The sequence below is a fragment of the Rattus norvegicus genome, chromosome 4 (assembly GCF_036323735.1).
Source record: "Rattus norvegicus strain BN/NHsdMcwi chromosome 4, GRCr8, whole genome shotgun sequence".
Lineage (NCBI taxonomy): Eukaryota > Metazoa > Chordata > Mammalia > Rodentia > Muridae > Rattus > Rattus norvegicus.
The window spans coordinates 11,440,937-11,508,674 of NC_086022.1; the positions used below are offsets into that span (position 1 = coordinate 11,440,937).

Below are 67,738 nucleotides of genomic sequence, written 5' to 3' on the forward strand. Positions count from 1 at the left end.
GATGGGGGCGCAGGTGCATTTTCAAAGATACCTGTGCATAGGCTTGAGGTTCATCACGGGTGGGTCTGGGTCTGGCAAGGGCTCAGAGCTGAAGAGCTCACCCACTGATGGATAGGGCAATGCTTCTTGCTCCGATCCCTAAGTCGTTATTAAGTGCCTAGCTCTTTGCAGACGCTCCCTGCGCCTCCCCCCCCCCCCCCCCCCCGCTCCAGGCTGCAGCGGCGCAGGCGCCAAGCCTAGCCGAGCTCGGAGCGGAGGGCGGGCAGCCGCTCTCCGGGGCCGGGGTCCCAAGGGAGCAGGTGAGCGACCCGCACTGCGTGGCCCCCACGGCCCTAGGCGAACACGCCGCCCAGCCGCGCTGCGCCAGCGCCCCCGCCTTCCCTACTGGCAGTGCTGCCTCGCCTCTGCTGGCTACCCCTACTCCCTCTGCCTGGCATCCCTTCTCTTCCCTGCCTGGCATCCCTCCTTCTGCTCCCTGGCATCCCTCCTCCCCTTGCCTGGCATCCCTCCTCCTCCTGCTGGCATTCCTTTTCCTCTTTCTGCCTGGCATTCCTCTTCCTGCTGCCTGGCATCCTTCCTCCTCTACCTGGCATCCCTCCTCCCTCTACCTGGCATCCCTCCTCCCTCTGCCTGGCATCCTTGATCATCCCTCTGCCTGGCATCCTTGATCCTTCCTCTGCCTGGCACCCTTCCCTTTACCTGACATCCCTCCTCCCTTCACCTGTCCTCCCTCCTCCCCTTGACTGGCATCTTTCCTCTACCTGGCATTTCCCTGCTTTCCCTTGCTTGGCATCTTCTCTTTACCTGGTCTGTCCCCTCCTCCCTGTCCTTCCTCTTTCTTGCTGACATCTTTCCTCTCTCTCCGTGCTCCCCACCCTCCTGATTCTCTCCATTCCCTCTGCCTGGCATCCTCCCTGACCTGGTACCTCTTTCTCCAGCCCTGATACCTCATCCCTACCTAGAACCCTCTCTTCCCACCCCTACTTGGAACCATCCTGCACTTCCCTCCACCTGTACCCCCTCCCCCTCCTTGTCTGGCACCCTGCTGCCTGGCACCTTCCCTTCCCTGTCTGGCACCACCCTCCTCCCCACTGCCTGGCACCTCCCTCTCGCCTAGCACTTTGCCCACCTGCTCCTCCTGGCAGCCTTCTCCCACTTGCCCTATCTGGCAGCCTCTCACTCCTCCCCTACCTGGCACCTTCCTGCCTGCCCATTGCCTGGCTCCTTCCCAGACTCCACTTGCTACCTTCCTTCCTCGACAGCCCTCTCCCATTCAAGTCATCCCTCTGTTCTCCCTGACTGCACACCCCACAACCCAACCTCGGATTGAGGTCTTCTCCCTACTCATCCCCCTTGGCTCTCTTCTCACAATGCCCCACATCCCACCCTGGCATCCTCAGCTGGGTCCCACTCCATCTTCCCCTGGGATGCTCTGCGTGTTCCTGGACTGCTCTCAAACCTGCCCTGCCCCACCTGTGGTCCTATATCCCCTGGCCCCGAGTCTGAGGCTTCTCTACTCTTCCCAGGAGGGAATGGCCGCTGGATGGGGAGGAGAAGGGGAGGGGTGAACCCAGATGGCAGTAAATACAGAAGAGCCTGGAGCCATTGTTGACTGGGGCTGCCTTACTTCTAGGTATAGTCCTGGCCAGAAGGTCTCTCCTAACTTCAAAGTCTGTTCACACCCCTATGACCTGCCTTCCTCTGTTCTCTGTGCCGGCCATGTCCATGTGCACCAGGCACATGCTGTGCACACCTGAGTTTCACTGGCTTCAGGTGCATTGCTCTGGCCCAAGGGCCTGCCCGCTTCCGCACAATCTCCCATATTCTTCCTCAGACCTCCTGTGGGCTGTCAAAGGAAGCCTGGAACACAGCCTCCCCACAGGCCCTTGAGGGCCTACCCTGGGGCTTGGGATCCAGGCCACTCCTCCCACAGCCCTCTCCTTTCAGATCCTCCTCAGCATGGCCCTTGGTGCTACAGGAGTGGCAGGCTCTGGGCCCCGGCACCAAGTGGGCACTGGATGACTCCTCACTTGCAGGACCCCACCATCTATGAGTCCAGGTGTTCAGCACCCACCCACCGTGGTACAGGTAGGTGCTTTCTTCCCCACCAGCCCTGGAGCAGGAGCTTTGACCGAAGCCTGCCAGCTCTAGGCCCTGACCATGCATTGCGCCCCACCCCCAACTAACTGCCCACTGGTCCCCGAGTGTCCACAGTGTCTCTCCGCATCCTTTCCAACATGGGGCACTCTCTGGAGCCGGATGACATCTGCCACTTAGCACCTCTTCTAAGTGTCTCCACATCTCCCTAGGAGTCCCTAGGTCCCGCTTCTCAAAGCCACTTCAGTCTAGGAGCAAGTTAATCTGAAACCAAGTTCATAGGAAAAGGGTCCATGGATTTGACTTCTTCTGAACCCCCACTACCCACAGACCCTTGGATGCGTGTCATCTCGCCACTCACAGGGTCACTTCCCGGGGACCCCAGTGCTTCCCCTCACCCAGTGATCCCCATCACCTGGAAGGAATCTGCTGCTCCTTGACATCTTTGTTCAGCCACATGTAGACAGGCTGAGCAAACATCTCAACATCTCAAAGCCCCTCAGAGGCCTCAGACAAGGGATTGTTCACGACAGAGAGGGTGGTGGCAGCCATCCTCTGCCGCAGTGAAGGCTTCAAGTTTGGATGTACTCTCCAGGAAACGAGGAGGGTGGATTTGGGGAGTCTCACACCAGTTTCCTCATCCAGAAGGACAAACCTGGGCTGAGGAAAGGAAGGTCATTTTTCACCAACCTTGCTGGATATGGGAAAGGGCTGAAAGAGGTTCCACAGGCTGTGTGACCTCTAAGGAGGGGGCATCAGGAAACCCTGAGTGGATGCAGCCTGAAAGTGGGCTTCCAAGCCAGGGCTTCAGAAGTCCTGATGCTGTGGGCTATGTGTAGGCAGCGAGGCCTCTTTCAGCCTCTACTTCCTCAGCGTGGGACGAGAAGCCGCCCCAGTCCAGTCCCATATACTCTTCCCCACCCCACCCCCACCCCCAACACACACACAACTAGGCCCAGCTCAGGACAAAATGGTGTAGGGTTTAGCCAGCTGAGTAAGCCCAGCTTGGCTCGGCGTGTTTACAGCCACGTGGTGACTGTGAGCAAGTCACCTGGTACCCATAACCTTGAAACAAGCCTGGGTGCTGGCATGCTCACACCCACACTGGGAGTCTTGGTAAGTCAGGACTCCCACTTCCTTTCCTCACAGCAGCACCTAAGGTGACAAGGGGACCTTGTCCTGAGTCTGTGGGGTCTGTCGTAGTGAAGATTCCCAAAGCAAACGGGCGAGCAGGTGGATCCAGCAGGCTTGTCCTGGAGGGGACTCGTCATAAGGTTCTAGTTAGAGGAGGCGGCACTGAAGGTGAGGGATGGTGTGGTCTTTAGCAGGTGCACAGAAGCTGCCCATCCCGTGATAAGTTTCATTAAACACAGCTCATTTAGGGGGTGTACTGGGTTAAGCCCCTGGGGCTCTCAGTAGCCACAGGTGGGTACCCGAAGAACATTATCTCACTGTAAGGCTGGGTGGCGGGGGCAAGGGGGAGAAAACCTGAGAGGGCTGGGGTTTAGGGCACTGATAACTGGTCCCAGTGTGGCCCTGGGTCACTAGATGGCTCCTGGGAGCCATCAGGACACTTGCCGGTATCTGCCAGAGATGGGGTGGCAAACTATGGGGCACGTTTAGTATTTGGTTTGAGAATCACATGAACATGAAGTGAACCCTCAGGCTTTTGCTGGCCGGGCACACGTTCAGGCATTTGGGTGCTCACAGGCCCCTCTGTGGTTTGATGGTAGGCTGTTCAGTGTGGCTGGGTGTGCAGGCACTGCAGGCTGCTGGCCCCAAGGACTCAGTGTGCCCTTGGGAGCGTTAGTGAGCTTCAAGCGGCAAAAGCAATGAGTCGCAGGTGTCACTGGGAGGTGTCTTTGCTTCTGGGAGGAAACCCTGAACAGATACAGCTTGAAGGCAGTCTTCAAAGACAGGGCTTTGAAGTGAAGGACCCTGGGTTTGGTAAGATTCTAAGCCTCTGGAATAGACACGGACCAACCTGAGGCCCCTGTGTGCCTGCTGCTGGTGGACGCTTAGCCAAGAGACCATCTTCTAAGACCGTGGCTCTTGTCCCCAGTCCTTTGATGGTGAGGGGTGTGAGAAACTCACAAGAGACTTGGTGGGAGCGCTGCTGTTTCCTTAAGCCATGCAACCATTTGGGTATAACACACTCCGCTCCTTTCTCTCCCAGCTGTGAAACCAGTTTCCTTGTGACCTGAGCTTACTTCTAGGCAATTGGAGAATTTGCCTCCTAAGCATGGCTCCACACATGCCTTTACTGGAATTTACAAACTTGGATGGTCTCCCATTTGAACCGTTTCTCCAGACTAAAGAACATTCTGGGGCCTGGAGGGAGGAACAGTGTGCTCCCAGGGAGAGTAAAGGAGTAGGGAGAAGGTGCCGCAGGCAGGCGGGCGGGCGGGCGGGCGGGCGGGCGGACTTTCATTCTACCATGTTCCAGAAAGGGCTTGGCGGCCTTGCAAAGTCAATGATGCAGGGAAAACTGGGACTGAGGGTAGATGGGGAAGGGAAATGTGTTGTAGCCCAGGGTGAGGCTAGTACGAGCATAAACCTTGTGGTTCTGTGACTCCTGCGTCCGGACTCCCCCTTCCTTAAGCTAAAACCCAACAGGAGTTTAAGATCAAACTCCAGGTATTCTAGCCTGCCTCTCGTGGGTTATATAAAGAATATAGTGTGATATATAGCTCTGTAAGCAGCGTACTTAGCCTAAGATAAAATTTAGAGTCCCTCAGAGCTGGAGAAATGGCTCAGAGGTTCTGAAGGGCACTTGTTGATCTTTTTCTGAAGACTCCATGTGGGGTTGTGACTCCAGCTCCAAGAGACTTACTGCCTTCTTCTGACCTCCACCGCACCAGGCATACGTGTTGTACATGTACATATACACAGGCAGGCAAAACAAACAAACAAACAAAAAACCAACCCCCCTTAAAAAAAACCTTGTACACATCAAAATCAAATCTATTTTTTGAAAAATTTCTTTATTTGTTTTTTATGAATACACTGTAGCTGTCTCCAGACATACCAGAAGAGGGCATCGGATCCCATTACAAATGGTTGTGAGCGGGGTTGGGGATTTAGCTCAGTGGTAGAGTGCTTGCCTAGGAAGCGCAAGGCCCTGGGTTCGGTTCCCAGCTCCGAAAAAAAGAACAAAAAACAAAAAAAAAACAAAAAAACAAAAAAACAAATGGTTGTGAGCCACCATGTGGTTGCTGGGATTTGAACTCAGGAGAGCAGTCAGTGCTCTTAACCACTGAGCCATACCTCCAGCCCCCAAATCGATTATTATTAAAATTTAGAGAAACTAGTAGAAGGGATTGCTTTTTTCAAGAAATAATCGTAATGTTGATATTTGTGACTGTGTGTCTGACACACACAGAAGTCGGCCTCCTGCAGCTCCCTGGTCAGGATGGCTCTCCACAGTCAGACTCATCCTTGTTCAAGTATTGCTACAGAGAGTTTCCTGGCCACTGACTTTGGCCTGGACCTCAGGGAGCAGAAAACCTCAGGTCACAGAGCATAGACCTTTTCTGCTCCCAACCTTCCCACACAGCTCTCCTATACATCTGGTCTTCTTTGAGGAGACCAGCTCTGCCTTTCTGCAGAGGCTCCCCTGGGGGCTGGACGGACTTGTAGAAGATGGTGAGTGCTCCCTCCTGAGCTGGGCATGGTGATATACACCTTGACCCCATACTGAGGCAGAGGATTGTCTTAAGTTCAAGGCTAGCATGGACTACTTAGTCAGTTAAAGTTCTCCAAATGCAAGTGTCTTGTTTGCAAAATTGGACACAAAGCCTTTCTTTCGCAAGGATTCGGTGCATGTGAATGCAGAAGACGCTACACAAAGCTAAGCTGGGAACAATGCTGTAACCGAGTGGGTTAGAATAACTATTCAGCCCTGTCCTCTGCAGGTGTCATCTGTAAGCCCTGGAGGACCAGCTCCCTTGGTTCCAGGTCACAGCCCCTGTTCAAAGTGTCCACATTGCATCACTGGTCAGCTTGGCGTCTACCCTTTCCTGTACCCTGAACTCCTGCAAGGCTTGATTCTTAGTTTAGTCCATCTTTATAGCCAACACATCCCAGTCTATTGGATCTGCATATCGGAGGGGACGTCTTTCTTGCTTTCATAAAGCTTTACTATGTCTTGTTTGTGGTCTTATGACTCTTAAGCATACTACAGACGAGCACTCTGGCTCTCAGTCCCATCCCAGCTTCCACATAGTTTTCCTTCTAACCTGTCCCAGAACATCACTGTGGTTTTTTGGTCCTCTCTTGCTTCAGTTTCCTCTCTTTACAACTGCCCTATTAGGCTTCTTAATTCAGAGGAAAATACTTAGACACCTTTTTTGAGCAAGGGTTTCTCGTAGCCTAGGCTGGTCTCGACTTGATGTGCATCTGAGGATAGCCTTGAACTTATGCCAGCGTCCACCTCCCAAATGCTGGCATCACAGTTGTGTTTTATGTAGTTCTGGGGTTTGAACCCAAAACCTTGGGCTTGTTTAAAAGTGGCCCCTTTGGTGGCCAGTGGCCCAGCTTTTGTGATACCCCAGCACCTGCCTGCTTCTGAGGCAGCACTCAGGCCTGGGAGCAATGCACCCAAGTACCACAGGAAACAGAGCTCAGCAGGTGGGTGGACAACAGCAGCCAATGTTGCTGGACTTTCTTGATTGTTTTAAAAAATGTTTCTGGTTCACTGAGCCTCAGAACACCATGGTGTCAATGTGGCTAGAATTGCCAGCACTTTTAAGACATCACACCAAGACTGAGAAAGCTAAGTAATTTTCCCAGTGGCCAGGGCAAGAGTCCCAACTGGGGTGTCTCTGAAACATCCGGCCTTCAGAGCCATGCTGTGCCCGGGTCCTCAAGAAGAAAAATAGCCACCCTTTGTATAGCCCCTCTCCACCCCAGTCTTTCCTCGTTTACACCCAGAATTGAGCTCACGGTCAAAAGTCATTAGCCATCTCACTCAAAGCCCTCACCACTGTCTTACAGCCATGGCTGGGCCCTAGGGGCATGTTGGCGGCAACCTCTAAAATAAGGAATGGGAGGGGAGAAGGAGCCTTGAGAGTGTGCCCCTTGAGAGGAAGTAGTCTCTCTGAAAGGGACAGCCTTTCCTCAGCTCCCTCTGGTTACTTTCATATGGACTCCTTGACTTTAGTCACCAGGTCTCTACATTTCTAAGAGATTCTAGAAATCCAACCTTCCCTATGAAATCACCCAAATTTTAGAGGTGGCAACAAATTAAAGTTTTTCTTACATGGAGTGGGGGCTGAAGAGATGGCTCAGCAGGTAAGAGGTATTGCTGCCCCGTCATGATGACTGTAGTCCAGACCCCGGTCCTCATATAACAAGTCAGGCATCCCTTGAATGCTTGCCTGCAACCCGAGCTCGGAGGGTGGGTCACCGGGACTTGCTAGCTTCCAGCCTCCCCCCAAAAAATGGAGTTCCAGGTTCAGAGCCAGAAAGGAGTAGTAGAAGAGGGTGCTGGCTGCCCTCTCTGATCCCTGTGCGACCTGCACAATATGCCCATACAATCACACAGGCACGCACATGTGTGTATACATACACACACATATACGAAAGATATAAAAAAAAAAAAAAGACATGGCTTGGCCAGAGGAACACTGAACCCTGGTTTGCCCCGCTACCTGTCTTCTCTTCTCCTCCTCAGCACAGACCCTGATCAGCGGTTAAACTTCATCCAGTAGTGTGCTTTTACGTGGAGATAGTTGAAGGAAGCATGTCTCAATGTAGTTAAGATGTGGTACATAGGGGGGCTGGGTGAAGGTGGTGCTGTGCTGGTGGCTATGTGACCTCTGTCCCTAGGCAGGGAAGTGGGGCAGTGAGCCCACTCTCTGCCCTTTGCTGGTTACACTGGTATAAGTCCCACTAGAGCTGAGACAGGACTCTAGCATATACTGGCTGGATGTTACCATTATCAAATATGTTTGCTAAGGATTAAGATGGGCTGGGCATGGTGGCACAAACCTGTAATTCTGTGGTGGCATGTAGAGCTCTGTTAGTGCAAGGCTAACTCGTCTTTATAGTATAGGGCTAGTGTAGTACAGCTAGGACTGTACAGGGAAACCCTGTCAATAAGGAAAAAAGAAAGAGGAAGAGTTCAAGGTTAGCCTGGACTACAAAAGAAGAGAGAGAATACTGGGAGAATCCCGTGTATATATTTAAAAAGTATATGTGTGAGAACACATTCTGTTGGGCATAGAGACATCTGTAGAGAGATTTTCTTCGACTTCTATCTCTTCTCAACATTGAGTGTAAAGACTTAGATGAGCAACAGTTTGAATGAGGACTGATGGCCACATTCCCCAGCCGTCTGAATGCCACACAGCTGGAGATGGTAGCTGTGTTTGGTACTGGAATCCAGAGGCTCCCAGCCAGTCGAGTAATCAGCTAATTCTCCTAAGACACATGTTGGCAGGGATTACCAAAGTACCCATTTCCGAGTCCGAGCGACTGCTTTGCAGCATGCGGTGTGTTTAAGCACAGTACGAGGAGAAAGGGTGAGGTTTCAAGGCTTTCGAGGATAGTGGCTGTGTGAGTACCACTCGTGTGTGAAAAGCTCCTGTGTGTGTGGGAGGGGGCGGGGGCTGTGGCCCGAAGGCCATGTCCCCACACCATCTCATTGCTCCTGCGTTGTCCATGCTGACCCAGGCAAGGAGGCCGCACATCTGTTTTCAAGAGGAAGCAGCTGAGCCCTGTGACCTGGCACTTTTGTGGAATACTCAGATTCAGCCTGTGTGCTGAGGTGTCTCCACGGGATGCGTTACTGGAACACACATGTCTGAGGGGTCACATCCAAAGCTTTCCAGAGAGCAGACACCATGCTCACAAACAGACTGGCAGTGGATCTCAGGAGCCCGCCCGCCCACCACAAGACACTATGAGGGAACCCCAGCTGCTGGGCCCGCACCAGCTTGAGTGGAAGACACAGGGCCAGGCTGAGTCTCCCTGTGTCTCCTCAACCCCTGTGCACGTTGCTGTGAATGGTTTCCCCTTCCTGTAGCACTCTAGTCATAGTGGACCACAGCCTCCCCCGTGACCCCACGGTTACTCCACAGAGTCTTTCTAAGTTCACACTCTGCTGTACTGGAGATGTCCAGAATTAGGGGTTCACCATTCAAGCCACACAAGAGAGGGGACTTAGATAGCTGCCTTCAATGATAGGATGTGCCTTTGGTCAGAAAGAAGATCTTGAAGTGGCCAGTACCTCGGGTGACTGGGGTTCAGACCTTTGGGAACCAAGGCCTTGAGGGACAAGTGGACACGCTGCTATTACGGAGATGCTGGGGGATGAGATCCTGGCTGTCTGCCCGGCTCCAGGCCTCCTCATGTGGGAACGCAGAACCTTGTGTAGTCACTGGCATTCAGTGCTGTTCCCTCCAATGAGGCTCTAACTCAGCTGCTGCAGCCAGCCATACCGCCACCTCCAGCTCCGTTCTCGTCAGCACTCGCTCACAGCATCTCTTTGTCGTGTGTGTGCGTGTGTGTGTGGTGTGTGGTGTGTGTAGTGTGTGGTGTGTGTGTGTGGTGTGCGTGTGTGTGTGGTGTGTGGTGTGTGTGTGTGTGTGTGTGGTGTGTGTGTGTGTGTGCGTGTGTGTGTGGTGTGTGTGGGGTGTGTGTGTGTGTGTGTGTGTGTGTGTGTGGGGTGTGTGTGTGTGTGTGGTGTGTGTGTGTGTGTGTGGTGTGTGTGGGGGGTGTGTGTGTGTGTGGTGTGTGTGTGGGGGGGGGGTGTGTGTGTGTGTGTGGTGTGTGTGTGTGTGTGTGGTGTGTATGTGTGTGGTGTGTGTGTGTGGTGTGTGTGTGTGTGTGTGTGTGTGTGTGTGTGTGTGTGTGTGTGTATGTTGAGGGGGTTGGCTCATTGAGGGCCCCTTAGGGGATGACTGCTTCTTTGTGTCCTAGGAACCCGCATTATTTCCAGCCCAGGCTGGAGGCTTCCTGGAGACTCTATTGCAGACCGCTCACCCTCACATGCCTTGGGCTACTACACTCTACTTTGTGGCCAGAACCATTCTGGGGACACTGCTGCAAGCAGGAGCTGATAGCAGCTCCTCTCCGTGCCTGTCTTTGGGAGCTTGACTTGCAGCCCACAGAGCTGATCACGCATGCGCAAAGGCCCCGCGGCGACAGGAACTCAAAGAGTTTGTGAGCTGGTCAAGGGATTTGGATTCTGTTAGTATGATGGAAGCCACCGTCAGTTCTTAAAAAGGATACACTGTGTCCCTAGTCACATCATTTAAAGTACTGACCTGGCCACGGCGCAAGGAACAAGTTGGAGAGAGATGGGGGTGAGGAGCTGGTCCAGGGGAGAGATAGTCATGCCACAACCAAGGGGGTTAGAGGGCAATGATACAGATGGGCTTGGAAGATCAGGAAGAGACAGAACCAGCCTTATCTTGTAGTGGGTGTGAGGGTGTGAGGATCGGGGAGAAGAGGACATTAGTAACAGCAGGAAAACACGGATAATGCTGGACCCCAGCGCTCAGCTGAGGTAACCGGCCAGCTTGCAGCCCGGTAATTGACTGGACCTTCCTGCAGGCAGAACTCTAGAAGCAGATACAAGGCTTCATGACTGTGTGGGACGTTAGTGAGCTGCTGCAGTGGGGCCTGTGCAAACGAGGGGTACAGGTCTGTGCAGATGCAGGGTATAGGTGTGTGAAGGGGTACACAGCCTCCTGCCCCTACCTCTTACTCAGGTTAGGAATTGCAGGTTCAACCTCGGCCTTGATTTGAATCATCAGATCCTTCCCCCGGCTATTTTATTTTATGAAACAGGGTCTCGTGTACCCTATGCATAGAGTTTGCTGTGTAGCTGAGGTTAGCTTTGTACACTGGATTCTCTTGCCTCTACCCACTGAGTTCGTTTGCTTGTTAACTGAATATTTGGGGACAATTTCACTCCCTTCTCCCACTCCTGTTTGCCTGTAGCCTAAGGCTGTAATGCAGACTGGAGAGGAGGTCAATAACTCAGTCACTTGCAGGAACGAAGCCCCAGATTCATCTGCCACACTGCTCAGAACAGGCTTGACGGCCCACACCTGTAGTCCCAGCACTGGAGGTGGATAAGGAAAATCTGAAGTTCAGATTATTTGCAGCTAAAGGGAGGTTTCTCCGCCTGCCTGGGTTCCCTGAAACAAAGGAAAACAAACTAAAGGCAGGCTCCATCCTGACTCAGCAGAAGCCTTCCTTACCACAGCTACAATCCTTACGAGTTTAGTCCTGACCAGACTCTAGACACTGCCCTCAGGTTCCATCTACCATTAGGATAAGACCCTCAGCAAGATAAAGCCTGAGCCCCAGGGTGCCTCTCCCAAAAGAAGGGTACCAGTGTCTGTGACCCAGAACTCTATTGCCACGCTCACTTCGTTCACTTCGCCCAAATGGGACTTTTCCCACCTCTAGCTCATGGCTCTGTACAGATGACAATGGCTTCTGTACCTCACCTGTCTGGGTATGGCATCCCTGTACCTCTGCAGAGCTGCCCAGGCTCCTGGCACTAAGCCCCCCACCCGTCTTATCCACTCAAGGTCATGGGGGTGCTCTTCTCACAGTGTGGACACTTGCTCACAGTGTACAGAACAGGGGAGCACTGGATCAACAGGTCCAGCTTTCTTCTAGATGCCTCTGCTGTCAGCCCCAACTCAGGTCTTGAACAGTGGGTCTCACGGCTTTGTCTGAGGGTCATGCCCGCCCACGACATACACTTCTGTGTGGCTCCTGAGTGTGCCTCTCCTTCCTGCAGCCCCTAGGCATGGCTCCTTCTCAAGTTACAGGCCACTGGCTTCCCCCGCTGTGAACTATCTGCACACCATAGCGCTGTAGCACTAGCTGTTCTCCGCTGGAATGTGTCCAACAATTTGGGAAGAGTCCAAACTCCCCAGGGATCCCACAGCCTAGCGTAATTAGTCATTCTGAGTAATTGCCTGGCTATTTTCTAGGAGCCCTAGCCAGTCTCTCACATGCTCCCTCCAGGGCATTGGTGAGCCTTCCCACCCTCCTCACCTCCCCAACAACTGAAGGGCCCTGAGAGCCCTGTCACTGTGCCCTAGCAGAGGCCAGCCAGCAGCCAGGATCAGCTGGGCCTGCACTATGAGGTGGATGGAGGCAGCCCAGGTGGGCAGTGGTGCTGGGGAACTAAAAAGGCAGCCATGCATCAGGTATAGCCTTGGCCCACACTATAACCTCATAGCCACTGTGAGCCAAGGCGTGGCTTCCTGGACTGCAGACAAGGAAGGTGTCAGAGTTCAGTGCTGAGCAGATGTGACCCTGGGACATGACTGCCGAGCTCAGGTTCTCACCAGAGGCAGCCCCTCCTTCCAGAAGCAGGGAACAGTGCCTGGCTAGGATTTTTCTCCAGTATCACACCAGAGCAAGAGTCGAGTAGAAGATACTAGAAGCCAGAGATGCTTCAAATGTCCATCAGCATACAGGGTAGCCACCACAATCAGTCACTCTGGAGCGAGAAGTATAGCTCAGTGCTAAAGAGGCTGTGCTTGGCATCCTGCCCCAAGTGCCCATGGTGCCAAAACTGAGAAAACATGTTCTTCAGCCTCAGTTTATAAGATCACACCGTGGTGTCTGCAGAGACTCACTCAGGACAGTGAGTTAGGGACATAGAGAAGGACAGGACAGGACAGGACAGGACAGGACAGGACAGGACAGGACAGGAAAGTGAAGCCAGCTTGTTAAAGCCCTGACCCAAGACAGTTAACAGGCCAGGACAGCCAAGGCAAAGACCAGTCTAGGAGCAAGGCCTACCTGTTGCTTGCTGCCCGCTACCAGTGGCCACTCGTAGTCTAGAGAAGGGTATTCAAGGAGAGCAGTTGGCAACCTTAGTTACAAAGGTTTGCAAAACTCAGGGGTGGGATACCAAGCAGGTCTAGGCCCTGAAGACAGGCCTAACCTGTTTCCTCCTTCTGTCTGCCCACGAGGAGGCAGGGAGGATTCCTAGCTGCCTGCTACCAAAGCCTTTGACCCCCATGCCCGCCCAGGTACTCATTTCTGCTAGTTTACAAGCTGAAGATTCAAGGAGATGTTGGCCGTGAGGTCCTTAGCCATGGCCACACCACACAGTCCCTATTGCTTTCAACCCCACATGCTTGCACCAAGCTGCACAAGAAATTCAGGAAACCATGAAAGATAGCTTATCTGATAAAGCGCTTATCTTGCACATATAAGGACCTAACTCAGGTGAAGAGCCTCCCTGGGCGGGGAGGCAGAGGTATAGAGCATGCCAGTCAGCCAGCTTAGGCTAAGCAGCAAGCTCCAGGTGGTTAATAAAATGAAGATTCAAGATACACAGCTCCCGAGGAGCGACGCCTGAGGTTGACATCTGACCCCCCACATGCATGCACCCCCGCACATACATGTGAATATGGACACTTGCATATACATATATACCCGTGCACATAAACATGCGGTATGCACTGCACACACATGGGGAGAGGGGAAGAGAGAGATCCATAGTGTGTTTGCTATAACCGGCATCTTGCCGTGCGTGTCACTTCTTGAGGGCCAGGGTAGGGCCTCTGATTTGCCCAAGCCTATGATCACCAAGTAGTGCTGGTGAGGCAGGATGAGGTGGTGTGTCCTTCTGATGCACAGCAGCCTGAGGTGAGGGACGGGGACGTCTGTGAGCGAGACCACTCATGTACATGCTTCCTTGCACTATACAGATGCACACGCGTGTCTAGCTGTAATCCAGGAAGAGCCATATAACAAGGGGCTTGTTCCAAATTTAACCCAGATGTTTTTACACAAGAGCTAAGGAGACCACCATAAGTGCATTGATACTTCCTTATTTTAGCTAACGTAGTGGTAAGCAAGATGTTTAAGAGATAATCAGAGATAAATCAGCTTAAATGCACAGGCTGATTTCGTGTGTGTGTGTGTGTGTGTGTGTGTGTGTGCGTACATGCATGTATGCATGTGTGTGTGTGCACGCGCTCACTCAGTGTTTACATGTCTATGTGTTTGGTGTGCATGTATGTTGGTGGGTGTGCATTGGGTATGTGCACTGAATGCACTGTTTATGCGTGTTTGGAGGCAGAGGTCAGCATTGGGTGTCTTCTGCTGGGCTCCACTTTATTTTTGAGACAGAGTCTGTCATGAACCTGGCGCTCACTGATTACCTGGACTAGCTGGCCAGCTAACTTGAGGGACCTGTCCATTTCTACTTCCCACATGCTGCAGTTACAGAGGACCTTCACAGGGCCATGTATGCATGTTCTGAGGATCTAACCTCAGGTCTTTATACTTGCCTGGGAAGTTCTTTACTCCTGAAGCAAGTCTCCCTGGCTGTACGATGTCCCCCATTAACAAAGCAGGTGTGTGCCCCTTTCTCTGCAACTTCGGACAGGTGTGCCTTCCATAGGAGATTCTGGGGAGGCAGCTTGGGGTGAAGGGGAGACCCAAGGACCTCCACTCCAGGAGATCTGGTGTGCAGCCCGGGACAGCACGGTGACTTTGGCAAGTCACATGGCTCCTGAGAACACCAATCTCTTTATCTTTAGATTAGAAATCCCCTCCCCCAGGCGCCTGAGGTATCTGTGAGGAGTAGGCAGGTCCGTGTGTGAAAGTGTTTGGTCACCAGTAAAGAAGTCCTGTGCAAATGAAGCTGTTATCACTGAGATAACGCTGGTTCCCATAGCAGCCTCACCTAGCAAGGAAGCATACGAACTGTCTGGCCTGGGTATCCTCATCTACACCTTTGATTGATTGCAGCCTCTGCTACAGCCAAGATGCTTGAAAGTTCTCAGCAAAAAAGACTGATAAAAAAGGGAGCCTGGGGGTTGGGGATTTAGCTCAGTGGTAGAGCGCTTGCCTAGGAAGCGCAAGGCCCTGGGTTCGGTCCCCAGCTCCAAAAAAAAAAAAAAAAAAAGAACCAAAAAAAAAAAAAAGGGAGCCTGTACCCTAAATAGGTGGGGGTGGGGGTGGGGTGGGGAGAAAAGCGTTGATGCAGTCAGGAGGGAGGTTATATAGACTAGGGAAGGTCTAAAGTACTGTTGGGGAAGCTGAGTAGAGTAAGAAGGAAATGGAGGGAATAGAGAGGATGCAGGTTTCTTTTAATCAATTAGTTAGTTAATGTATATCTATAGTGGGCAGAAGTGAACATGGGCCACAGTGTACAAGTCAGAAGACAGCTCACCCCAGACTGTGTTTTTCCTCCACCATGTGCACTCTGAGGATTGAATTTACAGCTTGGAGGCCTGCAGTCAGACCCCTTGAATTATCTCTCTATGGAGGTCCTTCAGGTTGGTTTTATTTTATATGAGACAGGGTCTTCCTCCCAGATACGGCTGGCCTGGAACTGGCTTTGTGGACCAGGCTGGTCAGAGACTTGTGTAAGTCAGCCTGCCTCTGCCTCTGCCTCCCCAGTTTGGAGGTCCAAGCCTTGCTCCTTCCTGCTCAGCCTACAGTTTTCAATCGGGAGACAGACTGGGTCTGGGTGGGAACAGATCTAAAGGAGGTGAAGGCCCAGCAGGTGGTGTCTCCCCAAGTAGAATAAGGAGCAAGCTAAAGTGAGGTTGGAAGTACCTGACTTCCAAAGAGCCACAAAAGGCTAAGAGCAGCCCAAGGAAAGAGTCAGGAGGCCAGAATAGAGCCTGGGGCATGGCTCAAGCATCCACAAAATGTCCCTGCCCCACTCTACCCTTTTTGTTTATTTGTTTTGTGGTTTGTTTGTTTGTTTTTTGAGACAGGATTTTATAGCCCTGTCTGTTCCAGAACTCACTCTGTAGACCAGGCTGGACTCAAACTCACAGAGATCCGCCTGCTTCTGCCTCCACAGTGCTGGGATTATGGGTATTTTGTTTAGTGGAGTTTCTAAATCAACAGTGGTTTTTACTGATGGGTGACGGCCTCTTTCTCCATAATTTCATAAAACTGAACAAGTAGAGAAGCTGCAGCTGCAGGAAGGCCGGAGCCTCCCTAGTTTGCATCCTTCCCCTGTGTACACGGAAGCACAAAAGCAGCTTGCAATGTTGAGCGCCTGCCTAGGGGATCCTTCTGATCACAGTGTTCCAAGCAGGCTGGGAAGCTGACCACTCATTGCTGGTGGTTCTGATCCAGGGGATAGAAGCAGAAAGAGAAAATGGTTGGATTCTGGATCCAGAGCCAGGGGAATGTTTCTTCAAGTTTGATGTGGGTATGAGAGAAATGTAAGTACTTAGGATGGTCCTGAAAGTGGGGACCTGGGCCATTGGAAGATGGACAGAGCAGAGAATGAGGTAGAACCATGGGGTTGGAGTCATCTGTTAAAGATCTAATGGAAATGCTGAGCCAACAATTAGAGAGACGTCTGAAGCCTGGGAGAAAGGCCTGAGGTAAGGGAAATCCTCAGAGGCCAACAATACATGGTACCAGTGAGAAGAGACCTTCAGGAGGCTGTGGCACCTTAGGGGAGACCTGATGGAGAAGCACAGGGCCTGCCTTTCCAGGTGCTCCTTGGAGAGGGAACATGAGGAGCAGGACAGATGAGGAGGCTGAGGAGGGGCATCCAGGAGGCAGGAGGACAACAGAGAAGGAAGCAGTTTCCTCAGTCAAACATAGTAGCCTGTTAAGCAGTATGAGGCCTGGGGAATCAATGGTGATAGTGAACAGTGTGCAGGCCAGCAGTGTTCCTGATGACAAGGAAGGTTCAGTAGAGATGGATTATTGGTGGGAGACGGAGGAGGGAAGAGAGTTGAGGGGTAGATGAAGAAAGGTCAAAGGTCAACAAATATGGAATAAAGTTGTCCTGGGTATGGCCTGGTGGTAGAGAATTGGTGGAACATACATGAAGCCCTGTTCAGTTCTCATCAGTCTGTACCTTTCCTGCATTCCCAGAGTTCACTGGGGGAGAGTGAGACACCAGACAGCATTCTGTCCAAAGACAAGCACAACTGTTTCTCCCAGGGCGGACGGGGACACTCCTAGGGACGTGGTGTTAGATGCAGGGATGTGAACGACCCTCCAGGAAACTTTAGGGCTTCCTAGCACCAAACACAGAGGACTCCACCAACGTCTGCAGACACAGCAAACAGTCAGGAAGTCTGGGGCACGGTGTGGCATAGACTCCCTTAGCATCAGGAGTATGAGGCTGGCAGAGAGAGAGGCCTCACAGGCTACCGTGAGGGTGATGGGCTGCCCCACTGAAGGGGCCCAGAAAGCCTCTGTTGGCTCCAAGCTCTAGAAGAGAAGGGAAGTGTGCAGCTGTTGCATCCAGGCCCAGGCATATGCCCTCAATTTGGTCCTGAGTCTTCTTGTATCTAAGCCCGAGACACTAGCCAAACTGTAGCTGATCAGGGAAGAGGTGGTGTGACTGTGGTGGCACAGCCTTTCCTCCCAGGGGACTGCCTAATTTCAACCATTAATACAGTCCTGCCTACAGGCAGAGCCACACTGAGCTGCAGCAGGCTACCACCCTTAAAGACCCCACAGAAACATGGTCCCACACACCTGCATTTCCTCAGAGAAATGCACATCTAGCCTTAGTGGTTCCTATTTATTAATTAATTAATTTATTTATTTTTCACATCGCCTTAAGCTATTTGGAGTGACCCCCTCCAAGAGACTTAATTAATGGAGGCCTTGAGGGGGATGAAAGAAAAAATGGCTGTGAATCCAAAACCTGCCTCCCCTCTAGGCCAGCAGGATGCTCAGAGCCCCAGAGGCTGGCTCTGCGCTCCTCCTGCGACCAGCAGCCTCAGCTCCCCGATGTTTGCTGTTCATTGTGTGTGCGGTGTGTGTGGGGGTGGGAGGGGTGTCAAGGAGCATCCCATTAGACTGAACAAACCCACGCAGGCAGAGAGGAAGGAGGACTGTGCATTCGGCCAACCTTTATCATGTACCTGCCCACGGCGCAGGACCCTGGGGACCCCACGGTAAGGTCTTCCCCTTACAGCAGGGGGCCGTGGCATGGTGTGTGGTGTTGAGGGTACAAATGAGGTGTGGCAGGGGGTAGAGAGTGACTCTAAGGAAAGGAAAGGGGGGGCTGATGCAGACTTCACAGAGGAGTGAGTGGCTGACAAGCGGTTCAGGCCTCTCTGGGAACAGTACCCACTGGCTGGGAAATCTGTCTCCATGGCCCCCTCCCTCCCAGCTTCTCCCTTGTCTGCCTCAGTTCTTTTCTGTCTGTGGACTCCTTGGATCTCTGAGCAGGAAGGCCCTGGAGTCCCTGGGCCAAGACGCTCCTTTTCTCCTTTCACTCCTGAGGAAGCAGGAGCAGGCAGATAACACCAACTCTTCCAAGGTCACACAACTATTTTGGTGTCCTGTTTTGTTCTTTGTTTTTTGTTTGCTCATACTTGCCATTTGCCGTGTGTGTGTGTGTGTGTGTGTGTGTGTGTGTGTGTGTGTGTGTTGTACATGCATGCAAACTAATACAGAAAGGCAAAGTCACGGAGAGAGAGACAGCCCCTTTTACAGGATCAGGCTGTGTGCTAGGCACAGATGCAGTCTGGCACTAATAGGATGGTGCAGAGGCAGGGGAACCACTGTGAGGGATCCCCCAGGACTGTATTTGAGTCTCTCAGGTGATAGGAGTGAGAGTCTGTTGGGGTCTCAGAGGCCTCTCCTCCCACTTCTAGGAACTGGGCCTGGTCCTAAGTTCTAGTCAGAGTTCCCAAGGGACTTGGAGCTTGGTCATCAGACTCTGGGTCCCCTGACATGTCCTAGGATTTAATGACCAAAGGAGAAAGGTGTGGGCTTAGATTAGGGACAGGCAGGACACAAAAATCAGAAGACCTGGCAGTTAGAGTTCCAAAGCATCTCTTCACACTTCCACCCCCCCCCCATAAAATTAGGGTAATCACGTTTATCTGAGGGAAGTTTGACTGCTGGGGTGAGGGAAAGCTGACTAGAGAAAGGGGTCTCCCTGGCAAGATGTCTTTTCTCCCTCTTCTCTCCTTTGTTCCTCTCCCACTCCCTCCCTTCCTCTCCCCAGCTTGCTTCCCTTCTCTCCTTCCAGCCCTCTATTCTCCCTTCCCCACCCCCCTCCTCAACTCCCCCACTGCCTTGTCCCCAATCGGGACCTCCACAGAGGGCGGGAGCACAAGACTCTGGGCTCCGGCTGGGTCTGGGTGGCCATCTTCCCGCAGAGAAGGAGTTAAGTCTCTTCCCTGCATCCCTCCTCCCTTCTCCGCCTTCCCTGGCCGCCGTGGAGTCCTGCAGCTGGGCCCTGGGCTGACCTTCACCGGGAGGGAGGCCGCAGCGCGCATGCTCGGCCTGGGGAGCTGTGCGGGCGGAGGGAGGGCGGTGCGGGCCGGCGGCCGGAGCCCCCAGTGCACCGGCTGCGGCCGCTCGCTCCGCACGGTGGGGGTCGAGGCGGCCGGTCCGTCCCGCAGGCCGCGGCGCAGCGCTCCCTGCGCGGGGAGCGGCGCTTTGCCATTTGGTGCTGGTCGTGCTTCTGCGAGGGAAGGAGAGATGGGGGGACGACAGGGGGGACTCCAGCTCCGGGACGCAGCGCGGCCGCCCTCCCCCTTGCCCCAGACACGCTCTCGGCCTGCCGGGGTGTGGCCTGCGCCCTGTCGGTTGGGAAGAAGTACGGGCTCTTCGCGGGCACTGTGGGCGACGTGTTACTGCCCAGCGCCCCGGTGGCGCTGAGGTGGTGGGCTTCCTGTCCTTTGTGAGAAGGGCTCCCTGGCCACGAGTCTCCCACCAGACCTGCTAGAAGAGCATGTTAATGTGTTTGCTCACTTGTGAACCGGCATCTCATTGTATAGGATGTGGGGGACGCCAGGGTGTGCCTGTATGTGCAAATCCATGTGGCTCCTTGTCCCTGTGGCAGTTGTCATGTGTGTGTTCCAAGGTGTGTGTTTTGTGCAACATAATGATACCCCTAGAGGGGGCAGCTCAAAAAGGGCCTATCTATGGATCTGACGGATGCTCCCTATTCCCCTGTACTAGTATTTGCTTAAGCCCTGGGTGAAACCACCTCCCACAACTTCACCACCAAGACCTCACAGATCTGGTACCCCTCCTTCAGACTTTCCACACCCCAAAGCCGAGGTGACAGCCGCCTCCTGTCTTCTCCCCAGAAGTAGCTCTAAAAGTTGAGGACACCTAGCTTTTCCTAAAGCCTAGAGGTATCCACCCCACTCCCAGAACCTCCAAGGTCCCGCTAGTAGCAGAGGTAGGGGTAGCTGCTGGGGTGACTCATCTTCAGGTAAATGGCAGAGCACCGCCTGAGTTCATTGGCCTGGTGAGGTTTACAGGCATCCTTAGTTTCAACTTTGTAGATAGAGTCCCTGTACCCAGTCAGGCTGGGGGCAACATGGGCCCAATGCCATTTCTGCCTTCCGGAGTCACCACCTCCTTGGGATACCAAACACAAAACGCCTGAAGCAAAGAGCATGAAGCGTTCTGTCCAGCCCAGCTTATGGACAAGATGGATGATATCGGACATTTGGATAAGACCAAGATATATCTGTACTCATAAGTGAAGCCAGGGAAGACTCCCTTCCTGAAGGAACCAGGAACCAGTCTCTGACCTGGGCCTTAAAGGATGGTACAGGCAGAGGGCAAGTGGAGGCATTACAAAATGGCTGAAGAGCCTTAGACTGGGGAATGAGTGGGGGAGGGGGCGTTGGAGGTGAGTTGCTGGAACCCAAGCAGGTCATCATTCCAGCCACCAGCCACCAGCCACCACCCTTATAGCCTGTTGCTGCTGGAGTCAGACCACCCTGGACTGCTGTCTCCCATAGTGTCTTTATGAGATGTTCTCTCTAGTCTTTTCACGGTGACAGTAGCCACCTGAAAGGACAATGACAGCTAGGCATACTAACAGGGCCTGCAGGAAACTAAGATACAGGCCAAATAGATTGGGTGACCATGCCCTCTGCTCCTTATCCTGACCCATGAAGACATTCTGAAGGGCCCAAGGTTAGGACCCCTCGGTGCAGTGGGTCTTGAGGGCGCAAATTGTAATCTGTTCCCACAAGTTCCCTCAGGCATTGCCCCTCCCTCAGTCCCACCCCCAGCTAGCCCATTAACGTGACCCTTGGTTGTCTCAAAGCTCGGGGACTCCTCCTCCTGAAGGTGTGGACAGGCGTGGCTTGTGGCATGGGCGGGGCTTGGGCTCAACCTAGGGATTTCAGGATCTGCCCCCTCCTTTCTGTTCTTCCTCCCCTCCGGGATTGGCCAGTTCTCTCCACACTGTCCCATTTGGGGTTTCTTCATCTTCATACACCACACTCCTGCTTTCTTTTTGGTTCTGGGGCGGACTTCACGAACCCCAGACTCTGCGTCTCCACGCCAAGCCATCAAGCCCTGTTTGCCTCACCCTTTCCTCCTACCCACCCAAGTACCCACCCTGGATCCGCGCCATTCCTCACAATGTACTCCTCCTGTTCTCATGAGCCCAATCCATGTCCCCCTTTCGGAAATACTTCCCCTATTGCCCTCACTTTCTCACACAGAGTCAAACAAAGACTCACGAGCCCAGAAATAAACTCCCACAGAGCTGAAAGACACGGGCCGTGTCCTGCTCCGCACGCACGCGCGCAAGCTCGGCGGCTCTTGTGGAGGGAAGCACACCGACGGGGCGTTTGTCAGTGCACGCACATAAACATCCACACCCACAGCCTCTGCGCCGTGCCACAAAAGGGTGCAGACACACGGTGTGCGAGACAAGGGCACACACATCTGCGGGCGCCCAGGAGCCCGCCTAGCCCGGCACACCCACCGCGGCTGGCCCTGGGACAGGAGCAAGGCCTGCTCCGGGCTCGGGCTCCCCCCAGATTCCTTGCAGCAAATGTTTCCCTACTTGGCCTGCCTGGTCCCTGGGGAAAGGGCCTCAGAAATGCGGCAGGAGCCACTTGGGGAAAGAAAGTTGGAACTGCCTGTTCCCTGCCTGGCCCTGTCGGCGAATTCCCTAACCGAGAAACTATTTGTGGCGAGGGCAGGGTGGCTAGCGAGCCCCCTGTCACCTCCCATGGTGTCCCCTCCCCGTGCCACCACCGATGGGCCCCGGGCGGCCTGGGCGCAGCTGAGCTGCCCATCGCGCAGCCTCCGGGCAGATCGGCTCGTCTCGCCGCTTCTGTGCGCCGCTTGGACCACGCGGAGTGCACGGAAGGGCCGCTCTGTCCCCGGCGCGTCGCAGGCAGACCCCGGGCCGCCGGACTATTTCTGTCTTATCAGTGCAGGAATGCGGCAGCCGCGGCGGCGGCGGCGGCGGCGGCGGGCGGGCGGCGGCGGCGTGGGCCGTGGGCCGTCAGGGCAGCCCTGAAGGGGCCCCCTCCCCACTCCGCTCGAGTAGAAGTGTGAGAGAGCCCAGCAGGACTCAGAGGGGAGAGTTGGAGGAAAAAAAAGGCAGAAAAGGGAAAGAAAGAGGAAGAGAGAGAGAGAGTGAGAGGAGCCGCTGAGCCCACCCCGATGGCCGCGGACGAAGTTGCCGGAGGGGCGCGCAAAGCCACGAAAAGCAAACTTTTTGAGTTTCTGGTCCATGGGGTGGTGAGTGGGGGAAAGTTAGCGGGGGAGGGTGAGCGAGCTGGCTCGGGCTGAATGGAGGGATGATCGGGAGGGGCCGCCGGCGCGCTCCCGCTCTCCCACCCCTTTGGTTGGGGGGCGCACGGTCACGGCCCAACCCTGGGACCTTGCCGGCGCCCTGGCATCCGAACACGTCGCCAAGCGGTCGGCTGGGGATGGGCGCGCGGCGGCTGGGAAGAGAGGCGTCGGCTTGGGTTCTTATCAGGGGCAAGGGGTGGGATGTGGGCACCGTGTCTCCCCCAAGAGGGGGGTCCCCTCAGTAACTGACATATCTCACATTCTTTTACTGGTGGGCTCAGGTGTTACCCCTGCCCTGGGGGTGGGGGTGGGGTGGTGATTCGAACACACAGCTAGGGCTGGGCTGCCTGTTGTCCCTGTTCATCCTTTGGGACAGGGTCACTCTGATTAGGTCTGAAGAACTAAGAGCAGGTGACCCTGAAGGCACCTAAGAGCCAAAGCTCTCTGGCTGAGCAACCCCTGCATCCTAGCAGGAGGGCCTTGAGTACTTGGCCCCGATGTCAGAGCTGAGAGAGGCCTACTTGAGAGACCCCAAGTTAAGCAGTCAGAGGACCTCCTTGGCAGGCTCAGCCACCAGAAAGTTGATGACCTTAACACCTCAAAGGTGTGAGGGAGGGGCTGGAGTTGGGGACATGAGGCCTAGAGACCAAAGGGATAAGACTATACTTACTGTTCTAACACCGACACACCGACACACACACACACACACACACACATACAGACACACACACACACACACACACACACACACACACACACACACACACACGAAGAGTCTGAGGGTACTCAGGGACCTAATGAGGTAGACACTTGAATTCAGTTAGCAGACAGAGCGCCTGGCTATGAGGAGCTCCAAGCCTGGGCACATGGAGGGAAGAATCAGTCAGATTCACTATGATCAAATTTGGTTGTGACCCCTGGAAGCACCTTTTCAGTGAGAGAGGCAAGGGCCCCCAGAATCTGACCTCTATGAGGGGGTACTAATGGCAGGCCTCTGGGATCCCCTAGAAGGCTTCTCCTCAGGGCCTCTCAGTAGACCAGACAGTATCAGTGGCCTTGATGAATAGGAGAGCAGTTGATAGGGAAGAGGGCTTCTCTGTGGCAGCCTGTTCTAGCCTTAGGGATATCTGGGGTGTAATTTCCAAGACAGCCCTGTGGACTAGTGGAGTTACCAGTCCTGACCTGGCTGCTTGAGTAGTCGCTTGAAAGAGTACGACCCCATGAAGAATTAATTGAATATGGCCACCTTGGAGGTTCAGTTCTTGGATGATGATTAGGGCCCCCTCTATAGTCATGAAGGGTGGCTAGGCCTGAGCTTCTACCCTGGTGGCATTGGTGCTGTGAGTGACAGAGCCAGGTGGAGTGGGGGTGGCAGATTCAGGGACAGGCCAGTTTCACTGCAGAAGAGATGAGCAGAGACAGCTGCTGGCTATGGGTGGAGACCTTAGGGGTAAGCAGTGTAAGAGGAGAAAGGAAGCCTGGGAGTTAGGGTTAAGGCTTCTTAGTCTGGGGGCAAGATGAGGGCGTGCGTGCCTGCCTGCGTGCCTGCGTGCTCGAGGGCGCATGCGCATGGTCTTCAGTAGCCCAAGCTGGCCTCAAATTCACTATATATCAGTACTTGACTTCCTGCCTCCACCTCAATATTGGGATTACAAGTGTGTGCTATCATGTGCAGTTTATTTGATACTGGGGATCGAACCCAGGTCTCCACATGTGTTGCACAAGCCCTGTACCAAGCTACATCCCTAGCCTGAGATGGGGGTGTTTAAATAGGGTTTTCATACCTCTCTCCCTAATACCCTTCCTGTTCTTCTGAACTCGTCCCACCTCCTGACTAGTCCCAAAACCTCAGCCCCCTTCCTGGGCTTGGACAAGTGAAATCTGTAACACTTCACTCACATTGGCATCTCCTCTGTTTTGATTGACTGAGTAGAGGTGGTGGCCGGGGAAAATCAATCTGCCTCATTTCCCTCCAATTTCTACCCTTCCTGGGATTGGGTGGGGAATGGGTTGACTCTTATGTGATCAGATGGGAGAGGGAATGAATGCTGCTACAGATGCTGCTTCCTTCAACCGTCCCTGCACTGGCAGCCCACTTCTAGTCCAGTTCCCCACTTGCCACTAGGCAGAGTCTGATGACACCAGACCCTCAGGTGCCCTTGCCTCTTGTATCACCTTGGGAGAAATGACATTAAAGAGGCAGGCTAAGTCGGTGGGTGTGGAGACCTGGAGTTAGCTGAACCAGTTATGTTTGAGATTGAGGTGCCAAAGCCGGGGGCTCTGAAAGGGAGATGGGGGCTCAAGTACAAAGCACATCAGCCCCAGAAGTGGGGTGTGGAAATTGGGAAATGAGAAATGAGGACAGGAAATCAGCCCCTCACCGCAGCGAAGCAGCGGGGAGCAGGGCCGGTCAGGTGCTGCCTTTGCCGGGAAGAGCAGGGTGACCTTGGCGAGGTCGCTTTTTTCTTTGAGCCCCAGTTGCCCCATCTGTCAAGTGGGGATGAAAAGACCTGCTCTGACTGGCTCGCAGAGAGCCGTACGGATATGAACATCCTTTGAAAGGTTGAAAGGCGCCATTAATATTCATTTTTGGGGTACCTTGCACGGCTCCGAGACTCGGCTATGCTCTGGGCAATTGCCTGGCTTCAGTTAGCTTCATGCTAGGAGACGCCAAGCCCCCTCCTCCAGAGCCGCGCAGATCCCCGCGCCCCCGCCCCTCCCACCAATCACTCCCACTCATCGCTCAGCGCAGGGTTACCAGCCCAGGGTCTTGGAGAAGGGCGGGAGCGCAAGCACGCTGGCCTGGGGGTCGGGACCAAATCTGACCTGCCCGCGCCGGTTTCTGCTTCACCTCCCGCCCCACCCCCGCCAGCGCCCCGGGATGCCGTCTGGAGCCCGAATGCCCCACCAGGGGGCGCCCATGGGCCCCCCGGGCTCCCCGTACATGGGCAGCCCCGCGGTACGACCCGGCCTGGCCCCCGCGGGCATGGAGCCCGCCCGCAAGCGAGCAGCGCCCCCGCCCGGGCAGAGCCAGGCACAAGGCCAGGGCCAGCCGGTGCCCACCGCCCCAGCGCGGAGCCGCAGGTGAGTGCCCCCTAACATCCCCCCCCCCGCGTGAAAGGGCGTGCAGGGGCGGGCAGGCAGAAGCCTCAGGGACCAGGTGGGTGAGTGGTGGGGATGGGAAGCTAAGGAAAGATGTTAGGGATGTTAGCAGCGACGAAGTCATTGTAGCTTGGATATTCTCTGGGGAGGGCTTAGGGGGCACTGGTCTGGTTCTTTTGTGTGCCCACAGTGAAGAAGGGCTGCGATAGTCGGCTGCCAGTGTCCCTTCTCTGAACGCACCCTTCATTCTTCTGCTTGTCACCTCCTAAATCCTTTCCCCCATTCTTTACCCCAAGTTCTGAGAGATGCTTCAGTCTTTGGGGAGAGGCAGGGCTGGCAATAGACCAAGGGTTGAGTTTTAGCTGTGTGTTTTCTTAAAATGTAGTCCTCTGGTGGCTCCTGGCTACCTCTGGGCCAGTCCAAAGTCCCGGGCTGCGTCAGAGCCCCTCTAGATTTCCGTAGTCCTCAGCCTTGGCAGTGGGCATGAAGAGGCGCTATAACCTCTCTGAGGGAGCAGTTCTGCCCCCAAGCCACCGGAGCAGCTTATTTCCTTGTCTGAGAAGTTGGTGGCACTCCCATGGTCCCTGCTGGCTCTTGGCAAGAGTAAGGCCTCTATGGGCATCAGTATTTATCCAAACACACATGCTTCCTTTTGCACAACAGATGGGTTCTTATACAAGGTGTAATGTCAATTCTACTTCATTATTAAATAGTTTTTACACATCAAGGAAAATCAGAGGCACCCCATAATAAATTCTTTTACAAAGTGAATCATTATCTTGTATAACAAGTCATTCTCTGATTTTTATGTGTAAGTTAAGAGTTTTGTATGGATAATTTATTTGAAATAAATCAATCCTTTCATGAAATGCTTACCCAGCCTAAGAATGGGTTGGTTTTTCTTTAATGAGTTGCTTGCCTGGGCATAGAATGGATTTCTGGATTGAGAGGGGGCAGTGAGTGAGAATGCCACATGGGGGCAGTGTAGAGCTATCGTCTAGGCTGTGTGTTCTCTCTTGGCCAGCCAAGGGGTTTTCTGCCTTGCTTTTGAAACTGAGAATCATCCAATACCAGGTGCTGTCTACCCTGGGTTCAGCCACATTGGTTCCAGTGCTAAGTCACACTCACATAGAACACTCCTGCACACTTCCAGGGTCCTTGTGGTGTGCCCCTTGGTTGGCAGATGGTCCAAGACCACAAGCATCTCCTTCTCCTGCCTTTAAACAGTCCCTTCCAAGCCCAGAGCCACAGGAGTGCCAAGTCCCACCAGCTTCATTCCATGACAGCTCAGGAGCTCCAGGAACTAAGTGGAGGAGTCACCTCTCCCCTTCTTGGAGCTCTGGCTCTCTTGGGCGTGTGTCTCCTGCTTGGCAGGAGAGGGTCCTCAGAAGCTCTCTTCTCTTCCCTCCATCTTCCCCACCTCCAGGCTTTTTGCAAACACTTCTGCAATCCCCATCTTTTGACAGCATCTTCTCTTTCACTAGTTCCTTCTAAGTCTGAGTTTCTCTGGCTCTGAGGACGTGATGAGATATAAGGTGGGGGTTAGGGGGTGCCAAGCAAGAGAAAGGACCAGTCATCCTGCCTTCCAGGGGAGTACCAGCTCCACGTCGCTGCTGTAGCCCTCAGACAGGCAGACAAGCAGGCTGTGGGAACCCCAGCCAGCGGGCGGAGATGTCGGGATAATTTAGCAGGTGGCCTCGTTACTCCCAGATCTGTCGCCATGGTAACCTGGTTTTTTCTTTTAAAAATGTACAGTGCCAAGAGGAGGAAGATGGCTGACAAAATCCTCCCTCAAAGGGTGAGTGCCTTTCACAGCAGCCCCCAGCCAGCCCCCACCCTTTGCTACTCCACCCTCCCCTCCTCCCTTAGGAGCAAAGCTTTGGGCTCAGCGTCACAGCCACTTTCACTTTTTGTTTTAAAAGCTCATTAAGAAGTGAGGTTCCCTTCACGAGAGGGTGGGGCTGGGCTGGGGGAAGGAGCTGGAGAGCCATGGAGGGAGGAGGGGCAGAACAGAGGGCCTGAGGTTAAGGGGGTTGAATACCAGTGGTTCAAAGGCATAGAGGCACTGCACAAAGAAGAGACGGGAAACTGCTAGGTGAAGGGAACGGAAAGTGTAGCAGGAGGAGCAGCAGGTGTGGAGCTCCTGAGGCCACCTACACTACCTCCCAACTCTCTGGGATACCCAGAATCCCTTAGCACTTCTCAGGGACCCAGGGTGTCTTCTGTATGAGTCGGGGTGATGGGATGAAGCTAGGCACTTGCACCTGCTGGGCTGCCAGTTGCTGCTGCTTCCCAGTGATGAGATGCATGAGTTTTCCTGGAGGGAGAAGCAATTTTTATCCACACACAATGAGGCTATATAATAGCGTCCGGGGGACAAGCCCTATCTTCACTCTCAGGACTCCGCAGCCTGAAATCAATTGGACAGCTCCCTCTGTGTCCTTTGTGTCCTGTAGTCACACAACAGGCATGCATTCTGCACTGCAAGATGGACTGGGCCCGGCTTCCACTTTGTTCCTCTTTCAGATTCGGGAGCTGGTCCCTGAGTCCCAGGCTTACATGGACCTCCTAGCATTTGAGAGGAAACTGGATCAAACCATTATGCGGAAGCGGGTGGACATCCAGGAGGCCCTGAAGAGGCCCATGAAGGTGCCTTAGTGTGGGAGTGGGAGTAGGAATAGGGCTCTAAGTGCCCTGTCCAGTAGGAGGAAGCAGGGTGCCCCGGGTTGGTGCACACAGCCCTTGTCCTGTACTACACTTTATTTCTACAGCAAAAGCGAAAGCTGCGCCTTTATATCTCCAATACTTTTAACCCCGCGAAGCCCGATGCCGAAGATTCTGATGGCAGCATTGCCTCCTGGGAGCTGCGGGTGGAGGGGAAGCTCTTGGATGATGTACGTCCTGGCCCAGGTCTCTCCAGGTGTCCTGGGGTGGGTATGGGTTGAGTCAAGGACTGAAGTAAATGTCTGCACTAGGAACTGGGAGTCAGCCTGGGCTGGGGAGGGTGGGCCTGGGGACAGTCTGGGGACAGAGGGCTGCCTCTGAGCATACTGCTTGCCTGCCGCCAACTTGGCCCATTCTGTGTCCGTGGTCCCTGTTCTGCCCCCACAGTCCCTGTCACTTTCCCACAGCCCAGTAAGCAGAAGAGGAAGTTTTCTTCCTTCTTCAAGAGTTTGGTCATTGAGTTGGACAAAGACCTTTATGGCCCAGACAACCACCTTGTTGAGGTAAGACAGATTGCCGCTGCCCGTGAATCACAACCTTCCCATCAGCCCTGGAGCAGCTGCAGATTTGGATTGAGGACCATCCTAAAGCCCTAGGCTCTACCAACCCAGATGAGTCTGTGGGTGACCTAGCTCTTCCCCCTGGACAGTGGCACCGGACACCCACAACCCAGGAGACAGATGGGTTCCAAGTGAAGAGACCAGGGGACTTGAGTGTGCGCTGTACCCTGCTCCTGATGCTGGACTATCAGGTTGGTTTTACTCCGTGCCTGCATGCCACACACAGACCCTACTCTCCTTCCTACTCACTTTCTCTAGGGGCATGCTGCCAAGGACCCTAACCTCCACGCCCCATTCTCTATTTCTCCCCTCAATCTCATTTTCCTGGTAACCTTTTCCCAGCCTCCCCAGTTCAAACTGGACCCCCGCTTGGCCCGGCTGCTGGGGTTGCATACGCAGAGCCGCTCAGCCATTGTCCAGGCACTGTGGCAGTACGTGAAGACCAACAGGCTACAGGACTCCCATGACAAGGAATACATCAATGGAGACAAGTATTTCCAGCAGGTAACATGTCCTTAGCCTCAGGATCTGGGGATCAGGGATGGTATCCTAGCAGAAGCACCTCCCTAAGGTAGCTATCTCCTTTTGCTGAGTTCCTGAATAACAGGAATGGTTAGGGCCATGGCCTTGGAGCCAAGAACAGGGTCTTGTCCAGGCTCTTCCTGGATGATCTATTCAGCTGCACCCCAAGGGAAGCAAATGTGGGGCCCTACTAGGGGAGGGGAGGGCACAGCATCCTGCAATGTAACCTTCTTGGTACTTGGAGCTGGGATCTCTGAGGTGCCGCCAGTCTTGGGTCTAGACTTGGGGTCACTTACTTTGCTATCCCTTCTGCCTCTTGGTCTGCTTCTGAAATGAGGGGTGGTGGGAGGTGTGCCATCACATGTGTTTGGCAGCTAGGAAAAACGACATTGCTGAAAGCTGACCCGACAGGTCTAGCAGAGTAGAGCATTGCTATTAATATGTTTTAAAATAAGCACAGTAGAGGAGTCTGAGGAGAAAGAGTAGCTGGTGTTTATTGAGCATTTACCATGTACCACTTCAGACACTTCCTGCTCTGCAGATTCACCCGGTTCTCATAACCACCCATGAGATGGGGTTGGTAATATCCCTATTCTGGAAGTGAAGGCACTAAGACCCAAGGTGCTAGGTAACTTCTCACAGGATGTGGCAGAAGGGACAAACGCTCAAGCAGGCTGACTTAGGACCCCACACTGGCCCCCTAATTATCCTGCTTCTCTACCTCCAGCCCAGCCCACAGCCATCAGCGCCCAGAATTCTGACTTGCCCTCAGCTTCTTGTGGTCTTTCCAGAATGGAAGGACTATTATTAGCTACTGTCTTTACACACACACACACACACACACACACACACACACACACACACACACGAATGATCTCCCTCTCAACTCTCCTGCTTCAGATTTTTGACTGTCCCCGCCTGAAGTTTTCTGAGATTCCCCAGCGTCTCACAGGCCTGCTGCTTCCTCCTGACCCCATTGTGATCAACCATGTCATCAGGTGAGGTGGCCCAGCCTTCCCCACAGAGGGAGCTCTCTGCTCCCCTCCCTGCTCCCCTCCCTGTGTCCCCTCCCCAGCCCTGGGCTTCCGTGGGGGTATACCATGGACATCAAAGGCTGGGCTTCTCTGGCAGCGTGGACCCATCAGACCAGAAGAAGACCGCGTGCTATGACATTGATGTGGAGGTGGAGGAACCACTGAAGGGGCAGATGAGCAGCTTTCTCCTGTCCACCGCCAACCAGCAGGAGATCAGTGCTCTGGACAGTAAGGTGCGGCCTGAACCCAGAGATAGAGTGGGATGTTAAACCGAGAGAGAGGACAAAGCACTCAGACCACAGCATGGCCCTGGGACACGAGGCACACACAGCCCCTCCCTGCTATCGAGAAGCTGACTTCACTCCAAGTTCAGCTCTGCCCACCCCGCTCCCCTCACTGAACTCAGAGAGAGCAAGGGCTCTGGGAAACTGCCCTTCACAAGAGAAGCTAGTCCCCCCTGCCTCCTCCTTCCTCTTGCATTCCTCCCCCACATCAGGGGAGGGCCAGGGGAGATCATTGTCTTTCTACCTGTAGATCCATGAGACCATTGAGTCCATAAATCAGCTCAAGATCCAGAGGGACTTCATGCTAAGTTTCTCCAGAGACCCCAAAGGCTACGTCCAAGACCTGCTCCGCTCCCAGAGCCGTGATCTCAAGGTGAAGACGGGGCTCAGGGGTCACTGATGTGAAGACAAGCACACAGGGAGGGGAAGAGGAGCATGCAACTCGGGCAGGTGAGGCACTTGGAACTCACCGCAGGCCCCGTGCTCCCTCCCAGGTGATGACAGATGTGGCCGGTAACCCCGAGGAAGAGCGCCGGGCTGAGTTCTACCACCAGCCCTGGTCCCAGGAAGCTGTCAGCCGCTACTTCTACTGTAAGGTAATGGAGGCCCTGGAACATGAGGCTTCCTTCTCCTTCAGTCCTAAGAGAGGCCTTGCCTCTCACCTGGCAACAGTCTTTGCTGCTGCCTATGCCCAACGCCTGTCCACCACCCTACACCCCCATGCAGTAGTCTCCTGGCTCCCAGACTCTTCCAGGGAAGGGGTGCCAGGAGGGGGTGCCCCTGGTCACTCACCAGGGTCATTGTAACCCTGCCCCTGCTCACGCTTCCTCTAAAGATCCAGCAGCGCAGGCAGGAGCTGGAGCAGTCACTAGTTGTGCGCAACACCTAGGAGCCTGTGAACACGCATCACTGTGGACCAGCCTCGCTGCCCAGCATGGACCCTGGGCTCTGGACTCCCTCTCCCGTGCTGTGCTGGGGTTGGGGAGGGCTGGATTAAAGGTCACTCATCAGACAGCAGCCTTGTGGTCATTGTGGATTGGGATGGGAGGGAAGAAGAGAGGGGAAGGCAGTGGAACCTGGCAGACAAACTCTCCATGACCCTCCTACAGATTCTTCTTAGCCCTCTCCCTAGACCTAAAAACAGTTTGGCAGAAGATACTTTTAATAACATTTCTTATTTTTAAAAAAATACAGCGGCAAGCCCTCCATCTGTCCATTGCCTTGCCTTGCCCTTCCTGGGGCTATGGCAGACCCAGGGGTGGAGAAGCTAAGTGCTGTTGGCCTGCTCCTGCTCAAACAGAGCCATAGCTAGCTGGGTACGGGCACCCAGCCCCTCCAAGTTGCTGAGGCGACAACGGTGGTACAGTTCCTCACTGAGCCGGGGGCTGCAGTCCCTCAGGGAGAACTTCTGTACCAGCCCTGGCTCTACGGCTCGAAAGAGGTGGAGCCCTGAGAACCGGAGGAAAACATCCATCACCTCCAGCCCCTCCAGGGCTTCCTCCTCTTCCTGGCCTGCCAGTTCACCAGCCAGCCGGGCCCGGGCTGCCAGGTAGTCAGCGTTGTAGAAGCAGCCCTCTGCTGATGCCTGCCGGTCAAATCTGCCCCCGACTGGAGCTCCCCGAGAAGGGTCCACACCAGGGGATGGGGGGTCAGGGCCAGCCCCAGGGACACCTGGGGGAGATCTCTGTGGTGACAGAACGGGGTTGAACTCCTGAAAGTGGACCGGAAAGAAGGCCTGCCAGCCCGAGATTGCATTCATACGGCAGCGGTTGAGGACTTCCGACCCAGGTCTTGTCCACACAGTGGTAAGGAAGAAAAGCGTGTCCACGGGGTGTTTCTTGGAGATGACATCCATGAGTCGCACCTGGGAAGGGGCCTCCGCTCGAACAGCAAGCCAGGCCAGCCTCGTCCCGGGGTACCGTCGTTCTAACTCAGCTGCTGCAGCCTTCACTCCAAGAAATGGGTCAGGGCCCCCGCGGCCTTCCCGGGGCCCATAGACCAACAACAGGGTGAGCAATGCATGTTCTCGAGGCTCCAGAACACTGGCAGCAAAGGCTTCAAGAAAAGCCAGGGCAGCCGGAGCTTCGGCCACCAGGATCGGCAACACCAGCTGCACCCGGGTAGCCTCAGTGACATAGGGCATAGGCAGGATTTCCACTTTGCTCAGTGGCCTCAGCAGGCTCACTCTGCGGGCCAGGGAGCGTCGATGCCCTCGTTGAGTCACGGCTTCCAGCAGCAAGTCCAGGGTGTACTCCATGCCCCTCGCAGGGTCAAAGCGCCTGTAGCCGTTGAGAAGCCGCTGCTTCTGGAAGCGCAAGCGGGGCTGATAGCGCCGATTGAGCTGCTCCAGGGCAGTGTCCACGGCATCCCCCACATCTGCCCTGCTAGCCCCCTGCAGCGGGCACTTGGGAGCCCCGTCTGCACAGGCGAAGGTGTGTTGCTCGGTGAAGTAGTCCCAGCCCAACACCTCGAATCGAGAGTGTGGAATGAATGGGGCTGGGAGCCCAACAGGCCAGCTTAGCCCTGCCTCCCCCTCGGGGGTCAGCACTGTCAGGTTCCGGATCTGAGCCTAGGTTGGAGGGAATGCAACCAACGTTAGTGCTGCTTTTAAGATCCCACCCGGCTCCAGATGGCCAGGCTCTAAGGGTTCATCAGCAGAGCCCTGGCTAACCACCAGGTCCCTTGCCCATAACTGTCTTCATCTATAGTACAGAAGGGAGGTGTGCAATACCCATCTTCCTTCCAGCTGCTGCCCGGCCATTTGCTTAGCAGAAGGGAGCAGATCTCAGAATACAAAGCTCAACCCACTTTCACTCCCTCACTCACAGGACCAGCATCTTCCTGATCCTCTGACATATCTGTCTGCCCTATGGCCCACCTCTGATGACCCTCACACTACAGAACTCCCCTCCCTTCTGTCTTTTGGGCCTTTAGCACAATTCTAGATGCTTAGGACACTGTGGCTTATTTTCTCAGGGGAGAGCACTAATGTAGAGTTCAAGTAAACTTCTAAGAGTTTACCTACAAATTTGATGGCCCAGAGCTTACTCTATAGTGTCTGGGACACCAGGGTCCCTTGTCCCTGTGATAGCTAGCTTCTCTCTACCCTACCAACCCAGTCCTGAACTCAGATGCCTTCTCCCAGTAAGCCTCCAGCCACGACCCTCAGGCACAGCTCACTGCATTAGCTCACCTGCAGTTGTTCTATCTCCTTGTAGGCCCGCTCCAACTCCAGGGCACTGAAGCGTTTGTGGAGCCGGTACATGAGGGTACCCTCGGAGACAGGGTGAACGGTGAAGGCACTCAGGAATGCAGGGCTCCCCTCCTTCTCAGGGTCCCTATTCTTGGCCAGTTCGAAGGAGCGATACTGTTGCCCCTAGAGGGACCAATCAGACAATCAATGCTGCACACATAAGCTGTGGTTCCCAAAGCCTCGGTCTCCTTAGCACTCACACTTGCCACCACTGCTCTAGAAGGGACTGAGAGGCAGGGGCTCCCTAACCTCCATTCCTACTTCTAATGCTCACATTTTGGAAATGAGAAAGCAAGTGGGCAATTAAGGGCCTCCTCTTTCCCCAAGAAGCCCACTGCTCAATGAGAATACAGCCATAGGACACCCCAGCAGGCTGGTGGGGAAGATGGCTAGCTTCTGGGATGCTTAGAGAACAGAGCCACTCTCTAGGGTAGTAGAGGGATCCTGAGCTTTCCACCTAGGGGGTTGGGGGAGGATGGCCAACTCTAGGACATTTTCACATTGACCTTAACTGTGATGTGCACTGGGTATGGAAAAGGGGGTGGGAAGGAGGCAGATAGGGAGGTTGATGAGTTCAGGCATCTTCCTGGCTTGTTCAAGGGTCCCTACAAATACGCACTTTTGACGGCCCCAGGGCTGTAAGGTGAGCAAGGGAGAGCCGAAGGGGCTGGCATCTGGGAAGGATAAAAGGATGGTCTGAAGAATTCAGTTTGGACAGCAATCATTCAGTCACTGCCAACCTTTGGGGGACTGGGACTGCCTTGAAGGGGCTGTCACCTGGTGCTGTGAGACACAGCCGATGCCCAGAGTGTCGATGAGGCAGCGGCCAAGCCATTCATCAGGCCGGGCACTGAGAATGTCCCCTCGGCAGCCATCCAGATGCGGCCGCAAACGCAATAGGAGACTCCGTGACAACAGGTAGCCGAAGCCCCCGTGGCAGTACCGGGCCTGCTCTCCTGTACCAATGAACTCCTCTGCGTGGCCCAAGTACAGGTCTTGGTTGATGCTAAGATGGCCAGCGAGAGCTGCCAGTCTGGGGGCCTGCACGTATGTGTCGTCCTGCATGATGAAGAACCAGTCATAGTCTGCCCCAAAGTGTGTGTGAAGGTGGCGCAGGGTCTCTGACATGAGCCAGGCAGGCCGCTCATCTCCATGAGACACCACCTGCATCCCCGCAGGAGCCCGGGCCCCTCGCTGCCCCGTGAAGTAGAGTAACCGAGGGAAGTGATGTGCCACTGTACGGTTAACAGCGACGGCCAGGGTAGATAGTGTGGCTCGAGAAGTCAGGACAGCCACCAGCAAGCGCTCACGGGAGCCCAGCTCTGTCTGTATATACCGAGTCCTAGGGAGAGACCAGAAGGTAAGGGGTCAACTCCTGAGTCATTAAGGGAGCATACACCAGCCTGCCCAGCACATCCATCCCTGGGGACAAATGAGCAGGACTGGGGGGCAAAGACACCCCCTCCCTTATCACTAGTAAGCAGCTACCGAAGTGAGTGCCTTGGACTTGGCTAAGTGGAAGCAGGCTCTACTCTGGTCTATTCAGTAGGTTAGTGCAGGTACAGCTCTGTTCAAGAACAGAGAACATTAACACCAATGGGTGAGACGCTCTCAGACGGGGGAGGGATTAAAAAGGAACAAACCAAGACAGGGAGTAAGACGAGTGCTTCCAGGAAACTAACACTCAGTAGCAATACAAACACAGCAGTGAACGGCTCTAGAATGAGGGTCAGTGCCAGAGGACAATGCACACATCACCCTCACCTGAGCACCTTCTTGTAATGCTTGTTAGGGTCCCTGTAGTAGGGGACAATCCTAGGTTTGAAGTCTTCATCGCTTTGGTCCAGCCCGTGTTTCAAGTCTGGATTCTGTGGCCCTCCTGGCTTCCCCACAGCCTCTACACAGGGATCTTCTCCCTCACCCTGGATCCAGGAAACCCGAAGGAGGCTCAGGCTGCATCCCAGAGACAGTCCCAGGATGAGGGGGAGCATTGGCCGTAGCACGGCCAGCAGGGAGCTCAGCCGCATGGTGGCAGGCCCTGACACAGGGTGCCCCAGGGGCACAGTCTCAGGGATTAGTAGGTTGATGGGCCCCAGGCCAGCAGTTGTCCCACGGTTTTAGCCAGAGAACCTGGAGTCAATGAGGTCAGCAACAGAGAAAGGAGCAATGTGTGTCGACTTTCAGGCCCAGCATCCCCACAAAGTCTTCCCAACTCCCTACGTCTGGTCTTCGGTGGCCATGAGTGATACACTCCTCAATAAAACACTAATGTCTGTGTGAACAATGCCACTCACTACTAGGAATGCAGTCTGTAGTCCAGTAAAAAGAAAAAAGAAAGTACAACACTGCCAAGCCTAACCCTAAAAGGTCTACAGCCATTTGAAGCATGGGCCTAATTCAAGTCAGCAGCACCCGATGACCCAGGCAGGGTAAAGTGCATGCACTATTCAAACAGCAGTCTGACCTAAAGGGCCTGCCTCTGCCGCCCTATCCTATCCTGCAGATATCCTGGCCCACTATGTCTCTTCAGGCCCCAGAAGGGACTGCTGACTTACTGCGGCTGCAGGCTAGCACTTGAGAAGGGGTCAGCGCCTCCTTCCACCCTGCTCCTGAGTGTCAAAGAAATCCACAGACTCTAGAAATGCCCTCCTTGTCAGATAAGATCACCAACCATGCATGGTGCCCACCCACCTGCCCACCCAAATGAGGTGAACAGTCACAGTGACTCAGCACTGCTGGCCTCTCAGAGGAGAGCAATGGCTGATGGAACCATTTTGCTGGCCATCCTACTCGTCCTGCAAAGCTATGCTGCCCACATTTCGAAGAGCAGCAGGAGACAAAATTACAGACACTCTTGCTGTGGCTAGAGGTTATCAAACAAAGCCAAATAAAGCAAAAGCAACCCGAGAGACAGCAGCAGTTACAGAAACGCGGGGTCTGGGAAGGCCAGTAGAGGCTCACCACCTTCCAACAGGACACCTGCCTGCGCCAGTCAGTGCCCTATTATTCCCTTGGCGACCACAGCCCCGTGCCAGCCCTCAGGAGGCACAGAGCGAGTCCTAGCCGGCCGTCTGGAGACAGAAATTAATCGCCTACTGCAGAGAAATTAGTCCCGCGACTGCAGAGAAGGCCCGGCGTCCAGCTGGTTTGCTCTGAGAACTCGAGCGGCGGAAGGGAGCTCGCGGCGTAGAGTAAGACCGAGCGGGTTCTCAGGTCATGCCGGTCAGGGGGACAGGAACACCCAAACCCCACAGCCGACGGAGCCGCCTCGCAGGTGAGCCCACCCTGCTGCCGGGCGAGGAGCTCCGCTTTGCAGCCACTGCCACCTCACAGCCCAGCCCTCGGCTTCCTCTTCCGCTGCCTGTCAGTCACCCGTCTCTATGGTAACCGCATCCGGCCCCTCGCTCCCGCCGTGAGTTCTCTATGGTTGCTGCTGCACAGCTCGATTCCCACGCTGTGGCTCCTGACAACGCCAGGGCAGCTGAATCCCGACTGCGCCAGAGAGGTTCCCTAATTCAGCTCAACCCTGTTAGTACTAAAGAAAGATGCCCTCCTCTTTTCTGAACACGCTTCAACTAAACCGGCTGCAGGACACCAGCGCCTATTTAGCGACTCAAGAAATGTTTCTCTAGGGGCTGGGGATTTAGCTCAGTGGTAGAGCACTTACCTAGGAAGCACAAGGCCCTGGGTTCGGTCCCCAGCTCCGAAAAAAAGAACCAAAAAAAAAAAAAAAGAAAGAAAAAAAAAGAAATGTTTCTCTACCAAATTTTCAAGACGTAACTGTTCTAGGTAAAGAATGAGCAGCATGTAACCAGGAACGAACAGACCTGGGCTAACCTAGAACTCAGTAGCTCTAAGGCGGTGAGAATCGCTTGAGGCAGGCCGAGGACACTAACACACTATGCTGTCTCAAGGCAGAAAAACTAAGGACCAGTCACATGACTCACCATGTGAAGGTGATTGCCACCAGGACTGATAATCTGAGTTTCATGGCTGGAGAACAGAGAGAATTGATCCCATCAAGTTGTCCTCTGACATCCACATGCGGTTGTGCGTACACACACACACACACACACACCACACCACACACTTTTTTTTTTTTAAGTATAGAATCGAGTGGGAAACCAAAGCAGAAAGAATTAAATTAGATTGGGAATGTGGACTGCTGAGATCCCACGTTTCAGAAATGTTTATCCAGACATAAAGCAGAGTTTACCAGGCAAAGACAAAAGCACAAGAAGTTGAGCATGGTCAGCGCAGCTAGAACCGAGTACAGAACAACCCAAAATGAGCCAGAACGAAAAGATGGCGGTGGGCTCCTGAGAAAGACAGCTCCACTCCTAGACTCCACTCCTAGAAGGCAGTTTGGAAATATTCAGGGACAATTTTGTTGTCCAATGGTGGCAGGGTATGTGTGTGTGAGTGATGTCTTAAACATGTAAGAAGGTGTCTGAAATGAAAGCTGTCTTGATCCCACATAGCTTGAAATGTCCTGAACATTATTGGAGATGGAGGAAAAAAATAGTTGCTATATTCTTATCCTTGCACCTGTGCTTTAAAAAAGAATTCTGTGCAGTTTATAATATGTGCTGAATTCTTTAACATTTATTTTGATTTCATATGTATGGGGTTTTCCTCATACGTGTATGCCTGTGCACCATATTTCCAGTAACTGAGGAGACCAGAGAAGCCATTGGATTGTTCAGCCCTGGAGTTATAGATGCTATGAGCAGCTGAGGAGGTGCTAGAAGAGTGCTACATTCTCTGGAAGAGCAGTAAATTTTCTTAACCACGGAGCCATCTCTCCAAACCCCTTTGGTTGGGTTGGGTTTGGGTTTGGGTTTGGGTTTGGGTTTGGGTTTGGGTTTGGGTTTGGGTTTGGGTTTGGGTTTGAGTTTTCCACACAGGGTTTCTCTGTGTAGTCTTAGTTGCCCTGGAACTCAAACTGTAAACCAGGCTGGCCTTGAACTCACAGAGATCTGCCTCCCTCTGCCTCCTAAGTGCTGAGATTAAAGGTGTGTGCCACCCGTGACCTGAAAAAGTATAGTGTCTTGATCATAATAGAAAAAAAGTAAAAGGGAAACTTGTGTAATAAAATAGTCTTTCAGTATGCTCAAAAATGAAGGGGAGAGAGATTATCATAATGCAACAGCACAAATGTATTCTGAACACTGACATACATCTATAAATGATAAGGTTCTCCAAAATGGTAACTTCGTCATCCCAAGCCTGACAATCTTCCTTCCATCCATGTGAGTTGTTTCTAACAAATTTAGCACAGGGTAGTGGTAGTAGCACACACCTTTAATCTCAGCACTTGGAAGGCAGAGGTAGAAGGATCTCTGAGTTCAAGGCCAGCCTGGTCTACAATGTGAGTTCCAGGGGAGCCCGGGCTACACAGAGAAACCCTATGTTGAAAAATCAAGAAAAAATGATAATTTATATTACTTTATTTTTGACACAGGGTCTGATCATATGACTTTGACCTTAAACTCACAGAAATCCATCTGTCCCTGCCTTTCAGTGCTAAGATCATAATCATGCAGCAACACACCTGGCTATAGCAACAGTTATTAAACTAAAAGGAACAGGTGGAATTGACTTTATATTTTATTGTACTATGTATAAATAAAATATCAATTCAACATATAAGCAATATTAAAAGCTACTTATATTTTTCTATACACAAACTGAAATCCTAGCCACGTTTTACTGTTATAACATGTATCATTTGTTTGTGTCCTTGAGACAAGGTCTTGCTATGTAGATCGGGCTGATGTTGAAATCCCAGCCATCTTCCTAAGTCTCACAAGGGTCACTAGTCTGTGGAATGGATGGATAGGTCCCATGGGGTGTGGGTCCAGCCAAGAGTGCGGAAGTGTTACAGCTCTCAGAAGGTTTGAGCAGTCTACACTGAGCAGGTAGCCTAGGTCCAGCAACAATGCCAGGGGCAGGGTCAGCAGCAGCATGAGCCTGGACAGCCAGGCCCGTCCGAGGTCCAGCAATGAACGCTTTGGAAGAGAGAACTCTTCCCCAAGTGTTACAGCTTGGTAGAAACAGTGGCTCTCAGACAATCCTTGGTAAAGAACTTGGTACTTTATCCCATGTGGGACTTCGTAATTCTGACTAGCTGTATTTCGGGGACCTTGCATCTTCTGTGTTAGTCACTTTTCCTGCTGCTGTCATAAAATACTCTGAGCAGGAGTGACTTGTCAGTAGAAATGGTTTGCTTTAGTTTGTTGCTCCAGCATACAGTCACTCGGGCCGTAGGGCTGCAGGGAGCCGACCACATCGCACCAGGAAATAGAGGGAGTTGAATGCAGGTGTCCAGTCAGCTTTCTCCTGTTCCCTGCAGTTCTAGAACCAAGCCCATGGACACTGCCACCTACTCTGAGTTGGGCTTTCCCACATCAATAAGGCTATCCAACACAGTTCCTCACAGTATGTTTGTCTCCTAGGTTACTCTAGTTTCTGTCAAGTTGACAAGCAACACAAACCATCAGAGCTACTACAGACACTATGATACTGGGTACTTATAGTTCCAGATACTCCTTAGACTAACTTCTTAGGTAATACTGGTCCAGACATTTCCTTGCTGTGGTCTAAGTTTCTTCATCTATTTTCTATTAGTCTGTGTTTGGTTGGTTTTTTTCGTTTGTTAGTTTTGTTTAGTTTTTAGACAAGGTCTAAACATAGTGGCTAGCCTTGAATGTTGTCCTAGCTTGCTTTCTGTTGCTGTGATTTAAAAAAAAGGCAATGCCCAAAAGCACCATGGGAGAGGAAAGGGTTTATGTAGATTATAGGTCAAAGTTTCTCATCAGTGGAAGCCAAGCAGGAGCTGACAGAGGATGCTGCTTTCCTGTTTGCTCCCCATGGCTTACTCAGCTTGCTTTCTTATATAACTCACGATCACCTGTCTAGGGATGGCACCACCCACAGCGGACTGGGCTGTCCCACATTATCACTAAGAGAATGCCCCATAGACTTGCCTAGGCCAATTTCCTCATCTGCGGACAACATTCACCTCAGAATCTGCAGGGGAAATTGAATGTTATGATACAAACTGCATAATGAATTATGATTCTCAAAAAATAAATATTGGGATTGGAGAGATGGCTCAATGGTTAAGAGCACTGACTGCTCTTCCAGAGGTCCTGAGTTCAAATCCCAGCAACCACATGGTGGCTCACAACCATCTGGAACAGGATCTGATGATGCCCTCTTCTGGTGTGTCTGAAGACAGCTACAGTGTACTTACATACAATAAATAAATAAATAAATAAATAAATAAATAAAAATAAAGGAATACTATTGTTTTATAATCCCTTACCTGCTTATGACCACTATGTTAAGTAAGGCTCAGAGAGGGGAGAGATGTTGTAGACAATGCTCCCAGGAGGCTTGGGGGTCTGAGCGAGTGGTTATGTATATGTATGTAGTGTAATGAATGCAGTTAACAGAAACCTAGGAATTTAACTAATTTAATTTTCGTAACCAATCCTGGAGGCAGGTACTGCACTGCCATCATTATCAGTCCAGAGAGGAAATGCACTCTGTCCAAGGCCGAACTCAGAATGGGAAAGCTGGGTTTATTCAGTGTGTCTTGAGTTATGTGCCCAACCGTGCTGTGCCAGGTGTCAGCCCACCTCCATGGTGCACAATGGTGCAGTCACTTCTTTTAAGGCACTTAGCACCTGGATGTCACGGTCTGTTCATTTTTCAAAGATTCTTTCTTCATAGTTCAGGAAATAGTGGCAAGAGCGGACGCGGGCAATCACAGTGCGTTAAGACAAAGGGAGAGGGGTTGGGGATTTAGCTCAGTGGTAGAGCGCTTGCCTAGGAAGCGCAAGGCCCTGGGTTCGGTCCCCAGCTCCGAAAAAAAAAAAAAAAAAAAAAAGAACCAAAAAAAAAAAAAAAAAAGACAAAGGGAGATCTGGCCAAGTGGAAAAGAATTTATGCAGCTGTTTGTCTGACTCAAGATTAATAACAGAATATATAAAGAACTGAAATAATAGGGTTGGGGATTTAGCTCAGTGGTAGAGCGCTTGCCTAGGAAGCGCAAGGCCCTGGGTTCGGTCCCCAGCTCCGGGAAAAAAAAAAAAAAAAAGAACTGAAATAATCAAACATTAAAGGGACTAACAGGCTAATCAATCAACAGGCAAATAAGCTCAACAGGTAACTCTCAAAAGAGGCCCAAATGCCCAATAGAAACCTGAAAACGATGTTCGGCTTCTGCGTGGGAATGACGACCAAACCACACTGAGATTCCATCTCACCATACTCAGAGTAACTACCATCAGTAAACGGAAATAACGCTGGGCGGTGGTGGCACACACCTTCAATCCCCGAACGGGGAGACGGCAGGTGAATCTCCGTGAGTTTAAGGCAAGTTCCAGAACAGCCAACAGAGAAACCCTGTCTCAAAAATTGAATTAAAAGGGGGAAAAAAAAAGCAAAAATAAATGCTTCCAAGAAAGGGTGGAACATAAGATAAGCACCTTTTCACTCTGTCAGAAGAGTGTGGCCCAAGCACCGGGAACTCAGTGTGGAAGTTCCTCGAAAGTTAAAGCAGATCTCAGTAGACCACTCCTGGGCATATGTCTAAAGGACCCAAAGTCACCATTGAATAGAGTTATCTGTGTACCTAGTGTCGTGGTTTGAATAAAAATGACCCCCATGGTTCTATAGGGAGTGGTCCTATTAGGAGATGTAGCCTCGTTGACTTAGGTGTGCTCTGTTGGAAGAAGTGTGTCACCAGGGGGTGGCTTTGAGGACTCAGAAGCTCAAGTCATACCTAGTGGTTCCCGAGCTCTTCCTGCTGCCTGCAGATCTGGATATAGAACTCTCAGCTCTCTCTAGCACCATGTCTGCCTGCACACTGCCACACTTCCTACCATGGTGATAATGGATTAAACTCTGAAACTTTAAGCCCACTCCTGTGTGTGTGGGGTGTGTGTGTGTGTGTGTGTGCAAGCATGGGATGGAAACTCAATGGTAGGTATAGGTGGAGCAAGAACAGGGCCCTCAGTTCAACCCTTAGCAGGATGCAAAGCATACAAATGGATTTAAAAAAAAGCATGAAGGTTGAAGGGGTTAAAATGTAGGACAATTAAAATAAAGATGAATGATGACATGTTATCACATATGTGGAGATATGACAATAAAACTCACTCTTCTGGGCAGCCGGTGCAAGCTCCCTGCCTGTCTGTCTGCCTGCCTGCCTGCCTGCCTGCCTGTCTGTCTGTTTTGAGACAGGATCTCTGTGTAGCCCTGGCAGTCCTGGAACTTGCTCTGTAGACCAGGCTGGCCTTGAACTCATGGGGTCCCAAGAGCACTGGGATTAAAGGTGTGTGCCAGTATTGTCCTGCTGGTGTTTGCTCTTTTTAATAAGTCTTCATCCTTAAGAGCTTCCTCGGGAGTCAAGGAATAGTTTCTAAGTACTGAACTTGATTAGTAACGAGTCAGGCATGCATAACTCAGAGATCTCAGACTCCACTTAGCTTGGACCATCGAGCTTCTAACAATGCAATTGGCAGCCTAGGGTCCTTACCCACCTATACTATGCACAGAGACATTGTTGAAAATCTGGGAACCCCATCTCCAACAAGTCTCTAGGTATACCAACATTAAACAATGGCATTAAGTTATATTTCTTAGCAACCCCTTAATAATGCCCCATTTCTATTCAAACATGTCTTGGGACACATCCTGAGAACAAGAGATGGGTCGTCTGGTCTGAACTAGTTTTTGGTGCATGTGCAACAGTGCACTGTGCATGTGCACTGTGTCCTTTGACATTTTAGAAAGAATGCCCTATTACCATGTTATGCCTATGCATAATTGGGGTTGCTCACAATTAAATCGGATGCAGAAGTCTCATAGAAAAAGAAAAGCATATGCCTGTAACCCTAGTGCTTTGAAGGGTGGTGTGGAGGCAGGAGGATTGCTGCAGTTTGCTGGCTGCCAGCCTAGCTGCAGGTTCAGTGAGAGTCCCTGTCTCAAGGGAACAAGGCAAAGGGTGACAAAACAGGACACTGAAAATCCTCCTTTGGCTCCCACACAAATCAGTGCTCATACCCATAAATACATGTGAGAATACACCACACACAAATTAAAAATTTTAAAGGGCTAGTAAGACAGCTTAGCAAGAAAAAAACAAAACAAAACAAAACAAAACCTCTTGCCAATAAAGCTTGATGACCTGAGTTTGGTCCTGGTTGAAGGAGAGAATCAATTCAATCAGTTGCTGTTGTCTGACATCAATGTGCATGTGGTGTAGAAATGATGATAATAGACGAGTAAGTACAAGTTTAAGTATCAGATGCATCATGGGAAAGAACACATGTAGTGAGCGAAAGCTTATATAACTCAAATCTGTCTGTTACAACAGAGAACCACTCCTATTCCATTCCTTAGTAAGCCGCCTCTCTTTCCCTTAGACTTCATGAAATGAAGCACCAGGCAATAATCAGGACCCTCGAGTGCACTCTTATCCATGTGCCCTGTGGTCAAGACTGACTGCATTGCTGATCCATGATATTACTTGGCTTTTGAATAAAGTTCCTTGCTATTTTGTAACCTGTGCATGCTCATTTCAATTGTGCGAAATACCATAGTACTACTGAACTGGTGGAGGTTATTCTAGGAACATGGTCAGTGGTATTTAAATGACTGACCTTTGAACTCTAAGCAGACAATCAAGGAGAACTATTTCTATTATGGGGGGCTGGGGGAGAGGTGAAATCAGTGTTTTGAGTCTTAGAGGGATCTTACCCTGACGACCCCTAGGCTTTGCAGTCATTACCAACTCTGTTGAGTCAATTCCAATGAGACATCAAGTTGTGAAGACAGAGTTTAAAGTTTAGAGTAAAAAGAGGACATCCTCAAAGGCAGGGGTGGACAATGAACCAAGAAAAAGTTTCTCATTGGGTAGGAGTGGACAATGGCTGGATGGGTTTATACTTCTCAGTTTCTGGAACAGACAGCTTCCTTAGCAGCAGCATTTCCTGTCCAAGAGATTGACAGGCCCATTTGGATTTCTTTTTTTTTTTTTAAGTGTGTGTGTACACAAAGCCTCCCTTCATCCTCCCTTTTCTTTTCATTTATTTAATATATGAGTACACTGCAGCTGCCTTCAGACTACCAGAGGAGGGCATCAGATTCCATTACAGATTACAGACTGTTGTGAGCCACCATGTGGTTGCTGGGAACTCAGGACCTCTCGAAGAGAAGTCAGTGCTCTTAACCTCTGAGCCATCTCTCCAGTCCCTTTTCTTCTTTCTTAAAATGAGTGTGCTACCAAAGACACACTGCCTTCAAGAGGCAGTCTCTGAAGCTGCTTGTGATGTCCATCCTCAATGATCTTCACGCCTAATTTCTATTTAGCTTGAGAACATGGCGACCTTAGAGGGAAAGGAGCTCACTTACTGAGAGTGCACTCAGGGGCACTAAGTTTGCTTCCTACAGTGTCATCAATAATAAGGCACCAGTGCACAGGACCCTGGACAGGTAACAAGGGTCGTAAAGAGTTGCCTTGATTTTGAGGCTACAGATCTAGTTAATAATGGACCTAACACTAAGTCTGTTATAGATTTTTGACTTGTCTCAAAGGAAATGAAACAAGTCATAGCTAAGTGTCCATAGAGCTAAATTCAAAAAAAGGGTCCTTTTACTTTAGATTTTTTTCCATCACACTCGAATGGCTCTGTTGGAACCCAGAAACTCTTGTCTAAGATACTAAGGTTCAGAACGTCTGGCAATTTCAAAAAGTTTGGTTAGCGATAGACTAGGCTCTGCAATTTTGGTTCCATGAAACTAGGACACCTTTCTCGAACACAGAGCTCCGTTGCTTGGTCTGCAAAGGGTTACCTAACTTTCAGAGCCACCTTTGGCTAGCAGCACCTCATTCTTCTTTTCCCTCCTCCTTCTCTCCCATTGTTTGGACCGGAATTCTTACACCGCAGGATGGGAAGCTTAGTCGTACTCTCTGCTGGTTAAACCAGTATAGCAGCCTGGTTAATTTATCGGCTAGGGGTGGGGTACCGTCTGGACGACCAGCCCACCTCTCCAAAGAGCAATCTGGGATTTGCAGTTTTCAGCTCTTCAAACCCGCTTGGTAGGACGGGACTCTTGGACTCTAATCCTCCCCCAACCCGAATCCTCGCGCGTTCTGATGACGTCACGAGAACTGCGCAACACCTGGGATTCGTGGTAGTTCTGGAAGAGAGTCCCGCCCTAAGTTCTTACGATTCGAGAACTACATTTTCCAGAAACCCTCGCGGCAGCGCGCCAAGGGCCGCCCGGGGCTGTGATTGGCTGGGGAGCCGGCCGCACGCGGAGGAGCTCAAGGAGCAGCTCTGTTGCGACAGAGGCCGAGCGGCGAGGCCCCGTGAGTTGAGGGGGAAGGGGCGCCGGAGGGGAGGAGAGTGCGGACCCGTGAGCAGGAAGCGGGAGGAGAAGCAGAAGGGAGCTCTGGGTCGGGATGAAAAGGACCGAAAGGGAAAAGAACTGGCCCAGGCCGAGACGCCGGCGAACGGGGTGTGGGGGAGGTTAGGGGCAGCGAGCGCGGAGACCCTTAGGGACCCGCCGGGGAGGACTCGTGGTTCCCAGAGAGAAACCACGCCGCAGTCGGTAGGGTGGAGGAGAGGGGCGGAAGGGAGGTCCGGGACGAACTCCTGGCGAAGAACCGAAAAGGAGGCGGCTGGCAGAGGTGCGCGAGCGCCAAGTTCGGAAACTGGAGACGAGGGGCAGAGCGGTCCCTCTCTAAAGGCCCTGGGGGAAGAGCGCATCCAAGTGAAGCCGGCGGCGGCGATTGGCGCGCGAGCCCCAAGGGAGGAGATGAGGCTGGAGGAGCGGTCGAGAGAGTGTGAGAACCCTGAGAAAGTTGGCGGGGACAAGAGTTGGGCACTCGAGGCTTAATAGGAAAATTCCAAGGAGGGATGGGATCCGGCTCAGACATTCTTACCGGCAAGTTTAGAATTTTGGAGTATCTGTTTGCTTTTCTTCAGACTCCTGAAAGAACAGTAACTACCCCTGTGGCTCATCATCATGCCTTCCGACCTGGCTAAGAAGAAGGCAGCCAAAAAGAAGGAAGCCGCCAAAGCTCGACAGCGGCCCAGGAAGGGACATGAAGAAAATGGAGATGCTGTCACAGAACCTCAGGTGGCAGAGGAGAAAAATGAGACCAATGGCAGAGAGACCACAGGTGATGGAGGTGGGTTGGGTGAATTTCCTGAGCTGGTTGTCTCAGCCAAAATCAGAATCTGGATGCAGATGCATAGGCCTTTAATCCCAGCGCTCAGGAGGCTAAGGTGAAAAGATGGAGGGTTTGAGGCCAGGCTGGGCAGCTGCTGCTGCTTCTTTTTTAAAAAGACAAAGTAAAGCACCCACAGACACATGTCTTTATATGCCATGAAACATTACTAGCACCCACACCCACGGAGTTAAAACTTGTTACTGATCAAGGAAACTGAACTCAAGTGGCAAACAGATTGGAGTTTTTGATCTACCTTGGTGCTGCAGTAGACAATAAAAGAAGGCAACTTCTACTATTTCCTGTTTCTCTTCCTACCTGTGGTGGTGAGTATGTCAGGCTTTACCATATGCTACTCTTTTTTTGTGAGGCAGGCATTTGCAAACAGCAGGGTTTCTCTGTGTAGCCCTGGCTGCAGGGATTAAAGGTGTGAGCCACCACTCCTGGCTCATATGGTACTTTTAATGTCACAGGGATAGTGATTATACCAACAAGCAGTGAGTTACAGATTATTACATACCTTTATGTAATTTTTCTGATAATTTAGTTGTGGGTTTTGTTACTTAGGTTTGGGGGATTTATTGTAGCATTTTCCCCGTACTAGATAATGCTACTCACTTCACACTAGAAACATAGTTTGCTCTCAAAAAATTTATTTTCTAGTTCCCTTTCTCTGTTGCCATGACAGAACACTCTGACCAAAATTAACTTAAGAGGAAAAAGTTCATTTCTTTTCATAGTCCCAAGTTCATCTTTGAGGGAAGTAAGGCAAGGACTTTTGTTTTATTTTGTTTTGTTTTTCAAGACAGAGTTTCTCTGGCCCTGGCCCTGGAACTTGCTTTGTAGACTAGGCCGGCCTCAAACTCAGAGATCTTCCTTACTCCTTCCTCCAGAGTGCTGGGATTAAAGGCATGGGTTACCACACCAGGCATCAGCTAGCTTTCTTATGTAGCACAGACCCACTCTGCTAGAGACTGCACTGCCTACACTGGATTGGACCCTGTACATTTTTTTTTTTTTTTTTTTTTGGTTCTTTTTTTTCGGTGCTGGGGACCGAACCCAGGGCCTTGCGCTTCCTAGGTAAGCACTCTACCACTGAGCTAAATCCCCAGCCCCAACCCTGTACATTTTAATTAGCTACTAAGAGAAGGCCTCATAGGGCTGGAGAGATGGCTCAGCGGTTAAGAGCACCCAACTGCTCTTCCAGAGGTCCTGAGGTCCTGAGTTCAATTCCCAGCAACCACATGGTGGCTCACAACCATCTGTAAAGAGATCTGATGCCCTCTTCTGGTGTGTCTGAAGACAGCTACAGTGTACTTACATATAATAAATAAATAAATCTTTAAAAAAAAAAAAAAAGAGAAAAGGCCTCATAGCCATGGCCACCGGCTGGCCTGATGGGGGAGCTCTTCAGTTGAGGGCCCTCTTGACAGGTTTATGTGAAGTTAGCAGCTCATGTTAACTATGACATGGGGAGACATTACAGCATGTGCTAATGAGCATCCCAGCCTAACGCCTGTCTTCACTGCCCAGGAGAACTGCACGGTCTTCTGGTGCATGTAGGCTGCTCAGTGTCCTTTGAATCTTACCAGTTGTTGTCCTTTTACACATTAAGTTCTTGTGTCAGCTTGTGGCTTGTGTTTCCATTTGTTGTCCCCCATGTCCTTCTGCAGTGTTACTTCTGTCTACTTTTAGTCTTTGCAGTTGTTTATTCTGATTTGAGGGACTGTGTTTGGGGTGTATGTGTTTCTGTGTGACCATCACCACAGATACATTAAATATTTTGAAGAAATACAGTGTTAATAATGGGAATAGTAGTGTAGCAACTAGAGTTTGAAAATGACTGATAGAGTCAAGTGGTAGGAACTGTCTCTAAAATAAAATTCTGGAAGGCAGCTAGTGTGATCAGGTTAGGCTGTGGGGAAGCTTTATCCATGGCCAGAGCTGTGGAAGATGGTGAAGGAGGAAACAATGGGAGGGCAAGGAAGTGGGAGGGTGAGAGAGCTTAGAATCAAAAGGGCTCTCGAGGAAAGCTTGTCTGTGAAAGCAAGGTGTTGAGCAAGTCTGTGCCATAAGCACTGTGTATAAAGCCTGCGGAACTCTTAAGTCTGTTTCACATGACCTGAACTCAGGTCCTGTGGGATCTGCCTATTGGTCCCAGATCTGAGTCTGCAGGACTGACCCTTCCCAAATTCCACATTTGCCCCAGAAGTGGATTTGCTGACCAAGGAGCTGGAGGACTTTGAGATGAAGAAAGCTGCTGCTCGAGCTGTCACCGGTGTCCTGGCTTCTCACCCCAACAGTACTGACGTCCATATCATCAACCTCTCACTCACCTTTCATGGTCAAGAGCTGCTCAGCGACACCAAACTGGAATTAAACTCAGGCCGGCGCTACGGCCTCATTGGCTTAAATGGAATTGGTGAGGCCCTTGGGGGTCCAGTGGAGGAGGTTTCTCTTTCTTGGTTTGTCTGTCACTCAGTATGTATTTAGCACTAACAAAGCAAGAAACTGACTGGAGGGCCAGACATGCCTGGGACAAGGGGCTCATGACACAGAGCTGTGTGTAGCATGTGCCATGGGAGTAGTTTTTTGATAGAAGGTGCTGGAGAGGTTGGTGGGAGTGAGGGTGAGGAGTAGTGGTGTGAAGCCTTTATAAGTGAACAGATCTCACAGGCACAGTAAGGTTAGACTTGAAGGGAAATTGGAAAGGAGATCCTGAGAGCGGGTGATTTGCAGAAGGGGGATCCTGGTTTGCTTGTTAGGGACAGGTGCAAAATAATGGCAGAGAAATGGCTGAGTGTCTTCTGTCGCCCTCTCAGGAAAGTCCATGCTGCTCTCTGCCGTTGGAAAACGTGAAGTACCCATCCCTGAGCACATCGACATCTACCATCTGACTCGGGAGATGCCCCCTAGCGATAAGACACCCTTGCAGTGTGTGATGGAGGTGGACACAGAGCGGGCCATGCTGGAGAGAGAGGCTGAGCGCTTGGCTCATGAGGATGGTATGGCTCACACCCAGGGCTGGGCTGGGCTGGGCTGGGCTTTCTTCTAGGACCCTCAGGGAGCTCACAGTCACGTGCTGCCCACAGCGGAGTGTGAGAAGCTCATGGAACTCTATGAACGGTTGGAAGAGCTGGATGCTGACAAAGCTGAGATGAGGGCCTCAAGGATCTTACACGGATTGGGTTTCACACCTGCCATGCAGCGCAAGAAGCTGAAAGACTTCAGTGGTGGCTGGCGGATGAGAGTTGCTCTTGCTAGGTGAGTTTCCCCTCTCTTCCATCCTCCCTTGGAGCTCCTGTCTCTCAGAGGGGAATATTATTCACTCCAGTAGGGATGTAGAACAGGGATGGTGTTCAGTGTGTGTCAGATGAGATAGCCATTAGAGATGTAATGTGGATTGATGTGTGGCCTGGACTCAGTGTCCTGGCTAAAGTACTTAAGAATACTTCCATGCGGGCTAGAGAGACGGCTCAGAGGTTAAGACTGCTCTTCCGGGGTTGGGGATTTAGCTCAGTGGTAGAGCGCTTGCTCAAGGCCCTGGGTTCGGTCCCCAGCTTCGAAAAAAAGAAAAGAAAAGAAAAAAAGACTGCTCTTCCAGAGGTCCTGAGTTCAATTCCCAGCAACCACACAGTGGCTCACGACCATATGTAGTGAGATCTGATGCCCTCTTCTGGCCTGCAGGCATACATGCAGGCAGAACTCTGTAGTTAAAATAAATCTTGGGGTTGGGGATTTAGCTCAGTGGTAGAGCGCTTGCCTAGGAAGCGCAAGGCCCTGGGTTCGGTCCCCAGCTCCGAAAAAAAGAACCAAAAAAAAAATAAAATAAAATAAAAAATAAAATAAATCTTTAAGGGGAAAAAAAAGGCTGGAGAGATCTCAGTGGTTTAGAGCACTGACTGCTCTTCCTGAGGTCCTGGGTTCAAATCCCAGCAACCACATGGTGATTCACAACCATCTGTAATGAGATCTGATGACCTCTTCTGATGTGTCTGAAGACAGCTACAATTTATTTATATATAATAAATACATCTTTAAAAAAAAAAGAATACTTCCATTCTCAGTCTGGTTCTCAGCACATGGTCCAGTAATACTCTGAGCAGACCTGAATAAAATGGTAGATATGTGTCTGTTTTCACCTTGACCCCTTCCTTCCTTTTGTGCTTCTGTCCTAATTTTTATGATAGTATAATGTTAGACAGCATTGGTGCTACCTGCCCTTTTTAACCCCTGTAAACTTGGGGTTAAAGTGAGTTTGAAGTCCAGCACTGTGCCAGTGCCCTCTCCAGGGTGCTGAGGTGTATGTGTTTTCTCTTACAGTAGTGGAGTATCTCAGGCTGCGCACTGTATGTAAACAAAAAGACGAATTATTGTTTATGACTAGAGGAACAGGGTCGGGGGAGCCCAGCTGATGTAGTAGGTCCTGAAGTGTAATGTAGCTTAGTGTGGGCTTCATGTGGTGAGAGATAAGGAAGTTCCTGTGTCTGTCTTCTTGTCTCTCCTTACAAAGCCATGAGTGTGTCCTCCTTGGGCTCTATCCTGATGACTTCCTAATCCTGCTCCCCTTACCTTACCGAAGACCAACATTCAGATGCATTTACTCCCCCCCTCTTACTGCCTCTCTGTGGGGAGTCCACACTAATCAAGCCTGCTCCTTGGAAGCAAGTTGGCAAGGCTGCCCCATGACCCCTGAGAGTAGCCTCTGTGTCTTAGATCATGAGTGTGGTGACTCCACTTGCTCACCAGAAGTTGCACTGACTGGCTTAAAAGTTCTCTCAGTGCAGGCTGGAATGTGATGTTCAGAAGTACTCTGACCAAGTTCCCCAAGACTGGTGACTGCGGTCTGGAAGCCAGGGCTTCAGCCTGTCTGTTGTTTTACCAGTGTAAGAAGAGGACATTCTTTGGCCAGTTGCTGGGGTCTGTCACCCCCACCAAGTAATCTAACCTGCTTGTTGCCTTAGTAACTTGTTTCCTCTCGTGCCTCTGATGCTTGCCAGCTGCCATCACAGCCCTCAGGTGCAAAAGGTCTTCTCAGCCTTGCCTACCGTCCGAATTCCTGTAACTCACTTTCTACCTTTCTTTCAGTCCTGAACTCTGGAGTCCTTCCTTCCTCTGAAGTAGAAAACAGATTGGCTTAAGAATTCAGTTCAGACCTGAGCAGCAGTGAGACAGCATTTACGATGCCTCTGTTTCCTTTTGCATCCTTCAGAGCCCTCTTCATTCGGCCCTTCATGCTGCTGCTGGACGAGCCTACCAACCACCTGGACCTGGATGCTTGCGTGTGGCTGGAAGAGGAACTCAAGACGTAAGAGATGGGGCTGGGGGCTGCCGTCCCAGGGCGTTAGGAGCAGAGTACAGTGGAATTAGGTGCTCAGAAGCTGCCCTGATGAGTGTGTGAAGGGAGGCCAGAGACGAGCCAGATGCAGCCAGTGCCAGTGTACTCAGACTGGTCCTTGCTCTTTCACTGGAGTGAGGGTTTGTTTTTTTAGGATTGTTTTTTAAATCTGAAATATATGAGCCTTTTGTTTTTCCTGTGTCCAAAAAACAGCATCCTCACTAAAGAAAATGTTTTAATCCTGTGTGTGCATGTGCATACATGTGTACATGGATCATGTAGTGAGTCTAATGCTTAAATTCATGGTGTGATAAAGAAAAATAATAGTAAATACTGTCTCGACTTTAGAAGGGAACAGGAGCTGCCTTAGCGCTATCTTTAAAAAGAACTTCTGTTCCTCTTCTTGAGTCTGTTTGGGTTGACCCCATGCACGGTTCTGGATACCTTTTTTAAATACCTGTATAGACAGACTGTTGGCATCACTACTATGCCCATCCCACTCCATTGCCTTGGGCTGTCTTGGAACTGAAAGGCTCAGGAGCCCCCTTACTGAGGGAATGCAGCATTGCCTGTGTCCCTGCTGGCTGCAGAAGCTTCAGGGGCACTCAGATTTACTAAGGGTGGGAGAGTGAGGGCCAGGAGGGTCTCGCCATGTAGCCTTTTGTGACCAACTCTGACTTGAGACCTTCCTGACTGGCTCTTTGGCTTCACAGTTTCAAGCGTATCCTGGTCCTTGTGTCCCATTCCCAGGACTTCCTGAATGGGGTCTGCACCAATATCATCCACATGCACAACAAGAAACTGAAGTACTACACGGTGAGTGGGCCTTGGTCTCTGGGCTCGCTAAATATTTGAATTTGTTATTAAAAAGTAAAATAACCCTTTAAAGAATGTCAACCCAGTATATTTTAGTCCCAAAACCTTTGCTTCTTTCTGCCCATAGGCCACAGTTGGCAGCTGCTTTGTGTGTGTGTGTGTGTGTGTGTGTGTGTGTGTGTGTGTGTGTGTGTGTGTGCGCGCGCGCGTTCGTGCGCGCTCGCGCTTTGCTGCCTTCATTGTTGTTGTAACAGTTTGGTGCACAAGAAAATAAGTTAGTATCTTAACAGCCTCACTGTTGTGCTTTGTCTCTTTTGTCTTAGAAAATAGTTGGTTTTATTGCTATTGTTAATAATGTGTCCCTGTGTGTGGGTTTGAGCATGTGAGTACAGATGCCTGCTCAGGCCAGAACAGGCTGTTGATCATCCAGAGCTGGAGTTAGAGGCAGTTCTGAGCACCTGCTGTGGATGCTGGGATCAAATGAAAAACACATCACTAGATGAGAGAATTGCAATAAGAATGTTAATGAAAAGTAGTTGTGGCGGCATCTACATGACCCCAGCACTATGTTGGCTGATGGATAAGGGTCATGTCAACCTGGATTCCACAGTGAGCATCAGTCTCTAACAGGGAAAGGGAAACATAGACCTCTTCCTAGGGAGCAGTAGTAGTCTCTAATATTGCCTCCCGACATATTTGCAGACTCTGTTTGGGGCTTTTGTTCTTTAATGTGTATTTTATGTATTCATTGCATATATGAGTCTTTATGCATCCCAGTGCCTGTGAAGGCAAGAAAAGGATGTCAGGTCCCATGGGCTACCATGTGGTTGCTGGGAATTGAACGCAGGTCCTTTGGAAGTGCTCTTAACCACTGACCTATCTCCAGCCCCTCTTCTATAATCCTTAATGATCATTCTATTCTTCGGGTTACTTTTAAATTGGTACTCTTCCCCCTTAGCATGCCTATATGGTATGATCCCTGTATGGATGTCCTGCAGCTTGTTGGCTTGGTCTTTTTTTTTTTTTTTTTTATAGATTTATTTACTTTATGTATGTGAGTACACCGTAGCTGTCTTCAGACACACCAGAAGACGGCATTGGATTCCATGACAGATGGTTGTGAGCCACCATGTGGTTGCTGGGAATCGAACTCAGCTCTGGAAGAGCAGTCAGTGCTCTTAACCGCTGAGCCATCTCTCCAGCCCCTGGCTTGGTCTTTTTAATGGATGGCTAGCTTGAATCTTGAGCTTTGTCTGGCTCAGGTAGAAACCATGGCAATCCAAGGCATGGTCTGCGTCCAGTTGGTTTGTTTTCTCTTGTGGGGGATAACCCTTACCCATATGTGGTTCAGCACTGGTGTGAGTGAGTAGTCAGAGATGGCCAAGAGCCTGAGCTTCATGGTGTCAGCTGTGCTCAGGGCTTCTGATGGTGCTGGGTTCTTCCCCTTAATCTTTGGCTCTGCCATAGAACCTGGCTTAGCCTGGCTGAGCAGGAGGCATGGACTTGAGAATGTATACCCATACATTTGCAGTTGGGCTGTAGCATGGCTTAGTGCCACACCCTTCCCTGACAGGAGCCATTTGAGCCATGCCCTGAGTTCCACCCTCAGCCCTGCAAGAATAAATAGCAGGTTCTGTTAGCATGTGCTACTGTAATAAAGTTCCTGTCTACTGCTCAGCCTTAGAGCTCAGCCAGTGAATGATGCCCCGCCCTCTAACCTGAGTGAGAGCCCAGTGAGCCCTGGGTAAAGCTGCCATCTTGCCTGGGGCATTTCCCCACAGGGTAATTATGATCAGTATGTGAAGACACGGCTGGAGCTGGAAGAGAACCAGATGAAGAGGTTTCACTGGGAGCAGGACCAGATAGCACACATGAAGGTAGGGAGGCTACACTGCTCCTCTCCTCCTGGATTGGGATGCAAAGGGAACTGGAGGAACTGGGAAGATGTGGGTCATTCTTATTCTAGGGTTGAGTTGCTACTTCCTGTTTCCCGTGCACACTTCAAGTTCCCTCCTGGTCCACTGCAAATAATTCAAGGCCTTCCTGTGTCTTGCACTCACTCCAATCCTCCTTCCGGTCTCTTGCAGAACTACATTGCCAGGTTTGGCCATGGCAGTGCCAAGCTGGCCCGGCAGGCTCAAAGCAAAGAGAAAACACTACAGAAAATGATGGCATCCGGACTGACAGAAAGGGTTGTGAGTGACAAGGTGAGGTGTGACCACTGTGGTTAGGTAACTGGAGCATGAGTTTAAGACAGCCCTGACTGAAAATGCCTCCTCCTCTAGACGCTATCATTTTATTTCCCACCGTGTGGTAAGATCCCACCACCTGTCATTATGGTGCAGAACGTGAGCTTCAAGTATACAAAAGACGGGGTGAGTACAGTGCTCTCTGTGTAGCTAGGCCGGTGCACTTTGCATGGGCAGCTGAGCAGTGGGAACCTCTCCTGTTGTTGCTGACTGCATCTGCGGACTTTGCCGGGGAGCAGTTGTTAGCCAGGTTTAGCAGGCAGAAGCAGTGGGTTGCAGTCAGCTTTGGCAGTAGTACCCTGTCCGTTCTTCCCACCTATGGGGTTGGCACACCAGGCATTAATTCAACTTTGTCCCTCTCTCTTTACCCACCTCAGCCTTGCATCTACAATAATCTAGAATTTGGCATTGACCTTGACACACGAGTGGCTCTGGTAGGGCCCAACGGAGCAGGGAAGTCCACTCTGTTGAAGCTGCTAACTGGAGAGGTATGGTGCTAAGGTGGCATGTCATGGCTTCCTACTGGTGTATGAGTGAGTGTCTTGGTGGTTGAGTGAGCCACCTGAAGAGCCTGGGGTGGGGCTGAGGCCAGGGATGTCTTCCTGTGAGACGGTGGGTGGGGCGGAATCTGTATGACTGAGAGTGCATGCGAATGCATGCATACAACAGTGTTTACGTCAGGCTATAAAGACAGCCTATCCAGTGGAGTTTCTTTTGAGAAAATGTGTGTTGTAGCTACATCATGTGCTTCATTAATGTTTTGTACAGTGGACCTTTCTTGTCCACTTAGTGGGCTGTATATACTTTACATTTGGTTCATTATATATTCATGTGGGAGTCGGTTCTCACCAGTGGGTTCCAGATCAACTCAGATTGTCAAGCTTAGAAGCCAGTGCCTTTATCCACTGATCTCTGCACAGCCCCCTAACACTTCAGAGTGCCTAGAAGGTAGTCTGTGTGTTAGCTAGTGCAGGAGACCAATTAGGGGGTTGTTCGAGCCCTGTTCAATATACATGTGTTTGCTTCTGTCAGGGATTTTCTTCCCCCCAGTTTTACTTAATACTCTTCCCTAGCTTCTGCCTACAGATGGAATGATCCGGAAGCATTCTCATGTCAAGATAGGGCGTTACCATCAGGTACAGACTTGGGGGTCAAGGTTGGGGGTCAGGGTGGAAGAAGGGGACACATCTATCCAAACCTCTCCTCTGGGAACATAACTCCTCCCTGTGTCTTGTATCCTGAGCAAGTGTCTGGGAAGGCTCCTAGGGCGGGCCTCTCTTAGGGTAGACCCCCGTCACACCAGGTGGCATCCTTTTGGAGGAGGTTCCCTCAAATGTGGTCTTGCTTTCTCTGCAGCACTTACAGGAGCAGCTGGACCTGGACCTTTCCCCTTTGGAGTACATGATGAAGTGCTACCCAGAGATCAAGGAGAAGGAGGAAATGAGGAAGATCATTGGGAGATATGGCCTCACTGGGAAACAGCAGGTGAGAGGAGGGCGGGAAGGACCCAGGATGGCTCAGCGGCTGTGCTGTCTTCACTCGTAGGTTTGGAGGTGATCCTGAGTCTCCTCCACCCTTCCTCTGTGGTGCCATGCACTATGGGGTTGTGGGAAAGATCAGTGAAAGGAACTCTGAGAGGCTCTTGAGCCAGAGTGCTTGAGGGAGCGAAGGGAATTGCCACCTAGAAAACAGACATGAAATCATGTCATTGCATGTGGACTTATGTTCTAAGAGTGAGATTCGTGTTCATGCTTCCAGGTGTTCCGTGTCAGATCTCAGGACTAATGGCCTGGCCGCTGTCTTGCCTTGTGATCCTAGGTCATCCTAAGCTCATGTCTTGCCCCCTCCCCCCCTAAAAAAGAACAAAACAACAACAAAGGCAGTAATGGTAACAAGAGCCAGGAAGGAGGGAGTCCCCGCTGTGCAGCACCTGTAATGCCAGCATCGGGTCCTTACGTTGTCATGGCTCCTCTAGGTGAGCCCAATCCGGAACCTGTCAGATGGGCAGAAGTGCCGAGTGTGTCTGGCCTGGCTGGCCTGGCAGAATCCGCACATGCTCTTTCTGGACGAGCCTACCAATCACCTGGACATCGAGACCATTGATGCTCTGGCAGATGCCATCAATGAGTTCGAGGGTGGCATGATGCTCGTCAGCCATGACTTCAGACTCATCCAGCAGGTGAGTGTGGCCTGGGGCACAGCCGTGCTGCAGGGAGGGCATAACAACATCCGCTAAGTTCAGAGAAGGGTCTCGGGGCCATATGGCCAGCTCTCATGACTCAGGATAGTGGTTAACTTGGTATCGATGACCCAAATGAGAAAGTCTCCTTCTTACTAATCTCTGGAGATTCTCCAGCCCAAAACTGAGTGTTGTAGTGAGAAGGATTCGGGTTAGGAGGAGGAAAGGTTACCAGCCTTTCTGTGCCTCTTAAGAAGCTAGGGTAGAGAAACCAGTGGGTCATGGAACCTCTGAGTAGCCAGGAGCCTGCTGGGACCTGAAAGCAGAGGGAGGCACAGCAGGAAGGATCTACCTTAGAACTGAGATTCAGTTAGAATCAGAAGAGATTAGAATCAGAGGCTCCAAAGAGCCTGTTTGGTGGTGGAGTAAGCTGCATGTAGTTTGGTTGGGACCTCAAGAGTAGTGGTTGCTTTTGGGAAGCCCAGTACTGGCAGTGGGGAGGGTGCCAGGGACTGGGCAGATCAGCCCAGCATCTACTTCCAGGTTGCACAGGAGATTTGGGTCTGTGAGAAGCAGACAATCACCAAGTGGCCTGGAGACATCCTAGCCTACAAGGAGCACCTCAAGTCCAAGCTGGTGGATGAGGAGCCCCAGCTCACCAAGAGGACCCACAACGTGTGAGCCCTCAGCTAGGCTTGGGTCAGGAATGCCACCTGGAGACTGCCAGCTGACACCTGACCAGCCACTCAGGACAGGACCCTGGGGCCGCACTCCCGCACTGCCGCAATGCTGCCCCCAGCCTCTCCCCTCAGCCTGCCTTCGCTGCATCCTATCTCCAGCTGGACAGCGCCTGTCCATTTCCTACCCTCCTTCCATTTGGGTCTGTCTGTCTGGACTCGGCTGGCTGTTCCCTCCAGACCCTTGCTGGTGACCTTGCCCTGAAAGATGCAGCCAGGGGTGCCTGGGTTAACCCCAGGGCCCAAGCCCTGCTCTGGCCCTGGAAGGATTCAAGAGCCTCATTATGGGTTTCGGTGATGTTGGAGAAATACCACCAGCCCATCACCCCCGTTCTTTATTGCTTCTGGTTTGGAGCTCTGGGCCAGGGCCTAGTCCTGGTCGGTATTTTAATAATTATTTAACAGTGTAGATCTATGTGTCATCTACCAAGTGTCCAATAAAGGAGGAGGAAGCTACACACCTTCCTTCCTGGGTCTCTGAGCCTTTTTCTCTCCCTGCAGTCAGCATTCACTCCTCTCAGGCAGCTGTGGACCTGATGAGGCCGGAGTCTGGAGGACTTACCTCCCCCGCCCACCCCTTTCTGGATTGAGCATTTCCTTAGGCCAGGGTTGCAGGAGATTTCATGGATTTTGGATGTGGAGGGCTTGTCAGATAGGAGACTGACCTTGCCAACTTTTTGGAAGTCTGGAAACAGGAGCTCAGATTTCTAAGAAGCTTCCTGGCGTGTGTATGCTAGGTGTCACGGGCCATACGTTGCAGTATGATGTGCTGCTGCCACCTGCATGCCGCATGGGGCACTGTTAGGAATCAGGTTCTTAAGTTGCATTTGGTGGAGTGGAAGAGATGCGTGTAGGGTCTGCATCTGCAGTTCGCCTGACACAGTTCCGTTATCTTACATACACGTACGCCCTTCAAGCTCTGTCTAGCTTACATCTAAGGTCATAGTCTCTGGTCCTTTGGAACTTTGAGGCTTCATGTCAGTAGGTACCCCCAAAACCTCAGTGGCCATCTTTGTGAGAAAACACACCCAGCCATTTTTCAGTATGTTTATAGTATATCTAAGATAGCAAAAGAACCTCCCAGATGCTGTTCAGATCCCCAAGGAGCTCACAAGTGGGAAAGCCAACAAAACAGAAAGGCAGGCTATACATCATGTTCAATTTTAGTTTGGATACTGGAAGGATCAAAAGTACTCAAAGTGGAGGACTATCTAGCCACATCCCAGAAAGGCAAGACTTGAACCTGTTCCTATTTCCTAAAAAAGGGACAATGGTCCTCAGATAGTGAGGTCCCAGAACTGCTTAGGTGGAGGGAACAAAGCTATCCCATTGAAAGCTGAGTTTTGCAGTCTGTTCCACCAGAGCCCCAGGGAAATCTGGCTCTGATTTGCTCCCTGGGCTGGGAGCAAAGTGGTTTAAATCAGCCTGCCCTGGGTATCCAGAATTGGTTTTCAATAGAATCACTTGCCACCAGATCCACTGCCTGTCATCAGAACTCAAAGCAAGGTGTGGCCCAGGCTTGGGATCCCAGCACTAGGTTTCCTGACCCTTCTTTCTCATCAAAAGACTGGGGTCCCTGAGTTCAGAGTTGGAAGGACTTGGCATCTGGAGGAAGGGAAGTGTATTCAACCTCATAATCCAGTCAGCCTGTGTGTCACCTATACTTACTGGGGAAAAGCCAATTTGACCATTTTAAGAATGCCTAGAAAGTCTGCAAATTATCTAAAATTAGCAGTACCTTGTTTGGGATTCAGAACTGCCCTTGGCCTCAAAGCAAACAGCAGCTGTGATGTCGCTGGGTTTTGTGACTTGGGAAGGGGTGGCTGTGCATGTTTCTGATTTGTAGCACCCTCCTTTCCAAAAAACCATTCGACCTGTTCAGGTTCCCTTAGTCCCAGTATTCAAAGTGGCTTTAGCTCAGCTTTGGGATCAAAATCTAACAGAAGGGTTGGGTCAGGTGTGGACGCAGGAGTGGCTTTTAGCTTGATTGAGCAGAGAGCTTAGTAGGTAACCCTTGTAAGATGACCAACATCGTCTTGACTAGCTGCAGCCTTCTGTTGGCAGGAATGGTCAGAGTGGTGACTGGTAAGGCCTCAGTCAGCTCTGACCCCCAATTGGCTTAACCATTCCTCTCCCCCCTTACACTGACCAAGTCCCCATACTCACACGTGAGGCTGTCATCAGGTCCCTACCATCTAGAAGCTTCTGTGATGGGAAAGGAGACAAGCACAGAGGGAAGAGCCTTATTCAAAGTCACTCCCAGGCCAAGGTCATCTGCCTTCTGACCCAGTGCTGTAGTAACTACGGTACAGATCACTTGCTGCAGAGTAACTTGCCACGCAAATACCAGACTAAATGAACAAGCCCTCTGACACGCAGTCCTCTAAGAATGTCACCCCAGGGATAGCTCCTCTGCTCACTTGGGACTGAGATGCATGTGTAGCAAGAGCTCTTACATCACAGTAACTTGGTATGAGTTGTTACTTGTCCATTTGTTCATATACTGATGAAAACAGCAAGAATCAGGGCAGGGAGATGGTGCAGTCAGACCCAAGTAGCCAAGGCTGGAGAGATGGCGCAGTGGTTTACAGTGTTTGCTCTTCTTACAGGGCCTCCATGTTCAGTTCCTAGTACCTACCATGTCTGGTGACTCAACCATCCAGGGTCTGAGGCAGTATGTGCATGTGTGCGTACACACAAAACCACACAACAAAATCCCTAGCATCCATGAGAAAGCTGAGCACACCAACACACTGGGATTATAGTCCAGCACTGGGGAAATGAGAGGATTCCTGGGGCTTCCTGACCAGGCAGTCTAGCTCAGTTGGTAGGCCCTAAATTCAGTGAGAGATCCTGTCTAAAAACATAAGAGACAAACCTTGTAATTCATCAGATCCACTTAAATCAAGCTGAGTACCAAAAGAAATAGGAAACTACAACCAAAATCCTCAAGTATTTCCATGAAAATGCATGAACAAAGCCAGGCAGTAGTGGTGTATGCCTTTAATACCAGCACTTGGGAGACAGAGGTAGGTGGGTCTCTGAGTTCAAGGTCAGCCTTGTCTACAGAGTAAGTTCCAGGACAACCAGGGGCTACATAAAGAAACCTTGTCTTGGGGAGGCAAAAAGTATAAACAGCCAGGATTGCTGGTGCATGCCTGAGGGCCCAGCACATAAGAGGCCAAGGTAGGAAGATGTCAAATTCTAAGCCAACCCACGCTACATGATAATTTTTTGTTTTTTTTTTAAATGTGTCAAACTGAAGGTTAGTTTAACGGTAGAATACTTCCCTGGCAAGAACAGTGCCCCAGGCTCCATCCCCAAACCCTGCAAACATAAATGCTCATGGGCACTTCACAGCCTTGGCAGACAGATACTGACGTCAGGGACACTGCTAATGGGAACGCTAGCTACAGGTGGAGTGTGTTAGGAAGGTCAGGGTCATCCTGGGCTAAATGAGGAGCTTGCAGCCAGCCTGGGCTGCATGAAACCTTATCTTAAAAAACAAACAGGGGGGTTGGGGATTTAGCTCAGTGGTAGAGCGCTTGCCTAGCAGGAGCAAGGCCCTAGCAAGGCCCTGGGTTCGGTCCCCAGCTCCGGAAAAAAAAAAAAAAAAAGAAAGAAAAAGAAAAAACAAACAGGGCTGGAGAGATGGCTCAGTGGTTAAGGGCACTGATTGTACTTCCAGAGGTCCTGAGTTCAAGTCCCAGCAACTACATGGTAGCTCATAACCATCTGTAATGAGATCTGGTTTCCTCTTCTGCTGTGTCTGAAGACAGTGACAGTGTATTCATATACATAGAATAAATACATCTTTAAAAGGGGGGGGGGAGGTTGGGGATTTAGCTCAGTGGTAGAGCCCTGGGTTCGGTCCCCAGCTCCAAATAAAGAGAGAAAAAAAAAAACCCTACCAAACAGTGGCGTTACCATAGGATGTAGAGACATGGATGAGAGATGAAGTCACAAACAGCAGGAGCTCCAGATGACTGCGAGCCATCCAACATGGTAGCTACGAGGGATTGAACATGGGCTCTCTGCAAGAGCCATCTCTTCAGCCCTGTGTGCTCAGGTCTGACTGCTCCGTCCCTGCCCCTGCATCTTGCTGTTTTCATCACAAACAAAGAAATGCTGCTCACTGGCTTGCTCTCAGGTTTAAGGTCAGCTGATTTTCTTATACATCCCAGACCCACCTGCCTAGGAAAAGTACTGCCCTTAGTGGGCTGGCCTCCTGCATCGATTAAGCGAATAGCCCACACAAAGGAATATATACTATAAGGATCGTTTGGGTGTAATTGTGCCAAACTAAACTAGTGAGGAGAATAGTTGCCTTAGGTGGGGAGGAAAATAGGGGTATAAAGGAACACTCTAGAATGATAAAATATTGTGACTGGACATTGGTTGTATAAATAAATACACTTGTCAATATTTAGATATGGTGGAGAGATGACTTGGCAGTTAAGGACACTTGCTAATCTTACAGAGGACCTGGGTTCAATTCCCAGCAACCTCAGGGCAGCTCATAACTTCCCTAAGTCTAAACCAAAGGAATTTGATGCCCTCTTCTGGTTTCCTGGGACACAGACGTACGTTCAGCAGAACAACCTCCATCCACATAAAAAATAAAGGGAAAAGTAGGTGGAAAATGAGGACAGTGTTGACCTCTGACAACCCCCCTACACACACACACACACACACACACACACACACACACACACACACACACACAAATGGGGAGAAAAGCAAAATGCGTGTAGAACTGCCCATTTGTTCACTGAAGATACTGACCTACAAGGGATCCTACAAGGGATAGAGTCACTTTGTAATTATATAAACTGTGTTTAAACTTTGTGCACAGGACCAGCAAGAGGGTTCCCAGGGTAAAGGCACTTGCCTCCAAGCCTGATTATTAGTTTGATAACTAGAGTCCACACGGCGGTGGTGGGGGAACTGACTCCTGCAACTCTGCTCTGACCTCTGCATGGTCACCATGCGCGCGCACACACACACACACACACACACACACACACACACACACACACTATAAATAAAAAATAACATTGGATTTACAGCCTCGTGTTGAGCAATGCGAACATTTCTAAGAAAATTTTAGTCAGTTTTATCCTTATGTGAATGTCAGAGTAAACTTGCAAAAGCTAACAGTGGCCTCAGCTGTCACTAGGCCATGCAGTCGTATGACCACTGTCACTGCATATTTGATCCACTGCCAAAAACAGAACGGTGGGAATGAAATGGAAATGCAGCTTCCTGTTTCTTTGTGTCAGGACTGGAGTCTCAGTCACCATTCTCCCTAAACACCCCAATTAACCCAGTGGTCCCTGACATCCACTTTTCCCTGGGTGGGTTGATCATGAACTCTGTCCTAGTTTGTTTTCTGTTACTGTGTTAAACACCATAACCAAAAACAACTCGGAAAAGAAAGACTTTTGTTATGGTAAATATCAAAAAACTGGTTCCATCTTTTATCCCACTCTATCGTCATCACCCGGGGGGCCACATGGCACTGTGGGGTATCTATCTCAGCGGCTCCACACTGCCCCCAAGTACGCTCTGACTCAGGTGGTCCTCAGGGCATTCCGACATGGCACCTTGTCACTCTGGTCCCTGGAGTTAGTTCCCGCACCCGTGAGGCCAAATGGAACTAACCATAATTTACCTCTGGTTAGTATCGCTTCCAGCAGCTCTCTGTCAGCCTCGAGCTGTCTAGTTCCAGTTACCCAGTAAAATCAAGACTCAATAAGCTGCAACCCAACAATCAGATTTATATGTTAAATTCTTAATCCACAGTACATCCACACAGTAAACTCACAACCAATTGATAAGGATAGAAACCACCCACCTAGATAAGATAAATTGACCTATAGAAATCCATCCCTTAAGAAATATTCATAACTACCTCGGCCAATCAAAACCACCCGGATCTGGGTCATCCTTCTTCATCTCCATCTTGATTCTTCTCCTTGATTCTTCTCCTTGATTCTCCTCCTCCCCCCCCCCCCTCCTCCTCCTCCTCCTCCTCCTCCTCCCTCCCCCCCCTCTCCCCGACTTATAAAAGCTTTGTCCCTGCCTCACGTTTTTTTACTATCCAATCATGGCTTTGACCTAATTGTGCCAGCCCTCACCTGCATATAGGCATCAACCTACAGACTTTATTTCAGTTTACAGCTTGCAATGGACCCTTGAGGGAAATCAGGACAGGGAAGAACCTGGAGCAGAAACTGCAGAGGAATGTTGCTTACAGGCTTGCCCTCGGGGTCAAGTTCACACTACTTATACAGCCTAGGCCCGCCTGCCTTGGGATAGTACTGACCATGTGACCTGGCCCCTCCTGCATCAATTAAGAATCAATAAAATACCTCACAGACATGGAGGCAAGCAAATCTGATGGAGCCAGTTTTTTTTTTTTTTTTTTTTTTTGGTTCTTTTTTTCGGAGCTGAGGACCGAACCCAGGGCCTTGCGCTTCTTAGGCAAGTGCTTTACCACTGAGCTAAATCCCCAACCCCGGAGCCCCACTTCCCAGGTATCTTAAATTGACCACCAAGGTTACCCATCACAAACTCTTTTGTGAATGATATCTTCTGAATGGCTCAGCCAGGCTGAAACATCTCAACTCTCTGGAAAGCCCAGGCATCCGTGTCTGATGTTGCCTAGATAGAGAACTGGCCAAGGATTGTGTCAGAGGGCACCAAGGACATCACCAACTATACCAGCTCCAAGTGACATATGCACGTGTAGTCTGTTCTTGTGCACAGTGGTGATTTGAAAAGGGGATGTGTTAAGCCAAAGAACTGTCTGGAGCAACAGTGTCCTCCACATTTGAAGCTACCACAAGTGGAATCCTAACACACTATAAAAACTGCTACCTGGAGACATGCCAAGAGAGATATGTGATAGTGCTTTGTGACTGGATGACTAATACAGTGATACAGTGTTACAATAATACTGCAATAGTGGTACAGTGACAGTGATACAGTGTTACAATGATAGTGATACAGTGTTTCAGTAATATAGTAGTACAATGTTACAGTGTTAATGATGCAGTGTTACAGCAGTGCAGTGATAGTGTGTTATAGGGACAATGATACAGTGTTACAGTGACTGATACAGTATTACAGTCATACAGTGATAGTGTTACAGTGACAGTGATACAGTATTTCAGTAATACAGTGGTACAATGTCATAGTGACAGTGATACAGTGTTACAGTGATACAATATTACAGCAATATAGCATCAAACCAACAGTGATACAGTGTCACAGTGATGACAGTGATACAGTGTTACAGTAACACAGTGATACAGTGTAACAGTGACAGTGATACAGTGTTTCAGTAATACGGTGATATAGTCTTACAGTGATGGTAATACAGTGTTACAGTGATACAGTGTTACAGTAACACAATGATACAGTGTTACAGTAACACAGTGATACAGGGTTACAGTGGCAGTGATGCAGTATTCCAGTCATACAGTGATACAGTGTAACAGTGACAGTGATACAGTGTTACAGTGACAGTAATACAGTGTTACAGTAATACTGTGATGCCACACTACAATAATACTGTGATATAGTAATACAGTGATAGCAGAAATACAGTGATACAGTAATAGAGTAATACCATGTTACAGTAATACCGTGATACAGTAATACAGTGATACAGTAATACAGTGTTACAGTAATACAGTAATACAGTAATATAGTAATACAGTGATACAGTGTTGCAGTAATACAGTGTTGCAGTAATACAGTGTTGCAGTAACACAGTGATACAGTGAGCTGGAGCAAGGCCCAGGGTAGGATCCTTTCCATTTCTGGGCCCACAATTCCTAGGATGTGTTACCTTGAGATGGTAGTTTGTGACATCAAGTTGCATGTCCTTGTGCTGTCTGTCTCCCAGCACAACACAGATTTATTTGTTTTGGGATGGGGATGTTGGTGGTGATTGATTTTTGTCTTTCTTATTTTTCAGTTTAGGTTTTCTTTTTCCTTTGAAACAGGGTTTCTCCATACAGCTCTGACTGTCCTAGCACTCTCTCTCTAGACCAGGCTAGCCTTGAACTCAGAGATCCATCTGCCTCTGCCTCCCTAGTGTTGGGATTAAAGGCATATACCACCACCATTCAGCTTTTGAAGTAGGTTTCATGTAGTCCAGGCTGGCCTCCATCTCATTTTGCTGAGGATGACCTTGAACCCTGAATTTTCCTCCTCCTACCTCCTTGTGCTGGGATTACAGGCGTATACCACCAAACTGTTTATTCAGTGCAGGACTTTTGTGCATGCTAGGCAAGCACTCTACCCACTGAGCTACACCTCAGTCGGCAAATCAAGTCTACTCTTCAAGACATGGAAGAGAAGTGGTGGCTCACCCCTGTAATCCCAGCAGGCAGGAGGCACAGGTGGGAGATCTAGCTGAGCCTCAGCCCCACTATACCCCCTGATTTGATACTTTGATGTGGAAGGTGTGACTCATGGATTAGCAGCACCTGGGAGACAGGAGGAGTGAGCAGCACCTCAACCTGGCTGGAGCCTCCGGCTAAACAATATCCCCCAGTTATCCATAGCAAATATGGGAGTCTGCTCGTCCTGCTGACTTTCTTCTCCCCCCTCCTTAGTCCTTCCTCTCTTCCTGCCTTCCTTCTTCCTTACTCTCTTCTTCAATCTATTCCTCATTCTTTCTTGCCCCTGCTTAATACTGAGCCAAAACTGCCACCCCCCAACCAAAATCAGGGGATGTGAGGGCTTTCTGACCACATCCAGTACCTGTCTTTCCCTGCTCCTACCATCCCGACTTCTCAGGTGGGTCATACACAAGTCAAGACCATGCTGAGGAGGTGACTCAGGGCTAGAATGTGTGCTTATCGTGTACCAGGCCCTAGTTCTATTTGCAAAACTTTACCCCCACCCCCAGGAGTAAAAGCCACAGAGTGCAGGAGAGGAGGATGGTCATGGTGTAAGAGTGTTTGAAGTGGTTGAATGAGATGTCTCCATTGGTTTACCACATTTGAACATTTGGTCCTTACTTGGTGCTGTTGTTTAGGGAGGTTAAGGAGGAATGGCCTGGCTAGAGG

General features: G+C 51.1%; 3 protein-coding genes and 1 non-coding gene across 24 annotated transcripts; 2 read left to right on the forward strand and 2 right to left on the reverse strand.

Annotated features, from left to right (window-relative positions):
- Positions 1-205: 205 nt before the first annotated feature.
- Smarcd3 (SWI/SNF related, matrix associated, actin dependent regulator of chromatin, subfamily d, member 3) lies at positions 206-31,845 on the forward strand. Of its 5 annotated transcripts, none has more exons than XM_063285692.1 (14): positions 206-299; positions 1,948-2,088; positions 25,475-25,686; positions 27,460-27,502; positions 28,231-28,353; positions 28,476-28,634; positions 28,836-28,931; positions 29,078-29,179; positions 29,331-29,492; positions 30,411-30,508; positions 30,642-30,777; positions 31,079-31,201; positions 31,323-31,424; positions 31,664-31,842. In XM_063285692.1, exons 2-14 carry the CDS (start codon positions 2,050-2,052, stop codon positions 31,715-31,717), a joined length of 1,449 nt encoding a protein of 482 aa, XP_063141762.1. In that variant the 5' UTR covers positions 206-299; positions 1,948-2,049; the 3' UTR covers positions 31,718-31,842. The 5 variants fall into 5 exon arrangements, with proteins under 5 accessions (XP_063141762.1, NP_001011966.1, XP_038963144.1 ...); NM_001011966.1 differs by having other exon boundaries at positions 264-299; positions 28,476-28,598; positions 31,664-31,840; XM_039107216.2 differs by lacking the exons at positions 206-299; positions 1,948-2,088 and adding an exon at positions 22,044-22,548.
- On the reverse strand, positions 29,981-38,160 carry Chpf2 (chondroitin polymerizing factor 2). 5 transcript variants are annotated; one of them, XR_010065615.1, is made up of 5 exons: positions 35,846-38,160; positions 34,859-35,423; positions 34,022-34,204; positions 31,073-33,397; positions 29,981-30,784 (listed from the first exon to the last, which is right to left on the reverse strand). XR_010065615.1 is itself a non-coding variant. In XM_039107218.2 (5 exons), the coding sequence occupies exons 2-5, from the start codon at positions 36,106-36,108 to the stop codon at positions 32,096-32,098; spliced, it is 2,313 nt and encodes a 770-aa protein (XP_038963146.1). In that variant the 5' UTR covers positions 36,109-36,211; positions 37,065-37,454; the 3' UTR covers positions 29,981-32,095. The 5 variants fall into 5 exon arrangements, 4 of the variants coding, with proteins under 4 accessions (XP_038963146.1, XP_008760855.1, XP_063141763.1 ...); XM_039107218.2 differs by having other exon boundaries at positions 29,981-33,397; positions 35,846-36,211; positions 37,065-37,454; XM_008762633.3 differs by having other exon boundaries at positions 29,981-33,397; positions 35,846-36,211; positions 37,043-37,443.
- Positions 32,258-32,338, reverse strand: Mir671 (microRNA 671). The gene has a single exon (NR_032287.1). It is a non-coding gene; the product is annotated as a microRNA 671 (primary transcript).
- Positions 38,161-44,928: 6,768 nt separating the features above from the next.
- Abcf2 (ATP binding cassette subfamily F member 2) lies at positions 44,929-59,131 on the forward strand. Of its 13 annotated transcripts, none has more exons than XM_039107496.2 (15): positions 44,929-46,469; positions 47,089-47,285; positions 49,546-49,755; positions 50,156-50,338; positions 50,426-50,597; positions 52,546-52,641; positions 53,385-53,487; positions 55,269-55,364; positions 55,575-55,694; positions 55,773-55,862; positions 56,114-56,224; positions 56,810-56,872; positions 57,093-57,221; positions 57,712-57,915; positions 58,459-59,117. In XM_039107496.2, exons 2-15 carry the CDS (start codon positions 47,129-47,131, stop codon positions 58,594-58,596), a joined length of 1,872 nt encoding a protein of 623 aa, XP_038963424.1. In that variant the 5' UTR covers positions 44,929-46,469; positions 47,089-47,128; the 3' UTR covers positions 58,597-59,117. The 13 variants fall into 13 exon arrangements, 11 of the variants coding, with proteins under 11 accessions (XP_038963424.1, XP_006235996.1, XP_063142014.1 ...); NR_174137.1 differs by having other exon boundaries at positions 46,386-46,469; positions 47,089-47,294; positions 49,543-49,755; ... (1 more) ...; positions 55,575-55,701; positions 58,459-59,131; NM_001398837.1 differs by having other exon boundaries at positions 46,386-46,469; positions 47,089-47,294; positions 49,543-49,755; positions 58,459-59,131.
- The last annotated feature ends 8,607 nt before the right edge of the window (positions 59,132-67,738 follow it).

What these genes read in the sequence shown, in the direction of transcription:
- Smarcd3 (XM_039107216.2), top strand. Translation starts at nt 22,471, where the DNA reads ATGGCCGCGGACGAAGTTGCCGGAGGGGCGCGCAAAGCCACGAAAAGC. An exon ending in ACAAAATCCTCCCTCAAAGG is followed by an intron (nt 27,503 to 28,230) that starts GTGAGTGCCTTT and finishes TTCCTCTTTCAG; the next exon opens with ATTCGGGAGCTGGTCCCTGA. An exon ending in CCCAGAGCCGTGATCTCAAG is followed by an intron (nt 31,202 to 31,322) that starts GTGAAGACGGGG and finishes GCTCCCTCCCAG; the next exon opens with GTGATGACAGATGTGGCCGG.
- Chpf2 (XM_039107218.2), bottom strand. Translation starts at nt 36,108, where the DNA reads ATGCGGCTGAGCTCCCTGCTGGCCGTGCTACGGCCAATGCTCCCCCTC. An exon ending in GCTGTGTCTCACAGCACCAG is followed by an intron (nt 34,205 to 34,858) that starts GTGACAGCCCCT and finishes TGGTCCCTCTAG; the next exon opens with GGGCAACAGTATCGCTCCTT. An exon ending in AGGAGATAGAACAACTGCAG is followed by an intron (nt 33,398 to 34,021) that starts GTGAGCTAATGC and finishes CCTCCAACCTAG; the next exon opens with GCTCAGATCCGGAACCTGAC.
- Abcf2 (NM_001398837.1), top strand. Translation starts at nt 47,129, where the DNA reads ATGCCTTCCGACCTGGCTAAGAAGAAGGCAGCCAAAAAGAAGGAAGCC. An exon ending in ACCAGATAGCACACATGAAG is followed by an intron (nt 55,365 to 55,574) that starts GTAGGGAGGCTA and finishes GGTCTCTTGCAG; the next exon opens with AACTACATTGCCAGGTTTGG. An exon ending in TCAAGTATACAAAAGACGGG is followed by an intron (nt 55,863 to 56,113) that starts GTGAGTACAGTG and finishes TACCCACCTCAG; the next exon opens with CCTTGCATCTACAATAATCT.